The sequence below is a fragment of the Orcinus orca genome, chromosome 13, assembly GCF_937001465.1.
Source record: "Orcinus orca chromosome 13, mOrcOrc1.1, whole genome shotgun sequence".
Taxonomy (NCBI): Eukaryota; Metazoa; Chordata; class Mammalia; order Artiodactyla; family Delphinidae; genus Orcinus; species Orcinus orca.
In genome coordinates this window covers 44358303-44430391 of record NC_064571.1, presented here as the reverse complement: position 1 = coordinate 44430391, position 72089 = coordinate 44358303, and positions in this window count along the sequence as shown.

Sequence of the window (72089 nt, the reverse complement as noted above, 5' to 3'; positions counted from 1 at the left end):
TCCTACAACTGAAAAAAAAAAGATAAAAATGGGCAAAGAATTAAATAGACAATTCAAAAGAAGACATATGAATAGTCAAAAAGCACATAAAGATGCATAATCTCTTTAGTTATCAGGGAAATGCAAATTAAACCACAGTGTGATACCATTACACATCAGAAAGAAAAGCTAAATTTAAAATGACTGTCAATTATGTATGTTGGCAAAAAGTGTAGCAATTGGAACTCTGATACGATTGCAAATATGTAAAAGAAGAGTAAAATCACTTTGTCAGGGTGTTTGGCAGTTTCTTGTCATTTTAAACATACACCTACAATATGACCCCACAATTCCATTCCTAAGAAAACTAAAAATTGTGTCCATAAAGACAAAAACAAATAAACAAACTTAGATTTGAATGTCCATAGAGACTATTCATAATAGGCCCAAGATGGATACAACTCAAATGTCCATAAACAGAAGAATGAATATAAAAAATTGAGTTATTTTCTTAAAATAGAATAATATCCAAAAATAAAAAGGGAAGAATTAGTGTTATTTGCAGTAACACAGATGAATATAAAATTTATGCTGAGCAAAAGCAGACAAAAAGAGTATATATTGTATGATTCCATTTTAATGAAATTAAAAGGCTGAAAAACTTTCACAGATTCGGGGAGACTAAGGTGACACAACTAAATACAATGCAGGATTTTTGATTGGATCTTAGAACAGAAAAACAGCCTTATGGGATGTCATTAGTGAAATGCTAATAAGGTCTTTTAAGTTAATAATGTTGTATCAATGTTTAGTTAATAGTTAATAATATTGTATCAATGTTAATTTCCTGATTGCAATATTTGTAACATGGTTAAGTAAGCTGTTAACATTTGGAAGAAACTGGGTGAAGGGTATATATACATGAATGCTCTGAACTATTTTTGTGAAATTTCTGTAAATTTAAAATTATTTCCATCCTTAAAAAAACTAAAAATATAACTATCGTATGACCCAGCAATCCCACTACTGGGCATATACCCAAAGAAGACCATAATTCAAAAAGACACATGTACCCCAGTGTTCACTGCAGCACTATTTACAATAGCCAGGACACGGAACTAACCTGAATGTCCATCAAAAGAGGAATGGATAAAGAAGATGCTGTACATATATACAATGGAATATTACTCAACCATAAAAAGGAAACAAATTGGGTCATTTTTAGAGATGTGGATGGACCTAGAGACTGTCATACAGAGTGAAGTAAGTCAGAAAGAGAAAAATAAATATTGCACATTAACATATATATATGTGGAATCTAGAAAAATGGTACAGATGATCTTATTTGCAAAGCAGAAAAAGAGACACAGACGTAGAGAACAAATGCATGGATACCAAGGGGGGAGGGGGTGGATGGGATGAATTGGGAGAGTGGGATTGACATATATACACTATGATGCTGTGTATTAAATAGATAACTAATGAGAAACTACTGTATAGCTCAGAGAACTCTACTCAGTGCTCTGCGGTGACCTAAATGGGAAGGAAATCCAAAAAAGAGGGGATATATGCATACGTATAGCTGATTCACTTTGCTGTACGGTAGAAACTAAACACAACATTGTAAAGCAATAAAAACTAATTAAAAAAAAAGAGTAAAAACAATTATTTCCAAAAAAATTTTTTTTAACAATAACAGAACGATCTAGGATCTAACAATCTCCCCTCTGGATCCTCAAAGCATTTACATCACATCTTTTTCCCAGCTCATCCTTCAATTTAGTATTTCCCTATTTCCCATTCTAAAACTATGCAGCATTTGTAGAATGGAAGAATGGCCAATCTTATTTTTCTGAGAAGCAGAAAGCTTTACCTGTTGCTCTATTGCTGATCCTACTTTGGAGGAGCAAGCTGCTCCTCAGACTGATAAATATCTGACTTCTACCTCTAAAACACACCTTTGTAACATCCTTGAGTTCCCCACCCCCTACCCTCTCCTCACTGACCTCTCCACACACACATAAAATGAAATGGCTGTAAAGTTGGTGGAATTTGTTATTCTCTAGAGAACAAAAACATTTTATATTACTGGTCAAAAATTAATGCTTTCAAAATGAAGCTTTAGCCTGACTAGGAAACCCCTGAAGTCAGGTGTGTCCAACTGTTCAACAAACAAAGGAGCAAGTAGATTCTGAATAAGTCAGTGAAGATCTGCCTGAGAAAGTTACTACCTTCAAGGGCAGCAGCTGTAGTCCTGAAAATACATCCTGTCTCGACCAAGTGCCTCTGAGAGCAAACCTACCCTATTTCTCAATATTTTCATCATTCCCCCAAGACCTACCCATGTGAGTTAAAAATGATCACAACCTTCTCTAAACTTTGTTCATACAGTTTACCTCTACTGTACCATGTTTCAAATATTGCTTTGAAGTCTCATTATTTATGAACTTATCTTCTCTAGATATCTAGAATGTAAGTTTCTTGAGAGCAGCCCCATATCTTAATCACTTCTATTTCCTCATGATAATTAGTATCATAGCAAATGCCACATGAGAATTTGAGGAATTACTTACCTTGGTTTTCTCTAATATATTAGAATCCATTTATTAGTTTTTAAAAATTCATTCAAATTATAGAGCACTAAAGACAATTTTGGGTCTAGTTCGAAAATATCCTTGAGATTTTTCTCAGTTTGAAACTTTATGAAAAGGCAGTTCTCCATACAGTTAGTGAGAACAGAAACTCTCTCCTGACATGTTTCATTGAACAAAACTGGAACGTAGGTCGATTAACCCATTCTATTCCATGAAGATAGAATGAAAATTCATATGAACTTTCCCAGTTAGGACAACCAAAAGAGAATTGTACATGACTCATTGTATCCAAACAGAGGACTATCTTCAGCACAGATTTGTTCCTCACATTTGTTAATTCTGAAGGCCTTGTGGTGATTTATAGGACAGATTACATTTCCATGAAAGGAAAATGATGTACATAAATCCTGAACCCAGAAAAGTATAGAGAGTCATATCACCTCTGGGCTAATATGTGGGAGGGAGGAAGGGAGAGAGGGAGGAGGGCAGGGCAGTACCAAAGTCTTATCTTAACATCAAATGCCTTGCAGTAAACAAGTGATTTCATAATACCAACACACACACATTAAGCATTAAATACTCGGGCTTCCCTGGTGGTGCACTGGTTTAAGTATCCACCTGCCAATGCAGGGGACACAGGTTCGAGCCCTGGTCCAGGAAGATCCCACATGCCGTGGAGCAACTGAGCCCGTGCACCACAACTACTGAGCCTGTGCTCTAGAGCCCGTGAGCCACAACTACTGAAGCCCGCGCACCTAGAGTCCATGCTCTGCAACAAGAGAAGCCACCGCAATGAGAAGCCCACGCACTGCAACCAAGAGGAGCCCCTCATTCGCTGCAACTAGAGAAAGCCCGCGCACAGCAACGAAGACCCAAGGCAGCCAAAAAAAATAAATAAATTTATTTGAAAAAAACATTAAATACTCATAGAATTTTTCTAGATTTCTATGGTGCTTTATGCATATTATTCAAACACTAATGGTGTTAATGGAAAAAGACTTCCAATGCTAAAATGAGTAATAAATAATACTTATGACTTCTCCAGATAAACTACTGTGGCTCTCTTAAGTACAGAAGCAAGTTGAGAACAAGCAAATTTGTTTTAAAAAATTAAAAATCCACTGAAATGCCTGAGAACTTTGGCAACTTTGCAAAACAAATACTGCATAGCACCAAGACTGGATGCTATGAAAGTGATGTTCAAGAAAAGATGATGTCCAGTGTTTAAAAAGGAATTACTCTGGTATATGACTTCTGACTATACTGGTAAATTATTTTTAAACTGTTACATAAATATGGCATGTCCCGGTGCTAGGAAGTTTCTGAAACTGTTTTGTTACCGTTTATTTTCTTTCTCATTTACACAGGGAATAAACCAATTTTTACTAAGCTGGATTTGAAGGACATCCAGTTCTAAGCAGAGGAGATAGTCCAATTTTTACTTATGGGCTGTGCTTCTTACATTTACTCAAATAAATTGCTTTCAATTTTGGAATACTCCAAATTAAATTCATAGTAAGGTAGGCTTAAAATGAAAAATAAATAAATATAACGAGATTTACTTACATTTGTTAAAGTTACTACTTTTTCACTATTATATATGATAACTTTAAAACAATATTCTATGCACTTTTAAAGAGGTGTAGAGTGAGAAAATATGGGGTTTAACACACAACATGATTAGGAAAGAAGCACTGTGATGGTTAATTTTGTGTGTCAACCTGGCTGGGCCACAGTGCCCAGATATTTATTCAAACATTATTCTGGATAATTCTGTGATGGTGATTTGGATAAGATTCACATTAAAATGGGTAGGCTTTAAGTAAAGCAGACTGCTCTCCATAATGTGGGCGGCCAGTCGAAGCCCTGAATAGAACAAAAGACTGGACCTCAGCGAGAAGGAATTCTGCAGCTTGATAGCCTTTAGACTTGAACTGCAACATCAGCTCTTGGCTGGATCTCCATCATTTGTTAGACTTGCCAGCCTCCATAACTCTTATGAGCTACTTCCTTTAAAATAAATCTCTTTACAGACACAGACACACACACAGACACACAGACACACAGACACACACACACACACACACACACACGGCCTATTGGTTCTGCTTGTGAATAACCCTGAGTAATAAAAGCTATATCTGAAATGCAGCCTCAACATTAAGGGCCCGGTTATTTGAGGTTATTTGAGATATGAGGTAATCAACATTCTTCACAGGACAACAAAGATCCTGTTGAAATAAGAACAAGAAATCTGCTTGGAGATCATTATAAATTCATCCAGAGCTGGTGAAAAGAGAAAAATCATCTAGCCTCCTTTATTTTAGAAAAACCATTCCTCTTATGACAGTTTTTAATATTCTGCACTTAAAAGATGAATAACAAATAGTGATGAATAATAAACATTCCACTAAGTTACCCAATGGTACCCTACTGGTAACCAAGTCCAGAGTTTTTCAACCCCAACTTGACATTTGGACCAGATAATTCTTTGTTGTGGGTACCCCTCCCGTGCGTTATAGAATGTTTAACAGCATCCCTGGCCCCTCACCAATAGATCCCAGTAGCATTTCCAAATTGTGATAACAAAAAATGTGTTCAGATATTGACAAATTGCCTTTGGCTGAGAGGAACAGGCCTACACCAAAGCTGCTATCTTAGTCTGCTCAGGCTTCCAAAAATAAATACCACAGTGTGGGTGGCATAGACAACAGAAATGAATATTCTCATAGTTCTGGATGCTTGAAGTCCTAGATCAGGGTGCCAGTATGGTCAGTTTCTGGTTGTTCTCACACGGTGGAGAAAGAGAGCGAGAGAGAGAGAGAGCGAGACAGTGAGAGCGAGAACGAGAGCGAGAGAGAGAGAGAGAGAGAGAGAGAGAAAGAGAATATGAGAGAAAGAAAGTTCTGGTGTCTCTTCTAACGAGGAAAATAATCGCACAATGTGCCCACTCTCATGAGATCATCACAACATACTTACCTTACAAAGTCCCCATCTTCGAATACTAATACTATCACATTGTATGTTAGGGCTTCAACATATATAAATTTGAGGGGACATAATTCAGTCCATAGCAGCTACCCCTGGAAAGTTTGAAAGTATTTGAAACCTTGTATTTCATGTCAAGTTGATATTAAAATTCTTATTCTGTCAATGTTTCTTTCTAACATAAAAATGAGGATTCTTTTGATAAACTCTTTAAGGAAAAGTAAGATTACCCTGGGGCTCCCTTCATATAACTCCAGGAAGAGGAGTCCCAAGTTCAAGAATCACAGGCATAAGGAGACGAAAGATCAGGATCTTACTGTGTACTTTTTACTATTAGTATCTCCAGCATAAGTACTTTGTAGGAATGTCTTTGTAGAAAAAAAAAATGGACTAGATGATCTCCAAAATTTCTTCCATTTCTTAAAAACCTGCATATCTGTGAATTAAAAAAAAATGCTTGCAGAAACTTGGAGTGATTCATTATTTTAAAAGGACCTTGTGAGTATACAGTAGATAGTTTAAAATATGTGAGAGGTTACCAAATAAATGAGAGCTTATTGTTTCTGTGTACTTCCAGAAAGCAAAATTAGGACTAATGGGTTCAGGTTACAGACAGGTGAGGGGTACGGATTTCAACTCAATATAAAAAAAAAAAAACTTTCTCACACTCAAAGCTGCTAAAGTGGAATAAGATGTTTGATGAAGCAGTAAGTTGCAAGTCATTTAAAGTGCTTGAGCTTATAAATCATTTTAGCGGATGAAATAAAGGGATTTATGCATTAGAGAAAAACTAGATTGCTTTTGAGGTCTCTTTCAGCCTTAAAATTATATGATTCTGAAGAGATCCTTTAAAAAAATAATAATGTGAAAATGAAATTGTGTGTGTGTGTTTTTCCTAATTTGCTATACAAAAACAAGCAAAGCAAAGAAAAACACTAAGTGCCAAACATGGCAATTGTTCTCAACTAAAACAATGCCCTTGGCAAAGTAAGATTCTCTCTGTGATGTACTTTCAAGGAAGTGATGTCAACAATAAGGGTCCCTTGGAATCTCTCTCACATGAGTTTAGGCCAAAAGTCATGGTGGGGAGCTCATGCATCGTCCTCTTTTCTGGCGCTGCACACTTGCCTGTTCTATGCCCACAGAGAAGAGAGGTGCAATCAGTCACAGTGTAAGAAAGGTGACTACAGCAACATCAATTCTGAACTTACTATTTCACAAATGAACAATCAGGGAAGTTTAACAGGTTCATCTGATCCCTAGATAATCAGCTCATGTACAAACTTTCATATATTTTTCACTTTCTCAGCCATTCACCAATTTGTGACACATCAATCGCACCATTTCTAAGTGGCTACAAACTTTTCAGGGACCTCTGGTTAAATTTTTTAATGTGAGAGTGTTTTAGGACTAATTAATTATAGCCAAGGAATTCCCTGGTTGTCACATCAAGATTGATATGATAATGCTTTGAGACCTCTGGGAAACTAACAATATCAAATGTGGATGAAGCATCTTCTTTCCCTGTTATAAGATAGAATCCAGTGGCTGAAGAGAAGTAGGACTTCAGTTGAATTTGAAAGTCAAAGGCAAAATCTGAAAGCCTAGAAGAAAGACTGGCTCAGGGCAATATCTTATAATAGGGCAGATTTATTTTAGGGTTTTCTATTCACCCTCTCATATTCACTCAACAAATATCTATTGACTATAGACTACATAAAAGGCCAAGTCCTCCCAGTATTCAGAACCTAATTCTGCCTTTCTCCTCCTGTCCAAAGACAAGGACCTCGAGATTTCCCTAAAGCCCTGCTGTTTAAGAAATTAGTCACACAGAAATAATTAACATGGCTACTTGCAGGTTTGGATTTTTCTTAAAGGACGCTTCCAAAAGACACCAAAGGACCTAAGTTTTAGTTTGTACTACCTGTACTGGTAAACTGTATTAGGTCGAGAGGGTATAAGTGTCCTTTCAGACTCCCCTAAATGATGGCAACATACAGCTCTGACTTATTCTGTATAAATAGGGTTAGTACAATTCTTTCCAAAACTGTTTTAAGAAAAGTTACTTTAATAAATTTTTGTTGAAAGAATGAATAAAGAAAAACAAACAAAAACCATATAGCTTCTTCAGCAATAACTTTTTCTTAAAACCATCATTAAAACAAAAATGGAGAGGAGCTTCAAGATGGTGGAAGAGTGAGATGCAGAGATCACCTTCCTCCCCACAAGTACATCAGAAATACATCTACATGTGGAACAGCTCCTAAGGAACACCTATTGAACGCTGACAGAAGAGCTCAGACCTCCCAAAAGGCAAGAAGCTCCCAACGTACCTGGGTAGCGCAAAAGAAAAAAGAAAAAACAGAGACAAAAGAATAGGGACAGACCTGCACCAGTGGGAGGGAGCTGTGAAGGAGGAAAGGTTTCCACACACAAGAAGCCCCTTCGCGGGCGGAGACGGTGGATGACGGAGGGGGAAGCTTCGGAGCTGCAGAGGAGAGCGCAGCCACAGGAGTGTGGAGGGCAAAGCGGAGAGATTCCCGCACAGAGGATCGGTGCCGACTGGCACTCACCAGCCCGAGAGGCTCATCTGCTCACCGGCCGGGGCGGGCGGGGCTGGGAGCTGAGGCTTGGGCTTCGGTCGGAGCGCCAGGAGAGGACTGGTGTTGGTGGCGTGAACACAGCCTGCAGGGGGTTAGTGCACCGCGGCTAGCCGGGAGGGAGTCTGGGAGAGAGTCTGGGAAAAAGTCTGGAGCTGCCTAAGAGGCAAGAGGCTTATCTGGCGGCGTGTGAAGAGAGAATATTAAAAGCGCCACCTAAACGAGAGACAGGCACAAGCTGCGGCTACCAGTGCGGACCCCAGAGACGGGCATGAGACGCTAAGGCTGCTGCTGCAGCCACCAAGAAGCCTGTGTGCAAGCATAGGTCACTATCCACACCTCCCCTCCCGGGAGCCTGTGCAGCCCACCACTGCCAGGGTCCCATGATCCAGGTACAACTTACCCGGGAGAACGCACGGCACGCCGCAGGCTGGTGCAACATCACGCCGGCCTCTGCCGCCACAGACTCGTCCCGCACCCGTACCCCTCCCTCCCCCCGGCCTGAGTGAACCAGAGCCCCCGAATCAGCTGTTCCTTTAACCCTGTCCTGTCTGGGTGGGAACAGACGCCCTCAGGAGAATTACACGCAGAGGCGGGGCCAAATCCAAAGCTGAACCCCTGGGCTGTGCAAACAAAGAAGAGAATGGGAAATCTCTCCCAGCAGCCTCAGGGGCAGCAGATCTCTACAATCAACTTGATGTACCCTGCATCTGTGGAATACCTGAATAGACAACGAATCATCCCAAATTGAGGAGGTGGACTTTGGGAGCAACGATATATATATAGTTTTTCCCTTTGTCTCTTTTTGCTCTTGGTGCTCCGGCTGGGTGTCAGGCCTGTGTTTCTGACATGGGAGAGTCAACCTCAGGACATTGGACCACCAGCCTCCCAGCTCCACATAATATCAAAAGGCGAAGATCTCCCAGAGATCTCCATCTCAACACCAAGACCCAGCTCCACTCAACGACCAGCAAGCTACAGTGCTGGACACCCTATGCCAAACAACTAGCAAGATGGAACACAATTCCAACCATTAGCACAGAGGCTGCCTAAAATCATAATACGGTCAGAGACATCCCAAAACACAGCACCAGACGTGAACCTGACCACCAGAAAGACAAGATCCAGTCTCATCCACCAGAACACAGGCACCAGTCGCCTCCACCAGGAAGCCTACACAACCCACTGAACTAACCTTATACACTGGGGTCAGACACCAAAAAAACCCAGGAAATACGAACCTGCAGCCTGCGAAAAGGAGACCCCAAACACAGTAAGTTAAGCAAAACGAGAAAACAGAGAAACACACAGCAGATTAAGGAGCAAGATAAAAACCCACCAGACCAAACAAATGAAGAGGAAACAGACAGTCCACCTGAAAAAGAATTCAAAGTAATGATAGTAAAGATGATCCAAAATGTTAGAAATAGAATGCAGAAAATACAAGAAATGTTTAACAAGGAGCTAGAAGAACTAAAGAGCAAACAAACCATGATGAACAACACATTATATGAAATTAAAAATTCTCTAGAAGGAATCAATAGCAGAATAACTGAGGCAGAAGAATGGGTAATTGACCTGGAAGATAAAATAGTGGAAATAACTACAGCAGAGCAGAATAAAGAAAAAAAGAATGAAAAGAATGGAGGACAGTCTCAGAGACCGCTGGGACAACATTAAACACACCAACATTGGAATTATAGGGGTCCCAGAAGAAGAAGAGAAAAAAACAGGGACTGAGAAAATATTTGAAGAGATTATAGTTGAAAACTTCCCTAATATGGGAAAGGAAATAGCCACCCAAGTCCAGCAAGCACAGAGAGTCCCATGCAGGATAAATCCAAGGAGAAACATGCCAAGAAATATATTAATCAAACTATCAAAAATTAAATGCAAAGAAAAAATATTAAAAGCAGCAAGGGAAAAACAACAAATAGCATATAAGGGAATCCCCATAAGATTAACAGCTGATCTTTCAGCAGAAACTCTGCAAGCCATGAGGGAGTAGCAGGACATATTTAAAGCGATGAAAGGGAAAAACCTACAACCAAGATTACTCTACCCAGGAAGGATCTCATTCAGATTAGACAGGGCAATTAAAACCTTTAGAGACAAGCAAAAGCTAAGAGAATTCAGCACCACCAAACCAGCTTTACAATAAATGCTAAAGGAACACAAGAGAAGGAAAAGACCTACAATAACAAACCCAAACCAATTAAGAAAATGGTAATAGGAACACACATATTGATAACTACCTTAAATGTAAATGGAATAAATGCTCCAACCAAAAGACATAGATTGCCTGAATGGATACAAAAACAAGACCCATACATAAGCGGTCTGTAAATCAACAGAATTAGAAATGAAAAAGGCGAAGTAACAACTGACACTGCAGAAATACAAAAGATCGTGAGAGATTACTACAAACAACTCTATGTCAATAAAATGGACAACCTGGAAGAAATGGAGAAATTCTTAAAAAGCACAACCTTCCAAGACTGAACCAGGAAGAAATAGAAACTATAAACAGACCAATCACAAGCACTGAAATTAAAACTGTGATTAAAAGTCTTGCAACAAACAAAAGCCCACGATCAGATGTCTTCACAGGCGAATTCTACCAAACATTTAGAGAAGAGTTAATACATATCCTTCTCAAACTCTTCCAAAATATAGCAGAGGGAGGAACACTCCCAAACTCATTCTACGAGGCCACCATCACTCTGATGCCAAAACCAGACAAAGATACCACAAAGAAAGAAAACTATAGGCTAATATCACTGATGAACATAGATGCAAAAATCCTCAACAAAATTCTAGCAAACAGAATCCAACAGCACAGTAAAAGGGTCCTACACCATGATCAAGTGGCGTTTATCCCAGGAATGCAAGGATTCTTCAATATATGCAAATCAATCAATGTGATACACCATCTTAACAGATTGAAGGAGAAAAACCATATGATCATCTCAATAGATGCAGAAAAAGCTTTCAACAAAATTCAACACCTATTTATGATAAAAACCCTGCAGAAAATAGGCATAGAGGGAACTTAACATAATAAAGGCCATATATGAAAAACCCACAGCCAACATCGTCCTCAATGGTGAAAAACTGAAACCATTTCCACTAAGATCAGGAGCAAGACAAGGTTGACCACTCTCATCACTATTGTTCAACATAGTTTAGGAAGTTTTAGCCACAGCAATCAGAGAAGAAAAGAAATAAAAGGGATCCAAATCAGAAAAGAAGAAGTAAAACTGTCACTGTTTGCAGATGACATGATACTATACATAGAGAATCCTAAACATGCTACCAGAAAATTACTAGTGCTAATCAAGGAATTTGGTAAAGTAGCAGGAAACAAAATTAATGCATAGAAATCTCTTGCATTCCTATACACTAATGATGAAAAATCTGAAAGTGAAATTAAGGAAACACTCCCATTTACCTTTGCAACAAAAAAGAATAAAATACCTAGGAATAAACCTACCTAGGGAGACAAAAGACCTGTATGCAGAGAAGTATAAGACACTGATGAAAGAAATTAAAGATGATACAAATAGATGGAGAGATATACCATGTTCTTGGATTGGAAGAATCTAAATTGTGAAAATGACGCTACTACCCAAAGCAATCTACAGAATCAATGCAAGCCCTATCAAATTACCAATGACAGTGTTTTTTTTTTTTTTTTTTTTTACAGAACTAGAACAAAACATCTTAAAATTTGTATAGAGACACAAAAGACCCCAAATAGCCAAAGCAATCTTGAGGGGAAAAAATGGAGCTGAAGGAATCTGAATCCCTGACTTAAGACTATACTACAAAGCTACAGTAATCAAGACAGCATGGGACTGGCACAAAAACAGAAATAGAGATCAATGGAACAGGATATAAAGCCCAGAGATAAACCCACACACATATGGTCACCTTTTCTTTGATAAAGGAGGCAAGGATATACCATGGAGAAAAGACAGTCTGTTCAATAAGTGTTGCTGGGAAAACTGCATAGCTACATGTAAAAGAATGAAATTAGAACGCTCCCTAACACCATACATAAAAATAAATTCAAAATGGATTAAAGGCCTAAATGTAATCCTAGACACTATGAAAATCTTAGAGAAAAACATCGGCAGAACACTCTATGACATAAATCACAGCAAGATCCTTTTTGACCCACCTCCTAGAGAAATGGAAATAAAAACAAAAATAAACAAATGGGACCCAATAAAACTTCAAAGCTTTTGCACAGCAAAGGAAACCATAAACAAGATGAAAAGACAACCCTCAGAATGCGAGAAAATATTTGCAAATGAAGCAACTGACAAAGTAATCCTTTACTACTACTAATCCTTTAGTAATCTCCAAAATTTACAAGCAGCTCATGCAGCTCAATATCAAAAACACAAAGAACCCAATCCAAAAATGGGCAGAAGAACTAAACAGACATTTCTCCAACGAAGATATATGGATTGCCAACAAACACATGAAAGGATGCTCAACATCACTAATCATTTGAGAAATGCAAATCAAAACTACAATGAGATATCATCTCACACCAATCAGAATGGCCATCATCAAAAAATCTAGAAACAATAAATGCTGGAGAGGGTCTGGAGAAAAGGGTACCCTCTTGCAGTGTTGGTGGGAATGTAAATTGATACAGCCACTATGGAGAACAGTATGGAGGTTCCTTTAAAAACTAAAAATAGAACTACCATATGACCCAGCAATCCCACCACTGGGCATATACCCTGAGAAAACCATAATTCAAAAAGTGTCATGTTCCACAATGTTCATTGCAGCTCTATTTACAATAGCCAGGACATGGAAGCAACCTAAGTGTCCATCAACAGATGAATGGATAAAGAGGATGTGGCACATATATACAATGGAATATTACTCAGCCATAAAAAGAAACAAAATTGAGTTATTTGTAGTGAGGTGGATAGACCTAGAGACTGTCATACGGTGTGAAGTAAGTACCGTATGCTAACACATATATATGGAATCTAAAAAAAAAAAAGGTCATGAAGAACCTAGGCACAGGATGGGAATAAAAAAGCAGACCTAGTAGAGAATGGACTTGACGACACGGGGAGGGGGAAGGGTAATCTGGGACAAAGTGAGAGACTGGCATGGACATATATACACTACCAAATGTAAAATAGATAGCTAGAGAAAAGCAGCCCCATAGTACAGGGAGATCTGCTTGGTGCTTTGTGACCACCTAGAGGGGTGGGTTAGGGAGGGTGGGAGGGAGGAAGATGCAAAAGGGAAGAAATATGGGGATATATGTATATGTACAGCTGATTCACTTTGTTATAAAGCAGAAACTAACACACCATTGTAAAGCAATGATACTCCAATAAAGATGTTAAAAAAAAATGCCTCTGTCATCTCGTCAATCACACCCATATGTTACGGGAGTGACTGACAATGCTCTCCCAAGTTGTCTCTAAACTGAAGTACAAAATTAGTGGAGCTCCCCAAATATTGGGCATTTGTTTGCAGGTAAGACTATGAATCTGGCAAGGAAGTCTGTAGGGAGGAAGAATAACTTATTTTCAGGGGAATTCAGATGCAATATTGTATTTTCTGGAATACTTGAAGAGCAGATGGTGAAGGATAAATTTAATTCTATAGAAAAAGCAACTGTGTGTATCAAGGGAAACCAGCTACCAGCATGTAAAATGTGTTGCCCTTTTATTTTTAGTGTGAACTATAATGTAATTCCCTGAAATAGCAGTGCTGCTATCATAAATATCCTGTAACTATGGGGTTTTCTCAGTGTGTGACCAGAGAAATCTGCATGGATAGCTGGAAATAATCAAGGCATGCTTGCTGCTTTTGAAGGTACTTTGCCATTAGAAAAAAAAAAATAAAAGAAAGAAAAGAAAAAAAAAGAAAGAACAAAATAAGCTAAAGTCAAATGGTACCAAAGCCATGTATTATGGAAGAGATGGTTTATATTCATGTAAAAGTTGAAAAATAAATGCATGAAGGTTGCAAGGCCTAAAAGGATGAAAGAAACATTAGGTAAAAGATTCCACTTTGAAATTGTAAAAGGCAGGCAGACATCTCCTTTATGCATCACTGATGGGATGAGAAGCTTTTCAGGCCCTTCCATAATAATTCTTATATATGATTTCACGGAATCTCTCATTATTTTAAATGTCGTTGGTGGTTATTACATACAAGCTTACTGAGAATTGAAGTGTAAATTACTACCATACTAAAATGAACTATGATGTGTCACTTATATTCACTTTTACTAGTAGTAAAGGTTGCAACAGCAAGTAATACCTACTTTAATCCAGAACATAAATTCTGTTTAAGGAACATTTATTAGATTTTTAAGCAATCAATATAGTGAAACATATATCCTTACATAAATAAATTACAGAATAGATTTACTAGGTTTCATGCAGATTCCACCAGTAGAAGGTACAATCTTGCCCTCAAACAGAATATATTCTGGACTAAATTAGCTTTCACAAATTCTGGCATACCAAGAATGTCCATATTCACAGTGGTATAACAGTGCAGGGATGCTTTTTTTTAATGTTATTTTCCAACAAATAGTGTAATCAATAGAGAGCTAGAATTCTTGGTATCCTGATACTGAAAAGAAGCTTTTTCCAATTTACTAACTGCACAGTGTATATTTCTTCAATGTGCACCTAATCTATACCTTAACATTTAATAAACCTCCTTAAATAAACTCAGTGTTCATTATGTTTCCTTAACGTCCCTCAAGAAGTTATTTTAGTACATTAAAACCCATAGAGATAGTTTCATGGCAGGAAGGGAGATTTCTCTTCTTTAGCTTTCTTTTTCTCGAAATGGCTAATTTACAAATGTTTATGCCTTCAACAAATATTTATTTTGTCCTATAATGATGTCAATCACATTCGCAAGGATAGGAAAAGAGAGGAGAAAAAGATGGTAAAGTTCTTGGTGTTTATGGAGCTTAGATTTCACTGGAAAATTCAAGCCATAAACAACTACATAAACCACTTAATACAGCATTAGATACTGATACATATAATGAAGAAAATAAAACAGGGTAATCGGCTGGGGGTGGGATGGGGTAGGAGTGGGGAGGGTGGTCAAACACATGGTTAGGAAAGGTTTTCTAAGACGGTAACATTTAGACACAGACCAGGACACAGAGAAGGAGCAAAAATCTAGATAAAGAGCTTATCAAGGAGAGGAAGTATCAAGAGGAAAAGCCCTAAGTTGAAAAGACTTTGTTTTCTAAACAGCCAAGAGGCTGGTGAGACTGGAGCTGTATACGCAACGAAGGTGAAGGTGTTTATGAGACAGGCTGGCAGGACCAGATCTTGCAGGGATTGGTAGGGCAGCCTGTGACGTGAAGGTGTTACTTTAAGTTCCATAGACATTTATTAGAGGATTTTAATATTATCCCTCTGGCTGCTGTGAGAAGAAGGATATTTAAAGGTATTTAATATGCCAGGTCAAATGGACTTCTGCACCCTCTTTAATTATCATGGCATACAAGGTTCTGTGTTTGTGATGTTTCACCTTTTGTTCTATTTCCATAGAAACTGTTCTTGCTGTACCAGGCTGCAGGAATTAGTTTTCATTTTTTATTTGTCTATTTTTCCTTAGGCAAATAGTCTCACTCCCCTGTGCTTTATTCTATTGAAACATAACCTCTTTATATACTTCTGCCAATGTCAATTAAATATCTTATTTTTTTTTCCTCTAGGACTTAACTTAGGCTTCTTCATCTGGTGTTATCAATATATTTAATATGTATGCTCTCTATTGAATTATTAGTGCTTTTGATTAAAAAAAAACATAACCAGTTTATAAAAATAACATTTAGATAACACCACCCAATACTACTCTCACCACATATGCTGCACTCCCCCTCCTCCATAAAAACCCAAATGTCTAGAAAAGAATTCTGTCCATAATAACAAACTTTCAACAAGTTTTTTTCCACATTAAAAAGCAAGATTTTTTTCCTTTTTCACAAAATGGAAACAGATCAGTCTGACATTATTCATTTGAGACATAAGTGATCTTCCAGGCAGTGTTGAAAATTGGCTTTATTATTTTTCCACACTCTATTTTGGGAGGCTTTTTAAAATACGTTTGATGACTTCATGCTTATTCTTCATGCCTCAAAAATAGCCAAAGGCATCTCAGTTTACTTATGTCCAACAGACAATTATCATATACTGTGACAGAGGAAAGAATAAGCCGTTTTCCCTTCCCTCCAGTGTCTCACAGCTGACAATACAGTCTGAAATTCTGAAAATTAATCCAAGAATTTAAAAAGAATATGATGCCTATTCAGATACGGAGCTCAATGAACACACACAAGAACTATACCTGAATTAAATTCTAATTTCTCCTCTTTCTGATAGTGACCTTTTTCTGTGCAGATTCAGCACTTTCCATCATTCTTAAGCTCACTCCTACTCATGCTTTTCCTCTCTTTCTTCCTTTACCTCACGGACCTCTCTCCTGATTTCACAAAACATTTGCTTCTTTCCTGTACCAACTCAGATATACTTTAAAAATGAAAACACCTGAGTGATTCTTTAATGCATCTTGCTAGAAATAACAGTTCTGATAGTGGTTCTTAGAAATTATTATCTTTCTATTCAAAAGTGAGCAGAAAAAGGAATTCTGTCCTGACCTTTCGTGAGAAATGTTTGTATGAATGTCACTGATATATTTGTAGGCTCTGAAAGGTCATTCGTGATTAACATGACACATGGAAGCTAACTTTTTTTTTAAATTCCAGAAGTCATCTCGTTTTAATTTTTTTCATAAATGAAGGGAATTTCTGATTATATAGTTGAGAGTTTATTTTTTTGAAAAAATAACAAATCCCTAACAGGTAGTAAGTGATAGTAATTTAGTTTTTTCTCCCCTTCCTTTTTAATTATTGCAAACTATTTCAAACTGCAGAATACCAGCGAGACAAACGGGTACACATTTTTCTCCCTCAGAATCCACATATAGTTTCCACAAAGACATCTAAACTTCTCTTCAACCAAAATAAAACAAAAGAAGATAATGTTTATTTATATTTTTAAGAGTCAGAGTTGGGAATAGAACATTCCAATGGCACAGAAGGACTGGCAATTTCTACATGTGCTTATGTTTCTAATAAGATCTATTTTCTTTCAAGATATCTAGAAGTGCCCACCCATACTGAATCTATAATGTCAAGTTTTTTCTTCTACCAACCTCCAGTATTCTTATTTCATTTTCATGGAAATAAAAAAACAAACATCACCACCACACACACACACATCTGGGCTGCACACCCCAAATAACAACCAAGAAGCGAGATGTCTTGCTTAAAGCTTAATGTAGTGGGCTTTAAGTAGTAATTTCAAAGTTCTGCCTGGGCCTTAGATGTGCAAAAGTGGTCCTGAGCTCCATTTGTAGACAGGGGATATACAAAGTTCATACAAATTTTCTTCATAAAGAAAATTTGAGGATATTTTCTTCTTAAGAGATATGAAAGAGAGAAGGACGGAGCAGAGAAAGAGTAAAGTAAAAGGACTAAATTCTCATAATGGATAAGATCTGAATCAGGGATAAAAGCGGACTCAGATTCCTCTTGTAGACCACCTCACTGTCTTCTGGGCCTGCATTTTATCCAGCCATGGCCATAGCAACTAGCTTCACATAGGTGTACCTGAAAGCATCTCCCTTCAACTGCACTGTGGAGTCCTTGCTTTCTGTCATGAGGTTTCTCTGACTACCTGACTAAAATGCTTGTGAAATCCTGCCAGGCTCTCATGCAGGTATGGCCTGGATATGCATGACAGTGAACACTTCATGGAGCAACACCTGACCAATGGACCCCATGGATAAAGTCTCTGCTCTTCTGTCTCTTGCGCAGATGATTCTGAAATGCATTCTTTGGGGTTCTGCAGAAGGTCCCAGTGGATCAAGTCCCAGGTGACTACCTGGAGAACACACTGTGAATGCTGTGTAGGCCTAGTCTTCTTTCACTTCACTCTTCCTTAGTCCAAAATTATTATTCCCCATCAAATCTTTCCCAAATAACCGAAACCTAAGCTCCACCTGTATCAGCCTAAGTGCCTAGCATAGTTATCAGGCAGATGGTATTTGGGAAATATTTACTGAATGAATGAACAAATGAATGTCATGAGATAGGATAATGTATATAAAATGTATGCTTAATGCATGTAACATAACAAAGGCTTTTTAAATACTTGAGCTGTAAAGAGTCCCAAAATATTCAAAGAGCACTTCCCAAAGGATGACGGTAACAGTTCATGTCAATTTAGAGTTAGAAAGGACTTTGAGTTTATCTAGGACAAAACATTTCCAAGATAGGAATTCCTCTCCAACATTCTGGCCAGATAAAATCCCAAATTTAGTACTCTGTGTGTATCTATGAAAAGAAATGTAGGACTTCAGAAGGAAGCACACTCTATTTTTTAACATATCGGTTCATAAATTTTGTTTCTATCAGTATAATTTGCTTCATACAACTTCCAATTGTTAGTCTTACTTTGCCTTTCGGCTAACATGTTTCAGTTGTCTTATAGTCTTCTATTTTGACTGAAAAGAGAGAAAATTTCTACCACCATCTTGCAGGGCTTCTCTTGACTAAACTTTCCACAGAAACCTTTCTAATGCCCATCAGATGACATGGTATTCCACTGTACTCAGATGCTTTATGAACTTGTCAATATCCACTGATCCTGCATCAGTTTGTCAATGATCTTCTTAAATTATGTTATCAAAACCAATATACAATATTTCGGTAGTGTTCTGGCTAGCCTGGAGTACAATGGGATTATAATCCTTATATTCTGGAAACAATTCTTCTTCTTTGGCATCTTGAAAATATTCACTTCAAAAGATCTATCCAAATTTTAGAGCTCCTTTCACTGGATTCAAAGCTACAATCATGATAAACATCCCTGATGCAGACCATTTGCCCTGACGGGGTCCTCATATTCATATACAGGAATAATGTTAAGAAGACTAACGCAGGGCTTCCCTGGTGGCGCAGTGGTTGGGAGTCCGCCTGCTGATGCAGGGGACATGGGTTCGTGCCCTGGTCTGGGAGGATCCCACGTGCCGCGGAGCGGCTGGGCCCCTGAGCCATGGCCATTTGAGCCTGTGTGTCTGGAGCCTGTGCTCTGCAATGGGAGAGGCCACGGCAGTGAGAAGCCCACATACAGCAAAAAAAAAAAAAAAAAAAAAAGAAGACTAACGCAGTTTTAAATATACCTAAAACATTATTAATTAGTATTGTTATAGTATTACTAATAAAACAACTACTATTTCAGTATGGGCCTTGATTGGATTTGAGGGTTTATTAACTGTTACATAGGACCTAATGTGTTATTTCTCTAGTCTTCCATTAGTTGAATCAAAATCTGAGAAGCAATAAGAAACACAAATTCTACACTAAGATTCAGACCTAATATTTGATTTTATCAGCTTACTTACAAAATCATTTTTCTCCTTACATTTTAAAATGTGGATTTTCATCTTACTGTATGGATTTCAGCAGGATACATTATAGATGGATACCATTTTTATAGCAAAGCATGTTGACACAGTTTTTCTAATGTTACAGTCAAAGATCTAGGGATTTGCCAACACATTTGTTCTCAAACTTTATTTTTTTTTTTTTACTCAAAAGAAAATGATGCCTAGAAGCATAAACAAATAAAACTAATAGAGCAGACCTGCTCTGGTAGAATGGTATGATGCTTACCATCTCTCTCTTTTGCTGTGGGTGCTCACCATTGAGGGACTTGTATAGAATTCCTAGAGCTCTTCAAAGAACAGTTTTAAAGCTATTGTCTTTAAGTAGTAGAGAGAGAAAAATGATACAGCAGCAAACTTTTGGAGACTCAAAAATGAGGATGAGAGGCAGAGTGGGAAACTTACAGACATCTGAGAGACTTTCTACCTAGACTGAGAGTATTCTTTTTAAACCATGAAGTACACATCCACCTTACACAAGAATTCTTTCAAGTGTCTTAACATCCTTCCCCCAAGTGTTTTATATTTGTAACACAAGGCTTTTTCTGTTAGAGGTAAAAGATGCTGTGTATGTCAAGCAATTCTAATTTTCACTTAGCTACTATTTAAGCTATCTCTTTCAGCTTCCCTAAAATTTTCAAAAACAAGTCATTCTTCCTTGTCACCTTTATTTCATCTATACCTTAACCAGTATTTCCACTGAGGAAAGACTAGATCCAAAGAGGGAGATTTTCAGTAGGTCCTTACTTACATAGTACCAAGGTAGAGCCATATCCTCCTTTCCCTTTAATTCTCTAGCATAAAATATCCTGAGAGTTTTTTGAGATTTGCACTTGCAAATCTATTGAACAGGGCCACCTAGTAAAACTTCCAATTCCTGCTGACCTTTACCTTTTTTCCTAGATGACAAATAAGGATTTAAGTGATATTTTTGATGTCCAGATAGCTAATAAGCCAGAATGCACTAGAAAAGGTTCAGTGCTCATGGTGGTGTATTCTATTTCAAAAGCTAACTAGAATTCACAAGGCTGAGTTGGAGTCAATCACACTGGAAAGCCCTGTTTTTTCCATCTTTCCAGCATGTGTCCTGCTAGTTAACAGTACACTGGGAGAGGGAAGTGGGAGGGCTGGAACTGGAAGATTCCTGTGAAAATCTGCAGGATGTGACTCTATTGAATCATCAAATATACGGATTCTTTCAGCCTCCTGGAATCACCCTGCTCCATAATATTAAAATTAAAATTCCTTGCTAAAATTCTTTTTTCACACTTAGATACACATACGTAATGAAACCAAAATACTTGAAGATTCTCTGGTTGGTTGTCTGGTTGATTTACTCCTTCCACTGAATAGTGTGTGTGTGTGTGTGTGTGTGTGTTTTCTGACCTCTTTGTTCAGTATACTGGATGAACCCATTTATAGATTAGATTACTTTTCTTGATCCTGCCCCTGCCCCAAACACTAGTCGCTCAGTGCAGAGTAAAGGCAAGAGGCACTGGCAGGGCAGGGTGGGTAGGGGGTCAGTGGGTAGAGAGAGAGCCAGGAAACAACTTTAAATTAAGTGGGGAACATATATTCATATATTTACCATCACACGTCCCTAACTCTGGCAACCACTGAATCTATTCTCCATGCCTGTACTTTTCAACAATGCTATATTCATGTCTACATATAGCAGACTACCTTTTGAGATTGGCTTTTTTCACTCAGCATAATTCCCTGGAGATACATCAAATTGTTACATGTATCAATAGTTTGTTCTTTGTAATTGATGACTAATGTTTCATGATATTGGTGTATCACAGCCTGTTTAACCATTTGCCTGTTGAAGAAGTTTCCAGTTTTGGGCAAATGGAAATTATAAAACTTAAAAATACAATAACCAAAATAAAAACTCAATGGATGGGCTTAATATATAGTAGAGTAGAGATTACAGAGGACAGAATCAGTGACCTGAAGGACAGATCAATAAAATTTACCCAGTTTGAACAAAGAGAAAATAAAATAGAAAAAAAAAAAAACCCACCACCAACAACAGAGTCTCAGGGACCTGTGGGACCATAACAAAAGAGCTAACATTCATATTATACTTTCTTTCTAACATCAGGACCAATGCAAGAGTAATGAGTACTCTCACTACTCTAATTCATCATAGGACTAGAATTTCTAGCTACTGCAATAAGGCAAGAAGAAAAAAAAAAAGGATATTCAGCTATAAAGCATGGAACTGGAGGAATGAGGCTACTCTAACTTGGCAGAAATCGATTTTCCAGTCTTCATTTATTTTTACATTTTATTCATTTTTCATTAAAATCTGATTTTTTCCCTCAACTCACATACCTTTAAAATAAATGAAATAATTCAATCATACAGAAAAATACAGAAGACAATGTAAAGGGCACTGAGCTTTTTCAAATCATAATATGTCACATGGGCTTTTTATCATTTGAAAAGAAATAAAACATTATAGACACAGGTAAACCACCTCTCTAATCCCATTCCTCTGCCTCCATCCCATGTAGGTTTTTATACTATAACAATAAAATGTATCTATATATAACCTATATACAATACTATCTGAAGTTTCCAAACTTTGAATAAATTGTGACGGACAATTCATTTTCTCTCCTAAACTGCTTTCTCCCTTAAAAGTAGAATGGTATGGTAGTTTACTTAAAGGGCTAAATCCATGCTTATAAATGAAGTTCAGATGTAATTTATTTTCTTGAATTGTCACTATTCAATTTTAGTATTTATACTATTGAGACTTCATGTTAGGCAAATACCGTTTTCTATTTATTCAATTCTGCCTCTTGTTACTCTTATTAGCATGTTTCTGAACTGCTCTTTCATATTTCTATCTTTATTTTCTTCATTCTGGGTGATTAACTCATATTATCTTGTAATTTATTCATTCTTCAGCTGTGACTGGTTTAATGGTTATCTTATTTTATTACCTTTTAAATTTTAAGTAGAGATTATTCCTTCATACATGAACATCTTAAGTATGTTAAGTTTTTTTTTTTAACATGCTGTCTCCTAAAATTAATCTTGAGTAAATTCAAATTCAGATTGTTGATTTTGCTGGTGGTCTTTCATTTTGAACTTTATTTATTTTTCATTTACTCTCTAACCTTGGTGTGCAGGTTCATTCTGAGTAGTAAGATTTCATTGTTCTCTCTCTCTTTCTTCCTTGACTTCTTCTCTTCTTCTATGTTCACCTACCATTACCTAGTAACTACAGAGTTGCCTACCCCTACATGCAGCCCCCAGCATCCCCAATTCTTATGATGGTATTTCAAAACTTCATCCTTGTCATTTCATTGAAGAAGTCATTGGTCAATCTGATGAGCCAGAGAGTGGCTTGATTTTGTTCCTGATTGCCAGAAGCATCCTTATCCTCCACTTCCCTAGACCTACTGCTTCTTCTAAATTTGCAGATCAGGGAATTAGGTAAAAAAAAAACACTATTGTTTTTATTATTTCATACATCTGGGGAAATTGATCTTGGCTCTGGATGCAAGCAAGGAGCTTGGTCCTGTGTCAGACTTGACCTAGAGCACGTTTAGTCCCCATTTCCTACAGAGGATAGCTCCTGCTAAGCTGGGTGTGGCTTCAGCAACACACACTGCTCTGTTTCTCTTTTCCATTTCTGATCTCTGGAGATGTTTATCCTTGTTTTGAGCTCAGCTATGTTTTCTTAATGTTCCCCTTTATTTCCATCCAAGATTGCTTTGTATTTGTATCAGAGGAGAGCATCAAAGATGAACGTACCACGCCATTCCAAACCCCCCTCCACTAACACCCTACTCTTGTTCTTCATAACTTAATTTAATGGCACATGTATTTAAAATGAAACCATTGCAGGAGCTATCAAAGGCTTTTTACCCACTCTGGCTCTGCAGTTCTTTTAATGACACCAGAACAACGCTTGTCATTTAAAGTGTGACAACTGTTATACATATCAATTTTAAAAATCATTTAAAAATCATATTTGTGTGCTTCATGTACACACACACTAAATTCTAGAAATCCTGCCTATATGTATAAATAAGAATCTTAAATTTTGGTCAGAAAAAATTTGTTGTACTTTCTTTTATAGCCATCGTTAAAAACTTGCCAATGTTTTCCTCTCAGAATTGGGCCTTTTAATCCATCGCTCCATGAAAGCTGCTTTCAAGCTTAGTCTGATTAGTCTTTTGAGATAAAATTCAAACACCAATGCTAGCCACCAAAAATTTTAAATGTTTAAATGGAGTTCTCCTGTTTTCATTAGTAAGTCATGCTAATTTTTTAAGGTTCTATGTTTTAAACAAATGCCAACTATCTTTCTTATAGTTAAGTAGGGGGAAAAAAGTCCTAAAAAAATAGCTATTTGAGTTTATCTGAAGGAACAACTGGATGATGGGATGGCTAAAAGAGTTTACATATGAATTTTGCCCCAAGCGGAAGCCAGTAGTGCATATGTAGGAAGCCCAGAGTGTGCGTGTGAATATGCTAGGAGGGAAGAGATCACGGGGAAGTCATGAGCATATAGCCCTAATGCTTATGACCCCAGGAACCTGGGTCAGTGATGACCCTCATCATTTAAAGGTTTAAGATTTTGAAGGGCACAGATAGACACTTCCTCTTGAGAAGAGTGATTGTAATCAGAGAATGTGAGATGGTATCCATCCATGTGTGCTGCTGAGAGGGCTTCAAAGACCCCCAATTTAGTGGCTGGACTATGCAGCCTCCGAATGAAGACTGAACCACTTCCATGACATGGAGAATATGAATGCACTTAGCAAGCATAATTTTGGCAGAAACCTAGAGTTCCAAGCGGGATTTGGATATGGGTGGGGGGTAAAATTCTTTATAAATCCCCAAAGTAAAGTATGCTCTTAATTCTTTTTTATGAGGCAACCTACACAGCTAAGACAGATTGATGGCAAGCATTATGATTTCTATTCTAAAGGAAGAAGCAAGACTCACACAGGAAATCAAATAAGTAGTCTGAGAGATTATATCTCAAAAGCAGAAATGACCCATGGTTAAATATTCAGTAACAGAAGTATGACTTTTGGCAATAAAGAATAGAAAGATCATCATACAGATGTTTAGGGGCTATAAGCAGTGTAAGGATTTTAAGTTATGTTTTCAGTGAGAAATGGTTTAATGATCTAAGGTTTCTATCCACTTGTGTACATGCTGTCTCTGGTAATGAAATCAGTGGTAATCTTGTATTTATTCTCTAGGTATTCAATGAGATAAAACATGATACTGGAATGGGGTAGTTACACATTTGAAAGAAAAAACTTAATGTGCACTTACCTTTAATAAAATGCTAAGTAAAAAAGGTAAGTTTTTTAGTCCATATAATAATCATTTTAAAAAGAAATAAAACTATTTAGGTAGAATTTTATTCTTGCTCCAAATCAAAATGCAATTTGTATAAGCTGTTTATTATTTCTCATAAAATAGTTCTAGTAATGCAACATTTCACCTTTTTTAAACAAACTGTTGTAGAAAAGAAAAATAAATTGTTGCAGAAGAGAAAATAATAAATTAGTAGATAACACATATACTGGCACTCAGAAACTCACACACACACTTAACTTCAGCTTACTGTATACACAACTCAATGTTGAAAACAAATTGCCCCACATAAAGTAGACACTCAACAATTCTGACTGACTGAATGAATTAAAACATATTCTGAAGGAGTACAGGAAAAGGAAGTTTGAAAATGAAGTCATGAAATGGAAGTCTCATTCTGCTCAGGCAGAAAATGCTTCTGAAGTCACAGCATTGCAGTGGTCTGCCTGTCAACCTTGCTTCTTAAACCCAAGTCCGGAAAAAAGAATGTTCATATTTGTTGTTATTTATCTTCCCCTAGAGGAACTTAACAATTTTCTTGAATATTTATTTTGTATAATGTGCTAGAAAGAAGTACTTTCAGCACAGAAACTGTATTGCTGAGTGGACATAAGTACAGTGAGATGAACTGTTCAAGACTATGCTGTCTATAGTGGGGGACAGAGATCAAAGTCCTTCACTTAAGTCCCTGGCACAAAGGCTTTTGGAAGAGTTTGTCTCATGCACTGGGCTGGGGTTCATTCTGAGGGGGAAGAGAGGGCCTTGCATTAGAATTGTGAGGCTGAAAATAAAGCTTACATTCCTTTCTTCTATGGGGATGCTCCAGCAGGCTAATACAAGTAATATCCGGTGCTAAACTCTGATATGTTATCTGATGGATTTCTTCACAAAATGCTTACTCCCTTCCCTTCACTGCTATAACACTTTCCCCTTTCTCTACCTCTTATCACTTTGTAATGTTTTTCTCACAAAGATTATTCATACAGGACTTGTATCAGTATGGATCTCTATTGAGACTTCCAGGACAAGTAATCAATACATCTTTAATATTTAAGCAGTTTACAAGCAACAATGAAATTGTCATTGTTGTCAAAATCTTCTAATTTTAGCACACTGTTTTGCAAATCAGAGAAAAAAAAACAACTATCAGATTTTTAAAATACTTATGTGTAAAAGTATTGTATGTATTAGTGAAAATAATGAAACCAAAACCCATTATAAAATGCTCATTATATTACTTTAAAGATAACTAATTAATGTTTTTAAATGTAGCAGTGATATAGAATAAAGGCTTGATAAAAACATGGTTTACTTATTTTAGTCCTATTGTTTACTTAAAACTGCAAATCAGAACACGTAACACTTGTGTTTTCACTGTTACAATGATGTGAACTTGCTCTTAGAATTTTATTATTTAACGTGCCTACAGAACCCTCTAGGTTCTGATTTGGTTGTCCAAATTCATTTTTCATAACTCTCTTAACTCCCTCTTGTTCCTTTATGATACAGCCATATTAACCTTTTGCATTCCTGAATGTATGTTCTTTTCTGCCAGAAAATTTGCATCAAGATGTTTGCATATATCGTTTCCTTTGCCTAGAATGTTCCGCCCCTTAGTAGTTGGAAACTTCTTTTCTTCCAGGTTCCAAATAAATGCAATTCTTCAGCAAAACATTCCTAACTATGCTGTGCTCAGACTCAGCTGTTCTCTCTTTCATGTTGCATTGTTTTATTTTATTCTCAGACTTTACTGTTGTCTGAAATCACCTTTCTTTTTTCATTCAGTTGATTTAACTATTGATAGTTCTTGTCACTAGAAATGAAAGTTCCACAAGAGCAGGGGACATTTTCGTCTTATTCACTACTATATTTTCAGAGTCTAGAATAATAAGTGACTTAAGATGGCACATGTTCTATAATTAAATGAATCCTTCAACAGGAGAGTCAGGTGGGGGATTTAATAAAAAGAGAAAATGCAAAATATTGTAGCTTTAAAGATAAGGACCACGCTCTGATTTTTTTTCCCTTGAAGAAGTTAAGTAAGCTCAGTAGAAGATTAAATGTTCAAGTATTTATTACCACCATTTCACACATCCCCAAAAAGGTTAATAAAACACAAAGAAAAGTTAGAAAAATAAATGAAACTCTTGTTTTGAAATTGCTGAAGAAGCAGAGATATGTTTTGCTCTCTCTAACCCCATCTATTCCTATATTAGCACAGTAGTCACTTGCAGAGGACAAGGAAGCTGGCAAAGAATGTATGTAAATGATTGAAAAATAAACATCTGGGTAATGGAAGAAGTGATGGTGAACCTTAGATTAGTCATATTTTAAGGAATTTCAGTGACCCAACCGGAGTCAAGTTTAAAGAACAAAATCTACAATTAAACGGCACTGAAGAAATTGAATGGGTTCAGAAAAATGGTTAGCTAAAAAATAGTCTTTAACAGCCCTTGTTCCTTGAATTGTTTCTAACTATCAATGACAGACATCATGTATAAGTCCCCACCTTCTATACTTCTCCTACATGTCAGGAGCTGGACCCCTTTCCTAGGCTCCTTTGCCTGATGGGTTCTAGTTAAGTTATACCAATGAGCTGTACTCTTAAGAAATTTGAAATGTGCAAGAGGGAAAGAAGCCCTTATTCTCCTCCAGCAGGTAGATGTGCTGGTAGATAGAGTATGATAGCTGCAGTGGCTTCCCTGTGAGCTCCTGCAAATGCTATATTGTGCTGATACAGCAAGCTGTAATCTCCAGCATCAAGTTTCTTTGTTTGCATATTTTGTGTTTTGGAAGGCCAGCAATAGTTCACTTTCTGAAAGTCAGCAGTAGCTCTTCCTGATCTAATTTTCTTAGTGGAAATACCTGCAGGAAAGAAAATTGGGCAGGGACTGGAAAGGCTGAGAAAGTCATTAGACCATGACACAACTGTGAACCAGGGTTAAGGAGAGGGAAGTAAGGGTGGGTGAAAATGCCCTAGTCCAGGAAAGATTAAACATAGCCATTGAGAGTCCTCAAACCAAGCCAGCTACTCTGAGGAGTCTCCTGTTACCTAGGAAGGAGGCTTCCTTCACGTTCCCCTGATGGATTTCAGAGGAAGCAGCTGGGGTCCTCAGTCACTTAAGCTCCCAGCAGTTGGAAATATGCCAGGTGCATTCTCATGGTCGTCACAAATAGTCACCCAACTCCCTGTGGTCTCTTTGTTTTCATTTGACAAAGGGAAATAAAAATACCTACCCTATCTCATAGGGCCCCTGTGAGGATCCTAAAAGTGAATTCACATCAAAATACTGAAAATGGAAAATGTTCCATAGTCAATAAAGGGAAGATAAAGGGAAGAATTAATGGAAAGGGAGAAGGGATACCTTTCAGATATGATCTAACATGCTGTGGTAAAGCAATTCTCTATGGAAAAAAGAGATATGAAACCAATTAGTACTCCAGACAGTGCTCAGTTTTACCAGTATTAAGAGATACTCACCAGGATCCAAAACAAACAAACAAACAAAGGCAAATAGGAGCAGTACCCACAGATCTACACCTTGATCTTGATACCAAATCTCACTTGGCTGGCTCAGCATCTCAAACCAAGAAAGAAAAACTGACATAAAAGGTCAGTTTTCAGAATATGCATATCTTTTAAAAACATCAGTATTCTTCTAACTGATTTAATAGCTAATTTAATTTAATAATTATATTATTCTGCTGCTTGTTTAAACATAAGGCCCTTTGTACTTAACTGATAATAGAATATTCCCATTAGTGGTATATCTTCTAGAATGTAATCCCAAACGGTCCACTGCTCCCTTTTTTAAGATTAGAAAGAAACTATGTTCATAAAAATTTGCCTTAAATATTGATAGCCCGTTCTCAAATCTATCAGTGAATAAAGAGAAGTGATCAGTGAGCCAGTTACCCCTGGATCTCATCACACTGTCCCATCACAGAACTCCCTTGTTCTATGGAGGCCATCAAGTACTTTGGTGAGGTTACAAAAAACAGTCCAGTAGATATCATCACTGACTTTGCTGTAAGGAATTTAGATGCTTTCCATAACATTAAACAATAACCTTTCTATGAGAAACCTCAGAAAATATTTCTCCCTGATCTTAATACAAGTAGTCCTCACTTTGCCTCCATGCAGGATTGTAAAAATGACTATTAAAGCTAGAACTGTGCAAAGCTCTCTTAATAATCAATAGAAAATGTTTTTCTATTGTTCTGTAAAATTAAAAAAATTTTCTCAAAACATTAATATTCTCTTAGACTTAGGGATAAATGTATAGGGAATTAAAAATAGCAAAACTAATATTAAGTGTACTATAATTTAAACCATAAGAAACATTGAGAATTAAAGTTTTATCTCTTAGTAAAAAAAAAAATAAAACTTATCAAGAGTAGTTTGAACCGTGCTTGCCTTCCTCTTGCCTTATAACTTAGGATAGGGAGCAAGCACCTTTTACATGCCTTGACAAATTGTTATATATTACTTTCTAAGTTTGCATCAGCTTCCAACACATTTTCCTCTTTATGCTTTCAGTGATGTAAAATAATTTCAGAAAGTTTCATTAATGTGAAGTTTTGCCAGCATCACTTCCTCTGCATCTTTTTTAACACAACCACTTTCCTCATTTATGTCTATAAATTGGCTTTCACTAAGTTCCCCTGACTGCATATCTAGGTTTCTCAAATGATGGCAGTGCCAACATCTTCAAAATCAACTATTTCTTTTATAACTCCATATATAGTTAATTAAAATTTCAGTTCCATTGTTATGATTTTTTATTTATTGCATTTTATCTTTGTTGGCCTATACCCTCTTTTGATTATTCATTTTGTAAAGTGTCACATGGGTTATCACTTGGAGACAAGAAGGCAATACAAGTACATGCTTTACTGTCTGTGCATGCTGTCTGAAAACAGATATGCAGTAACCAATCACAAGAGACTGAGAAGGAAGTGTCATGATTGGTCACTGAACATGATGTATTAGATATTTGTGGAATGAATAGCTAGCAGTGAAATTTACACTTTATACAATAACTCATAGTTAATATGCCGTGGTAACTAAAATTTGGATCATGTGTTGGAGGACTAGTGTTAGCTAATTAAACTAATTGAAACTGAAATCCATGCATATCAGAACTATGCAAAGTGAGAACTGCCTGCATTAGGAATAGTAGTGATTTCCTAGAGTAATGAAATTGTTTTACCATATGGACCAGTGGTGTCCTAAAGAAATATAATGAATTACAATTGCAAGCCACCTATGTAATTTTAAATACTTTAGTAGCCACTCTGAAAGTGAAAAGACACAGGTAAAATTAATTTTAATAATATATTTTACTTAACACAATATATCAAAAATGTTATTAAATATGTAATCTCTATAAAACTTATTAATGAGATATTTACATTCTTTTTTTATTCTAGGTCTGAAATTCAGAGTGCATTTTATACATAGGACTTTTCAATTCGGACTAGCCACATTTCAAGTGACTAAGTCACATGTGGTTAGTGGCTACTTTATTGGACAACATGAACATAGATACTAAATATTTAATAATTAATTATTTTTTCCTCTTTCTATTGGATTTTCAAGAATGTATGTCAAACACAAGTTGCTCCCTGTAAGTGCATTTGAGTTGATGGCATGGATATTGGGAACTAGGCATGCTCTGGTTCCTGGGCCCTTGTTTAATCTAATTTATTCTTCATTCATTTTCCTACTTATTTAAACATACTTTATGTTGTTACATTTTGTACGTATTTGTAAGTCATTTGTATTCTTTTTAAAATAAAGGACATAAATTAGAATGAATATATAAAATAAAGTGGGACATAAACTATAAAGTATATAAACCAAAAAATAATCTGATCTAACTTAAAATAAACATAATTAAAACCTTAAAATGTTTGCTTCTGTTGAACAGGTATGTGTACCAAAACCACACTTAAAATATCTCATCATAAAAGTATTGCATCTTGGACTTCCCTAGCCATCCAGTGGTTAAGACTTCGCTTTCCAACGCAGGTGGTGTGGGTTCGATCCCTGGCTGGGGAGCTAAGATCCCACATGCCGCGGGGCCAAAACAAACCCCAAAAACATAAAACAGAAGCAATATTGTAACAAACTCAGTAAAGACTGGAAAAATGGTCCACATCTTTAAAAAAAAGTATTGCATCTTACCTGGTATATTGGTGAAAAATAAAAAGGAGAAAGAAAATATATAATACGCAATACGGGAAGAAGATAATTACTCAATTTCCACTCTCATTTTTTCAGTGCAAAATTCTGGTAAATGGGATCTAATAATTAATGCTTCTGAGGAATTACTCACATAAACAGAGAGGACATTCTTTTTCCAGTCCCTAGTTACACAGAGAGTCTACAAGAACAGAGATTACTTTCTGGAGTTTTAAGAGTAATAAATATGTTATTCCATCAAATCTTTAAGTTTCAGAAAGAAGCCTAAAAAAAGGGATTGTTTGCCAATAAACTATTTAAATCCTGGTAATCCTGAGCTTTCTTTTCCTTCCTGAGAAAAAGTACTGATGTGTTCTTATCTGGTACATCACTTTATGTACTCTATAAATTTCTTGACAGCATACATGATTCTAATATTTTTTTTTCATGCAAATAGGAAGCTGTCTTTTTTTATACTCTTCCAACAACAAGGTATAATTTTTTTTGAAATCTTGAAATGTTTGATATGAATGTACCTAATTCATATCTTGAGGGTGTGTAGGTCTCAAGCTTGTCTTAGGAGTAGGTAAAGACTGTTTACAAAGGGTTAATGAAACAGTCACACAAGAAGCTATATATGTTTTGGTTGTCTAATGTCAAACATCACAAGACCAATTGAACTATTTTAATAAAGACACGTAAGTCAACTTGCAGTTCAGGACCTTTTGTTGCAAAATGTTTGAAATTAAAATAAGAAAAAATTAGCCTAATGGGAGAATTATCAACACATATAAGTGAACAATAATAAGGGCTTCAGGGACAATTGGTCATTGTAACCCCCAAACCATTGGATGGTCTTTGTGAGTCACTCTATCTACTCTATTCCTGTTCATTGTTTTATACCAGTTTTCACTTAAACATTAAAATCACAGCTGCTACCAAGTCTTACCTCATGTTTATATTACAAATCTTATTTGTAAATTATGGTGTTTGTTATAAGCTTTCTGGGGACCTGAAGGATTGATGCAAGTTGCTTGTCACTGTTTCATCTATCTCGGAATCCACTAAGTGGATACTCAGGAATATCCACTCAGGAAGGATATGTTGTGGGTATTGCACAAAAACACTGTAAGCCATCAAAATATCCACATTTGCTTGGCAAAAGATTATGGTTGAGATACACAAAAGGCCTTCTAAATCCTGGAAGAGTCCAGGGGAGAATTTCTTTGGGAAATTGGGGAGGACATTCAAAGTACGTGAGTACACTGGGAAAAAAAGAGAGCCACAGTGCATGTTCAGGACAAGGTACAAGCTTAGAAAGAACTGAGAAGACCCTAAGATCTCACTACTGGCTAATCTATAGTCTTACTGCAAAAAGAAGTGAAGGCTGAGGCAGAATCGCAAATGGCCTGGCTAAGTGTTAAAGGAGTGTCCTAGCCCAAAGCCTACTCACAAAACGTAGAAGAGGTGGTTTAGTTGTCATTGCTGCTATTATTTAAGACTCCCAGGATTCAAGGAAATCTCATTCAAAATACTGGCAAAACACAAGCTAAACATTCAGCAGTCAAGAACTGCTAACCCTGAGGAAGGGGAGAATCTGATTTGACAAGTTACCAAACTGTAATACTTGAATGCCAGTTTTCAACAACAACAACAAAATACAAAGCATACAAAATAATAACAAAGTATGGTCAATTCAAAGGAAATAAGCAAATTGATAGAAACCATCTCTATGAAAGCCCAGACATTGGACTTACATGACAAAGACTTCAACTCAATTATCTTAAATATACAATATACTCAAAGAGTTGAAGGAAACCATGGACAAAGAACTAAAGTCAGGAAACCAATGTGTGAACAAAATGAGAATATCAATAAATAGAATTACAAAAAGAAACCAAGTAAAATACTGCAGCTGAAAAGTATAATAATTGAAATGAGAAATTCAGTAGAGGGGTTCAGTAGCATATTTTAGTAAGCAATTAAATAAATGTATGTCAACAAATAACCTAGATAGATTGGAGAAAATCCTAGAAACACACACGTCCTCTGAGCTGACTCAAGAAGAAATAGAAACTCTCAACAAACCTATACCAAGTAAAGAGTTTGAGTCAGTAACCAAAAACCTCCCAACAACAACAAAAAAACAGAACCAGATGGCTTCACTGGTGAATTCTGACAAATTATTAAAGAATAATGAACACTAATGCTTTTGAAATTCTTCCAAAAAATAGAAGAGCAGGGAATCCTCCCTAATTCATTCTATGCAGCCAGCATTACTCTGATACCAAAGTCAGACAATGACACTATTCCAAGAGAAAACTACAAACCAATACCAATATTCCTTATGAATATAGATGTAAAAATCCTCAACAAAATACTAGAAAGCCAAATCCAACAGCATATTAAAAGATAAACACCAAAATAACAGGGCCACTATATGTGGTTCTGGTCCCCAAATAAATAAAAATTTGAACATTTCCTGTAAGTCTGAACTATACTAGTCACGCCACTTCATTCTCAACTTTTTCAGTACTGATGATTGAAATCACAACGTTCATAGATACAATATACTAATAAAAAAAATCAGCTCTTCCACTGTGAACAGATTAATATAGAGTTGGCATGCTTTGTAATAGTGTTTTTTCCTCCTTTATGTATTTATGTTTGTACTTAGTGATTCTTCTAGAATCTGACATACCTGTACTCTTTGCAAATAAGCTTTTCGTTTTTTGTCAAAAGCTATTATGGTAATCAGTTGTAAGGAAGCATACCAGGTGTATATTCACACTATCTTAAATCTGGAATCTCATTTCATTTTCTCAGAGTCTATGGAAAATAGATAGCTACATATATACTTTTCATTTTACAGATGGAAAAGAAATTGAAGAACTTGTAGAAGGGCCTGAGGTATCTTTGTGCTGGATACACAAATCCTACTCCTAGTTTGTTGATTAAACGACACTGGGATTATATGTCAAATTGATGGGTGCCTGCAACTGTAAACGTGTTAAAGAGACATACTTTACTTTTTATTTATACTTCAGGGCTCTGGGTCATACCTTGTCCAAATGAAGATTGCAATTCTTATCACCTGTACAGACTCATTCAATATTTTCAGCCTGTATCTAAAAGAATATGACGACAACACACAAGTGGTCAGAATTTACCTTGTGCCTATATGCTTTAAATGTAGCCAGTAAGAATGCAATTCACACAAGTAAATATGCTCTATTGGAAATAAACACCTTATTACAGTGAATGTGATCGTCCTTTAGAATTGTTATCTTTACTCCGCCTTCCACTCTCCTTAATGATTCTTCCAAGTGTTTACACTGAGGAGGAGAGAGTGAGCATCCTCTGAGAAGAAAATGCTCATCTCTCCTGCGGCAATTCCAGCAAAATTAAGTTGCTGCATGTAAGCTCTGGCTTATTTCACACCTGGTATATATCACTGAGGTAGCAGAGCACAGTGGCTACAAGCTGAACTCGAGTTGCCTCAACCTGGATTCACATTCTAGCTCTGCTACTCACCAGTCTTTCTTAAAAATTTATTTATTTATTTATTTTTGGCTGCACTGGGTCTTTATTACTGCGCGTGGGCTTTCTCTAGTGGCGGTGAGCGGGGGCTGCTCTTGTTGTGGTGCGCGGGCTTCTCATTGCAGTGGCTTCACTTGTTGTGGAGCACAGGCTCTAGGCGCGCAGGCTTCAGTAGTTGTGGCTCGTGGGTTCTAGAGCGCAGGCTCAGTAGTTGTGGTGCATGGGCTTAGTTGCTCCGCAGCATGTGGGATTTTCCCGGACCAGGGCTCAAACCTCTGTCCCCTGCATTGGCAGGCAGATTCTTAACCACTGTGCCACCAGGGAAGCCCTACTTACCAGTCTCTATAGTATAAATTTTACTTAAAATAACCTATAAAATTATAATGTTATTACCTTTCTTATGGCATTAATTTGAAAATTAAATGAGTGAATCATATAGCATGTGCCATAAGTATAATTGCTAAGTAAAATTAATTTTCTGTCTCATTCTTGATTATGACAGTTTGAGGCCAAAGATTCCATCTGATTCATATAAATGGGCACATATTAAGGTGCTTACTTGTTGTTTTTATGAAATTTAATTGAATGATGTGGTCCAGAACCAGATACCTTTCAGACGTTCAGGACAGACAGATTCCGGGTCATAGGGATGATAGGGACAGAGTAAAGGGACAATGTAGGTGATTAAATAGTTAAACCTACTGGGGGATTGTAAGTAGAAAAAATATGGGAGACCCCTGTAAGTTAATGATTACTCAAGAAAGCAGGTTTACTTAACCACAAAACCAAACAGTCTTGCCTAGCAACAAAACCATGCGACAGAAGCATGAGACATGCCCCAAAACAATAAAACAATAGTGGCATGAGACCCACATCCTGCCCAGTGAGCTCAGTAATTAATGATCCCTAGGACATGCTCTCTGCACACATAAGAAACAATAATTTATGGAAAGGTGCTCATTGTACAGAGAACTGAAATAATTTTTACAGTCCTGGCTTGACCATGTCAGGACAAAAAAACTCCCCTGACCATGGGATGATGTTAAATTCAATGTGTCATTGAAATGGTGAGAGAAATACATCTACACCATATTTAAAGAAAGATCATATGCCATGGGGGCCTGGTCTCTTAAGGAATTTTATTTCTTTTATTTTTTTCTGCGGTACGTAGGCCTCTCACTGTTGTGGCCTCTCCCGTTGTGGAGCACAGGCTCCGGACGCGCACGCTCAGCGGCCATGGCTCACGGGCCCAGCCACTCCGCGGCATGTGGGATCTTCCCGGACCGGGGCACGAACCTGTGTCCCTTGCATCCGCAGCCAGACTCTCTACCACTGCGCCACCAGGGAAGCCCAGGAATTTTATTTCTTAATCTGCTTCATTTTGATAGTATGTGTGAATGTATATTGCATAAAGCATCATTACTCTATATGTCTTACCCCTGTGGCTACAGATAAAAGAACTAATTCATTTATTGCATTGGGGAACTATAAACATTTTAAAAGCATGCTTGGCATTATGAAAAGAATGACTATACTACTTGTTAGATTTAGACAAACTGTATAGAAAAATATGCACATGTTCATCTGTGTAACAGATAACTTATCCCCATCATGAGGGAAGATATAGCTAGATAAGAATAAAGAATTAATGTTACTATCTAGATAATTCAGGCCAAAATACTACTTTGGCCTCAAGTATCCAAATAAAAAATGCTCTACATATTTTAATCACATGGATAATTTTTGAATCTCTCCATTGTGCTCAGAATAAATATCTTAAAAAACATTAAGGAAAATCATGTTTTTGCATCTTCTTAAAAATCTATTGGGAAAATTATTTTGAAATGTAGATAAAGTATTTGTAAATAATTAAAGGCTATTATTTCCAATGCACTGAAAAGGCAATAAACCTTCAATGACTGAATTGTATATCTCACATCTAAAAAAGTGAACTTTAAAAATGAAATAAAAAATGTATTTTTAACTGGATAACTAATGCATATGGAATGCACATTTCTCTTCTAATGAAAAGTAACTGATGAAATCCTTTGTTGAATAGTTGACATGCAGTTAAGATTTGCTGAGATCTTTGATCAATGAGTAATAGTATTTCCCAGCTATCTGAGGAGAACTACTGACTGGCTCAACTGTACATGAATTTAAAAGATCACTAGATTTATAATCACTATGAAGACAAAAACAAAACAAATCTAAAAACTCTATACATTATCAAAGCTACTTCTGAGTCTTCAGTAATACTGAAGATTTACTTTGCATTTGATTTTTTTAAAGTAGCAAACTAATAGAATGATAGTGTTGCTACTTCTTAGATTCTCTAATTGTATCTTTTATTTCTCCTACCAAGAAGCAGAGTACTTACATGCTATTCACTGTATAACACTTCTGTAGAGACAACACGATTAGTAGGTAACTATTAGCAAGTATATTTTATTTGCAAAGCTGAAAATTATGAAGTACTACATAATGTTCTTGAAGTCTTTAGTACAAATAAGTAGCTTACCATATATCAAGAACTCATGGATCTTTTTAAGAGTCTGGAAATATTTTGCTTTAGGAAATAACAATGTCTACATCTGGTGTCTGTCTCATCAAAATGTATTTACTGGAAGAATAATTTTCCTTGCATTAGCAAAATATGTGAACTGTTCTAAAGCAGTTTGAAAAAGGATGGTTCTTGTTTTAAAATAATTTTTGGCAGGAAGAACATTTGACACTTCTTTACAAAATAAAGAGTTTTTAAATGAGCAGTATGTTTTATTTTTACCTAAATCAATTACCAATTGTGAAGATTACAAAATACTATTAATTGAAATATGTAATTTAAAATGATTATAAGTTACATACTGCTTAGACTTGTAGATTCTAATATTTTACTCTTAAATAATAACTTGTGACCAGGTATCTCTTGGATAAATATATGTTTTTCTATTTTTCTGAATTGTTGAGCCAAGATAACCATGAATTTAAACTCAAAGAAAGCTCTTTATGAGAATTTTTAATTCAATGTTTTGACTAGGTGTAAGTACTTTAAAGACTACATTATTTAATTTTTTCCTTCTAGCTTTATTGCAATATAATTGACATATAGCACTGTATAAGTTTAAGATATACAGTATCATGATGTGAGTTACATACGTCATGAAATGATCACCACATAAGTTTAGTGAACATCCATGATCTCATACAGATATGAAGAAAAAGAAGAAAAAGAAAAAAAATGTTTTCCTTGTGATGAGAACTCCCAGGGGTCATTCTCTTAACAACTTTCATATATATATATATAGCAGTGTTAATTATATTTATCATGTTGTGTATTACATCCCTAGTATTTATTTATATTCTAACTGGAAGTTTGCATCTGTTGACTACCTTCATTCAGTTCCACCTCCCCCACCCAACATTTCTGGTAACCACAAAACTGGTCTCTATCTCCATGAGTTAGTCTGTTTGTTTATGAATTATAAATTGATGTACAATTCTATGTTAGTCCTTGGAGTACAACACTGTGAATCAATATTTCTATACATATTAAAATGATCAATCACTGTAGAAATCACAGAGGAAATTAAAAAAATACCTAGAAAAAAATGACAATGAAAACACAATGACCCAAAACCTATGGGATGCAGCAAAAGCAGTTCTAAGAGGGAAGTTTACAGCAATACGATCCTACCTCAAGAAATAAGAAAAATCTCAAATAAACAACCTAACCTTACACCTAAAGCAATTAGAGAAAGAAGAACAAAAAACCCCCAAAGTTAGCAGAAGGAAAGAAATCATAAAGATCAGATCAGAAATAAATGAAAAAGAAATGAAGGAAACAAAAGCAAAGATCAATAAAACTAAAAGCTGGTTCTGGGGGCTTCCCTGGTAGCACAGTAGTTAAGAATCCACCTGCCAATGCAGGGGACATGGGTTTGAGCCCTGGTCTGGGAAGATCCCACATGCCATGGAGCAACTAAGCCTGTGCACCACAACTACTGAGCCGGCACTCTAGAGCTCGTGAGCCACAAAGACTGAGCCCATGTGCCGCAACTACTGAAGCCCGCATGCCTAGAGCACATGCTCGGCAACAAGATAAGACACCTCAATGAGAAGCCTGCACACTGCAACGAAGAGTAGCCCCCACTCGCTGCAACTAGAGAAAACCTGCATGCAGCAATGAAAACACAATGCAGCCAAAAATAAATAAATAAAATTTAAAAAAATTCAAACCATAATTACAATTTAATATAAAAAATAAATAAATAAAATAGCTGGTTCTTTGAGAAGATAAACAAAATTGATAAACCATTAGCCAGACTCATCAAGAAAAAAAGGGAGAAGCCTCAAATCAACAGAATTAGAAATGAAAAAGGAGAAGTAACAACTGACACTCCAGAAATACCAAGGATCATGAGAGACTACTATGAGCAAATATATGCCAATAAAATGGACATCCTGGAAGAAATGGACAAATTCTTAGAAAAGCACAACCTTCCAAGACTGAACCAGGAAGAAATAGAACGTATGAACAGACCAATCACAAGTAATGAAATTGTAACTATGATTAAAAATCTTCCAACAAATAAAAGCCCAGGACCAGATGGCTTCACACGTGAATTCTATCAAACATTTAGAGAAGAGCTAACACCCATCCTTCTCAAACTATTCCAAAATATTGCAGAGGAAGGAACACTCCCAAACTCATTCTACGAGGCCACCATCACACTGATACCCAAACCAGACAAAGATGTCACAAAAAAAGAAAACTACAAGCCAATATCACTGATGAGCATAGATGCAAAAATCCTCAATAAAATACTAGCAAAGAGAATTCAACAGCACACTAAAAGGATCATACACCATGATCAAGTGGGGTTTATCCCAGGAATGCAAGGATTTTTCAGTATATGCAAATCTATAAATGTGATACACCATACTAACAAACTGAAGAATAAAAACCATATGATCATCTCAATAGATGGAGAAAAAGCTTTTGACAAAATTCAACATCCATTTATGATAAAAACTCTCCAGAAAGTGTGCATAGAGGGAACCTACCTCAACATAATAAAGGCCATATATGACAAACCCACAACAAACATCGCTCTCAATGGTGAAAAACTGAAACCATTTCCACTAAGATCAGGAACAAGACAAGGGTGCCCACTCTCACCACTATTATTCAACAGAGTTTTGGAAGTTTTAGCATGGCAGTCAGAGAAGAAAAAGAAATAAAAGGAATACAAATTGGAAAAGAAGAAGTAAAACTGTCACTGTTTGCAGATGACATGGTACTATACATAGAGATCCTAAAGATGCTACCAGAAAACTACTAGAGCTAATCAATGAATTTCGTAAAGTAGCAGGATACAAAATTAATGCACAGAAATCTCTTGCATTCCTATACACTAATGATGAAAAATCTGAAAGAGAAATTAAGGAAACACTCCCAATTACCATTGCAACAAAAAGAATAAAATACGTAGGAATAAACCTACCTAAGGAGACAAAAGACCTGTATGCAGAAAACTATAAGAGACTGAGGAAAGAAATTAAAGACAACACAAACAGATGGAGAGATATCTAAATTGTGAAAATGACTATATTACCCAAAGCAATCTACAGGTTCAGTGCAATCCCTGAAACTACCAATAACATTTTCACGGAACTGGAACAAAAAATTTTACAATTTGTATGGAAACAAAAAAGATCCCGAATAGCCAAAGACATCTTGAGAAAGAAAAACGGAGCTGGAGGAATCAGGCTCCTGGACTTCAGACTATACTATAAAGCTACAGTAATAAATACAGTATGGTACTGGCACACACAAAAAAAAGAAATATAGATCAATGGAACAGGATAGAAAGCCCAGAGATAAACCCACGCACATATGGTCACCTTATCTTTGATAAAGGAGGCAAAAATATATGATGGAGAAAAGACAGCCTTTTCAATAAGTGGTGCTGGGAAAACTGGACAGCTACATGGAAAAGAATGAAATTAGGACACTTCCTAACACTGTACACAAAAATACACTCAAAATGGATTAAAGACATAAATCTAAGGCCAGACACTGTAAAACTCTTAGAGGAAAACATAGGCAGAATACTCTATGACATAAATCACCGCAAGATACTTTCTGACCCACCTACTTGAGAAATGGAAATAAACAGAAAAATAAACAAATGGGACCTAATGAAACTTCAAAGCTTTTACACAGCAAGGGAAACCATAAACAAGACCAAAAGACAACTCTCAGAATGGGAGAAAATATTTGCAAATGAAGCAACTGACAAAGGATTAATATCCAAAATATACAAGCAGCTCATGCAGCTCAGTATGAAAAAAACAAACAACCCAATCCAAAAATGGATGGAAGACCTAAATAGACATTTCTCCGAAGAAGATATACAGACTGCCAACAAACACATGAAAGGATGCTCAACATTACTAATTATTAGAGAAATGCAAATCAAAACCACAATGAGGTATCACCTCACACTGGTCAGGATGGCCATCATCAAAATATCTACAAACAATAAATGCCTAGAGGGTGTGGAGAAAAGGAAACCCTCTTGCATTGTTGGTGGGAATGTATATTGATACAGCCACTATGGAGAACATTATGGAGGTTCCTTAAAAAATTAAAAACAGAACTACCATATGATCCAGCAATCCCACTACTGGTCATATACCCTGAGAAAACCATAATTCATAAAGAGTCATGTACCACATTGTTCACTGCAGCACTATTTACAATAGCCAGGACATGGAAGCAACCTAAGTGTCCATCAACAGAGGAATGGATCAAGAAGATGTGGCACGTATATACAATGGAATATTACTCAGCTCATAATTGTTGGAGGAGTCCGAGAAGATGGAAATTACGCACAAAAAGAGCAAATGCAAAGCCAAACTTAAACATATATTCATTTTGTGGAGGCCTAGGTCTTAACTGACATAACTGAGGAAACCTTAGATTGTGTAAACAATAACAGGCCAATTTCTGTAGAGAAATAAAATGCACACAAGAATACAGTTAGGAGGCAATAAACGGTTTTATCTGGTTTCAACTTTGTTTTACTAGACTTATTTCTGCCTATCAAGTGAAATATATCTGGGAAAACAAAGTCATTGTCTTACCTATTGTACAACTCCCTGTATAATACAATTCATAATATGTTTGGCAAATGAGGTTATCAAGGCTTTTGAACATTTCATGCTCTGTTCCCTTAATAGACACTCAATAAATAGCTGTTCAATTGTTTTGAACTGAATTGTTCCAGTGAATGGAGTTCTCTTAGTTATTCCTTTTATAGTTTTTTTTTTTTGCAGATTATTACAAAAATCTTCTAAGACAAACATTGATCATTAGTCTATTCCAAAGTTGGTTCAGAAAAGATTTCTATACTTGTCATTTAAAACTTAGATGATGTTGAGAGTAAATGAATCCACAAATATCACTGCATGTAGTAGTCTTATTTCTGGTTGCTTACTGTCTTGTCTTCAAATATCTAGTCACTGCAGAATACTCTTTCCAATACATTGTATAATTTATTACATTTATATTATATGCTATATTATATTATAATTAATATATATGTTATCATATAATACTTAAATCTATGTCTCTCTAGATAAATTTAGTAAGCTCCATTTAAACTGGATCCCTATTAAAACCAAGGATCTGTAAGGTGCTGAGTTTATTGATCCTCCAAAAAGTCAATGATGCAGTGGTTTCATACGAGAAAGAAGATGAAGTAAGTTGAAACATACTCTTTGGAATTATAGCCAAGGAATACAATAACCCTATCACCTTGACTGTGCCAATTTGTGTTGTTCATAGTACCTCTGATATATTCAAAATTAAACTTTATTAGTACTTCCCAATTTTTTTCTTGCCATGGCACACAGAAAGTGATAATATTCTTATGGTAAACTGATGCAAACTGAAGGGAATTTGGAGGCTTCTATAGGGGCCCCAGTGGGGGAAAAATAGTATATTTTCTTACACACACACACACACACACACACACACACACACACACACAAACACATGCACACACACACATTTAACATGCGTGAAGTGAGATTAAATTTGGCTGCTGCCAAGATCTGTACCTGCCAGGAGCTCCCCCTGCCTCACTGTCACCTCCCCCATCAGCCTCAGCTTGGCTTGCTCACAGTGTTACCTGGGTTCTTGGACTGCTATTCCAGCATCCCATCAGGCCCCTTATACTCACTGGGCAGTTGAGCCCTAGGTAGTTTCAGCTATATTAGATGTTCAGATGGGAGAGCTTCTCTTTCGCCTCACTAACAGTACAGGAGGGCAGCAAATTCGTTCATTCTCTTTGTACCTGTTGTTGACTATGGGTTTTGTTTTTAGACTTCTCTGATAAGACTGTCTTTGAAAGAAATTTAGTTATTTACAGAGAGAGATATAAGACAAGGCATCTCTAGGCACCTAAGCTCAACCTTGTCTCTATGGGAACAGAGGGGATCAATGTCTTGTCACATACCTGCAACCCCTTCCTGGTACCCCCATAAGGAAGATCTAAATTATTCAGTGGCAGAAATTACATTGCATCCTAAATAAACTATTTTTCTGGACTCCATAGATTATAATAGTGAGGAAAACCTTGTGGGTAATCCAGACATATGATACTTGTAAGATATCATCAAACCACTGTAATTCAATTAAATACAACTATTATAGTAGGGTAGCAAAGTCAACAAATTATATAAAGTTTAGTTACTTAGAGTCAAATATACCCTGATCAAAAAAAACAAGTCACATGAAGAAACACAACACAGCATAACAAACCAAATGAAATGCACTATTAAGCAATGTCAAATTTACTAATGACCAAAGTGTACATCCCATACCATGAATCAATGTGATATCACTTTTGGCCAATGGCCTCAAAGGTGTCTTTTAGCTTTTGTTGCACATTGCAATCATTTATGTAGACTTTTTAAAAGACTAATTTCAGTGACTCACCCCAGAAATTATAACTGAATTGGTCTGGTGTGAGACTTGGGAATATGTATAAAGTTTCCCAGGTGATGCTAACAGGTAACAATGTTTGAGAACCACTGCCTTTGACTTTCCTGTTCTCTCTTTCTGTCTCTACCAGGAAACAACTGGATAGTCTCATATCTGTTTTTTCCTGCAATGTTTCAGCCACTGTGGCTTCAGGATACCTTCTTCATGTTCAGTGACATGCTTCGTAACTGTGCAGTATGGTGGCTTCTCTTTTTCTCAATATCCTAAGTACTGGCAGACATATAATTCCTCCAGGCCAAGTAGTTTGTTAGGGTGCTGCAGGGTACTACATCCTACCAAAGGAAGGCCCCTGTCCCAATCCACACACCTTGCCCTGGATAAGAAAATATTTGTTGAATTATTGACATATCCAACAAAATTAGTTTGCACCAATGAGCTTTTATTCTTTCTGTTTCCTTAACTTGACCTGTAGTACCAGACTGGCCACTCTGCTCCTGAGGTACTGGCAACAGTAAGACACCATTTATTCCATACTAATTTAGGTGCTCTTTTCTTTTTCTTCAAGCATATACGCATAAATCTCTGAGAATATATGTGAAAAAAAAAGAGAAGACTGGAAATGATCTCAGGATAGAATAGAGTTTTTCATACACAACTGCTAAATGGTTCTGTAATAAACAGACCAGATCTATAACAGAAATACTGTTACCACACTTTCAAGACATCAGTTGTAGAAACCAAGCATTTAATGTCTGACTTTCCCCAACATTTCACAATTCAATTGCCAGATGGAAGGAAGGATGGGAGGAAGGGAAGGAGGGAAGAAGGAAGGAAGGGGGAAGGAAGGAAGGAAGGAGAAAAGAAAGGAAAAGAAAGAAAAATTTTACAGATTTTAAAGTATCCAAAAGGATATGATACCTGGGTTACTTGGACTTATTAAACCATGTCCTGTTAAACATTGAGAGTATAGTTCTTGGTAATTCAAGTCAAATAAATAATGTGCATAAAAGTCAGCAACTGAATTTTTCTAGATTATGGTAAATCTACACCAGTAAAGTGTTTTGTATCGCCATGGAAACCATGCTCAAGCTCTCAAAATTATTTTCACTCAATTTTTTTTACAGTTTATAAAAACACTTATACTAGTTGAAAAATGGAGAAATGAATCTGTCATGTAGAGTGGAAGAAATAATAACAAATGCAGTGCTCTATACATATACATGTACTACATATTACAGCTGTGAAATGCATTCCAACAATGAAATCATGAAAAACTAAATGGGGACACCAATGATCTACTTCTAAGGTTTATATGATCTTACTTTTTCATTTAGAATAATAGTTTCAGAGCACAGCAACTGATTTAAGAAAATTAAATTATTGCCCTGGAAAGAACTATGTCTTCTGAATAACATTTTATAACACTCTATTTTTTGTTTTATGATTTGGGAGAAATATTATGATACAAAAAACTATTATGTGGGGCTTAAATGATTGACCAGTTATTTTATTTTATAAAGTGTATAGTTCTCTATGCTTTAGACAGATTTTGTACTCCTCAAATTAGTAAATAGCTATTTTTCACGAGGTAAACAGCATGATCTGCAAACATATAGTTGGAGAGGGATTCTTTACCTATTGCAATTTTGCACGTTTATTTTTATTGCCAATATTTTTTGAACCTTTGACTCATTGAAGATGCTACATTTGTAACAATATTAATTTTTGTGCTCTATCCTATAAGTTAAATTGAAAAGTAGAGGAAAAAAATTAACTATAATGAATTATTTCTAATATTGTAACTGTTGTCTGGCATGTATAACTCTTACAATTAGAATTCAAATAGCCCCAGATGTTTGCCTTGAATAAAATGTCTGAATTCTTCTGATGTAGTCATATATCTGTGCAATAAAATTGATACTTATGTAGAATTACTCCTCATTGGATAAAATTTAACCTGTTCAATAACAATTGAATGGCATAAACCTTTCTGGAGCCATTCAGAATTGTATCTCCTTTTTTTAAGGAAGAAAAGACAAAATGCCACTCTGAAAAGTAATTGTTTGAAATGTACTGTAGAAAAAAAAAAACAAAACATGTTCAATGTATTCCATGCCATTGCTTCTATGTATGCAGGTATTTACTCTTTCTAAGCTGTCATTGTTACTTCTGTAGTTCCCTGTCATATATAATGAAGTCATTGTTTATTTTTCTGATACTGGCATCCTACCTGGGAAATATTACAGTATGAAACTGTAACTTGGATCTGTAGAGACAGTTAATTAAAAATCATTGGAAATACTCGTTTCCCTGAGAATGTCCACATCTATTTGGACAAGGAAGAAAATTAGGGGATCTGTGTCTCCCACGGGAAGCTAAATACTTACTAAGACTCTATAAAGCAGCAGTTTCAGGACAGGACACTAGAGAGCTGATATGTTGTCCAACTTGCAAAATCTGTCTGAACCTCTATTTCCTTCTTCCCAGAATTAGAGATTTTGATTAGGTAATCGTTGAGATCCCTTTCATGCATATTATTCTTCAGTCCTAAATTGCTTCAGATAATGTTGTCCTATGTCTATATCCCTTCTGGAAGGCTGAGGCACATTGACAGACGTCTTTTTTTTCACATCTTTATTGGAGTATAATTGCTTTACAATGGTGTGTTAGTTTCTGCTTTATAACAAGTGAATCAGTTATACATATACATATGTTCCCATATCTCTTCCCTCTTGCGTCTCCCTCCCTCCCACCCTCCCTATCCCACCCCTCCAGGTGGTCACGAAGCACCGAGCTGATCTCCCTGTGCTATGCGGCTGCTTCCCACTAGCTGTCTACCTTACGTTCGGTAGTGTATATATGTCCATGCCACTCTCTTGCTTTGTCACAGCTTACCCTTCCCCCTCCCCATTACAATAGCCCGGAGATGGAAACAACGTAAGTGTCCATCATCGGATGAATGGATAAAGAAGATGTGGCACATATATACAATGGAATATTACTCAGCCATAAAAAGAAACAAAATTGAGCTATTTGTAATGAGGTGGATAGACCTAGAGTCTGTCATACAGAGTGAAGTAAGCCAGAAAGAGAAAGACAAATACCGTATGCTAACACGTATATATGGAATCTAAGAAAAAAAAATGTCATGAAGAACCTAGGGGTAAGACAGGAATAAAGACACAGACCTACTAGAGAATGACAGATGTCTTTTATCACAATGTTGAACCTTGAAGAAAATCGCATAGTAATTTCTACTGTCAACATTTTAAGTTCATTTGATGTGGGTTGATTATAGAAATTCAGAAGGGCAAAATGTCTGAATAGAAAGAATCCTAGACAGAAAACAGAAGTTAATTATAATCTGGTTAAAAAGGCCAAAATACTTTGCCAAGTCTCATTTGAAAAGAACAAAACAGAAAACAGAATAGGGTCCCAGGATTTACCAGTTTGAAAGAAGGAAGACACTTGTCTTAAAGAGTTGAATTATAAAGGATAATTTTTATATCTAAGAAAACAGCTACAGTTATAAATTCCATAAATATCCACACAGGAAGCGTTTTAGGAAAGAAGATGCCTCAAATGGTGATAAAGAGAATAAGAGAGTCAATGGCAGATTTTAATCATATTTTACTAATCTAGTTTCTTTGTGCCTGGTAGTATTTTTCCAACAATATTATAAAAACAAAGCCAGACATTAGAGACTTAGTTTTTAAAAATCTTAGTGTATGGAATCATCTAATTATGTATAAAATATGAATAAATGTAACTAACTCAATAAAAACATGTTTTCAAAGACATTTTTCCCTCTATCTCATGCTAGTGAGTATACTGTAAGTTTAAGTTGGCATGAACATATTGATAAAAAATAGGAAGTTTGTACCCTTCACACTTCTGTTTTTTTTCAAAAATTTATCTGCCTGAACAGAAAGGGATACAGTTGAGAACAGAAGGAGTAATTAAATAATTCCTGTCCAGATTTGCTGGTCAAAATCATTAGACATTAATTTCTCATTAAAAAGGATTTTTAATTGCAAATTAACATGTGGTTTTGGTGTGTTAAAATCTATTGTCAGCAATTAATACCATATTTCCTTTTGTGTACTGATTTTTCTCCAACTGCATTCTGAATAATGCAGCTCAAAATAAGCAACTTATGCAATAAATATAAAATTATCTAACTTATTAAAACATGCTAAATTTACATGGCCGAGTTTTTCTATTAACAAAACAACAAGAACAAAACATTTTCAATGAAAACTCTCAAACTCTCAAACATATTTTAATATGTCCTAGACTGGATAAGAGCTTGGGAGAAACAAATTAAAGCAGCTGGCCTATGGTTCATTTGTCTCTTTATAACTGATGGGTACTCCAAATTTTCAAGACAATTAATCATATGGAAATGTTAAAAGGTAAAGTAGTAAAATATAGTCTCTGACTCTGAATTATAGTATTAGAAAATCTTCTGACCTAATATCAAAGTGTTAAAATAGTTAAGAACATTTTCATTGGGTTAATCTATATTATTGAATTAAGACTTAAAAGCAAACTAAATGCCCAGTAAATGAAAGCCATTGCCAGAAAAAAAAAATGCATGTATTTAGAATTTATCTTATTATTTTTGGAAAAAAATTCCATGAAAGGATTAAAAAGGAAAAATAGTCATGGCAAGGCAACTACTTTCATAATTCCCTTCTCCATGAAATTAGCTAAAGTGTTATTTTCTACCCATCTCATTCCAATGCTTTTCCCTCATCCTCTATCTTTCACCCCCACTGCCCACCTCTCATCACTCCTCCTCTGAATATGTAACCAGACTAAGTCCTTGCTGGGAGACTTGTCCCATAAGAGACTTATCGTGTATAATTACTAGACTCAAAAATATTGAATTCTTGGACTTCCCTGGTGGTGCAGTGGTTAAGAATCTGCCTGTCAATGCAGGGGACACGGGTTCTAACCCTTGTCCGGGAAGATCCCACATGCCGTGGAGCAACTAAGTCTGTGCACTACAACTACTGCGCCTGCGCTCTAGAGCCCGTGAGCCACAGCTACTGAGCCTGCGCGCCACAACTACTGAAGCCTGAATGCCCTAGAGACCACGTGCTGCAACTACTGAAGCCCATGTGCCTAGAGCCCGTGCTCTGCAACAAGAGAAGCCACCGCAATGAGAAGCCCTCACACCGCAAAAAGAGTAGCCCCTGCTCGCCACAACTAGAGAAAGCCCGCACACAGCAATGAAGACCCAACAAAGTCAAAAACTAATAATAATAATAAATAGTTTAAAAAAATGCAGGAGAAACACTCATTTGGGACAGTAGTCCATATTGAAAAAATATATATTGAATTCTTCATTTAAGAAATCCATATTCCAGAAACATATTTTTCCTGTGAATTCTTAACATACTTTGAAGAAGTTCCTTTTTAGATCAGATGAGTGAAATTTTAGGAAAAAAATAAGTGGAAGAATAAATGATACACATTTTTTCAATTCATTAAAATATGTTCCTGAGTATGACATGATTGGAATTTTTGCTACAAAGTTTATTCCTCTACAAACTAGTAAGCAGTTTTAAGTTCTCTTAATACCTGCTGAGAAGCAGTATTCCTCTGTGATTTCTCAGCCAACCGTGGCATACTTCAGAAAAAAAAAAAAAAAATAGGCCTCTCAAATTTTTCTAGTTAGAGGTTTAAAATATTCCCTTAACTAGAAGTTGAACTAACTACTGTGAAATAAGAAAAAGGCAAAAAGGATATGGAAAATTTCTTCTCTGGAGTTGTTATAAAGATTTGAATATCTGTTTCTTTCTCTTTTCCAGAAACTGTTCTGAGGATACCAGGGTACTTGGAAATTTACATCTTTCTGGACTAGTACTGCTTTCACAGTAGAAAGATGGTGGTCTCACTAACTGCTATCTCTTACAACAAACTGACCCAGAGACTGTCCAAGGCAAAGCAGTCTTTGGATAATTCCTGTTTTATACCCACATGTACAAATATCAGGTATCCTTCTGCCATTTCTGGAACTTCCATTAATTACTCCAAAGCAACCTATCTATAAATCAGGATTTTAGCATATTCCATGATCTTTTTATGTGTCCAGTGGAATTTAATTTGAAATTTACTTGCTTTTTGACCAAACTATCCAGGCACTATTCTTGTTTTTAATCTTTTAAATTATATTTTCATAATAATTCTTATAATTACACTGGAAACCTTTAAATTTCAAAGTAAGTTTTACCACTAAAAATTTACCCAGGATTCTACTACATAAGCATATTTTATTTAATCCCAAACTTCTGAGACTATTTGTAAATAGTCAAATCAAGCATAATCAAAATATTATTTGAGGGCTTCCCTGGTGGCACAGTGGTTGAGAGTCCGCCTGCCGATGCAGGGGACACGGGTTCGTGCCCCGGTCCGGGAAGATCCCACATGCCGCGGAGCGGCTGGGCCCATGAGCCATGGCCGCTGAGCCTGCAGGTCCGGAGCCTGTGCTTCGCACTGGGAGAGGCCAAAACAGTGAGAGGCCCGCGTACCGCCAAATAAAAACTATTTGAAAAACTATCATCCATCATTGAATAGTGTTAGTAAACTAATTGTTCTTTTTTAGTTTATTCTACTTTTTAACTTAAATTTATTTAATCAAATTTATTTAAATACTTTAATTTTATTAAAATTCTAACTTACCATTGCTGTATGTAGAAAAATCCTATAATTGTGTGTTAATTTTGTATCAGCTAATTTAGTAAGCTCTCTTGGAAACGATCTGAGTTTCTCAGTTGATCTTGTAGATTTTCCAGGCAGATGATCATACAATGTGTTTGCCTATAGAAATGACCTATTCTTTTAACTAGTGATGTACTTACTCTGATCCTGACATTAATGAGAATGCTTCTAGTATAGTCTATTTAATATTTGGTTGTTATTATTCTAGATAAATATGATTTATCATTTTAATAAGCTTATTTTACTAAGAACAGATGAATTTGTAAATACTTTTTAAACATCTAAATAGATGTGAAGGTTCTACTTTGTTTTTTTATATCTTAAGACTACTTGATATAGATGCAATTACTATGTTGCACCATTTTTATTTTTTAATATAAAGCAAAATTTGGGTTACATTTTATTTAGGATTTCTGCACCTGTCTTTGTGAGATTGATCTCTGTTGTTGTACTGTTTTTATTCTTGCTATTAATTCTTTTGGTTTTTACTATTAATGCTGTGAAATGATTTTTAAAAGAACTGGAAAGTTTTCCATCATTTTATATTGGTAACAGAGTATATGGAATGTAAATCATCTCATCTTTAAAAATAGAAATATTTAATGTGTGTGTGTGTAGAGGGGTGAATACCAGAAGTTCCTTACCCAACATTTAAAACTACATATGTCTCATAATACTTGTGTTACTGAATACATCAAGAGATAGCAGTAGCAAGAATGTACTGCAAATGTAAATTTTGTGGAGTTATAAAAATAATTGAGATAAATAATGGGAAAGAACTCACCATATTACTGTCTGGATCCACTGTCTTTTGTTAGGAATAAGGGATGATTGTCTTCTACATTATTATGCGATGACTATAACTCTGTTACATTTTATACTTCTTTTTTTTTGCGGTACGCGGGCCTCTCACTGCCGTGGCCTCTCCCGTTGAGGAGCACAGACTCTGGACGCGCAGGCTCAGAGGCCACAGCTCACGGGCCCAGCCGCTCCGCGGCATGTGGGATCTTCCCGGACTGGGGCATGAACCCGTGTCCCCTGCATCGGCAGGCGGACTCTCAACCACTGAGCCACCAGGGAAGCCCCTATACTGCATTTTTTAGTTATATTTGTTTTAATAAATGTATTTGAGCTTCTACTTCTAAATGTTTTAATTATTTTTCTTATATTTAAAAATTTTTTTATCAAAATATATACACTTCATTAAATACTTCTTGATTAAAAGAATAAGTGATGGAAAATTTAAAAAATGGTGCTTTTTGTTTAAAACAAACTCACCTTACAAACAGACAATGTGGAATCAAATGTTTGCTAATAAAATTATTCGAAACACTGAGTTCATGTGTGAAATTAACTCTACTACCTGGTATTAAGATAGTTAACAATGTAATTCCATTGTTACCTTTGACATTTCCAAGTCAAAATATGTACACTAATGAATAATAAGACCTTTTAAATTTGTTTATCACCCTAATGTTTCTGTTTGTTATGCATATTACATATTAGCTTTGGTCCTTGTGAGGTTAATTATCATACAAGTAGCAATGATACTTAAACTGAATGATCTTTCATTACTAACCCATGCTACAAACTGCTACATTAAAATATGAGAATCTATAGTATCTAATTTTCATAGAGGCAATGACAATAAATAATACTAATGATTTTTGTTAATCCTTTATATTTCTAACTAGCCTAACTATTAAAATAATTTTATTGGTTTATGCAATCTGAGAAAAGCCACAGACATTACTCTGCTTCTCCCTTCATATATTCTAAAATCAGAGTATCATTACTACAATATTATTATTGAATGGTCAAAATCGGAATATTTGTGTATGGGGAAGGCATAACTCACTGGAAATGGGACCATAAAATTACCTGTTGCTTTATTAAATATGTTATCATATAGATTTAACTCTTTTAATTTAAAAATTATGGAATTGGCATAGAAATATCCATGTTAGAAAGACTAACACTGAATGAGTTTTCAATACGAGCTAGCACTTTTCCTGGGTGCTTTACATTTTTTATCTAAAACTGTTAAAACAAACTTTGAGAAAAGAATAACTACCTTCTTTTTAGAGGTGATACAGTGATGTTAAACTTGTTCAAAGGCACATGAAATAAAAAATCAAGTTATTGTTAAAAGCAAGACCTAAGCTGTTTTCTTCTTGTTATTAGGCAAGAAATAAAACTGAACCAGAAAAGAACTACCAATTCTGGCAGCTAAATTTAGTGTGTTATGGATCCCATTTTCAATGATAATTGGGACGTATCATAAGTGTTCAAACACCACATCATAGAAAACAAACAATGGTTTCACATATAAGGCCCAAATCATTTATACTCAGAAGTCTAATCTCATTAAGTCAATGTCTAAAACTTGCCACTTACCACTCTTGTTGAGCTCTAAATTGGAAAAGTGAGAAAAAATATATATTCTGTTCCAGTAAAGGTCACATAGGAGCCAATTATTGAGTATCCAGGGTCACTGACATTTCTTCTAATTGAGCAACATTCAGAAACCAGACTTTTAAAAAATCGTCTAAAACACTACTTTTCCAAGCCACTTCACTATCTCTGTGTTCTCAACACACACATTCTTTTAAGTATACATACTTAAGTTAAAAAATAAAGATGGATCTTACCAGGCATGTTTATCTTTAAAGCCTAGAATGCATATTTTAACAGAATCTCTGAATGCCTAATGTTTACATACCAAGGCTAAATTACAGTCTACAGGCAAGTAAAGCATGGGAGTTACCTGCTGTATCACCATATGCTGCAGATAAGAGAGGAGAATATTGCCCACTCCAAACTCTCACATCCCTGAGCTAAGCTTTTGGGACTGTAATGCATTATATTTCTATTGTCCTTTCAAAGATTATCAAAATGCTTTTCATTAAGCCTAATGTCCTTATTCTCCTCAGTTACTCTACAGAATCTCAGGCTATCCAGCCAACCCTTACCTTTGCATTCTCCTTCCCTTAATTCCTTAGATTGGCCCTAATTTTCCTTAGCTCTCTTTCACAAACATTTCACTCTGGTTTCCTCTAGAACTTTCACCTTGTAAATTGTACATGTCTATATACTCAAGTTGCTCTCAAAAACCTTATTCTCTTCTTTCCTGAGCTGACACAGGATTCCCTGTTTTATTCCTGACAGCCTTCTTAATTGGCAGGATTTCTTTCTTCTCCCATCCTAAAACATCTCCGGTTCAAGAGGTATTATGGGTATTCTCTCTGCTCCCTTTTGCTTATTCCAGATGCTTTCTCCACCTGTCTTCTGGAAAATATCTTTCTCTTTAATGTTTAAAGTATTTGGCTATATCAATTGCTCCTCTTGCTATTACTTTTGGGTAAATTTTCATTTATTGAAGACTTGGCTTCTGGTTTACAGATTTCCAATCCTTCTCCACTTTGTTTTCTTCCTTGTTATCTTCAGCATCTAAAATATATCTTCTCCCAACACACTAGCTATTACATTTCTTGACCTTCTCATCTTTACCAAAATGTTTTCCCTACTTCAGACAGTCAATTCCATTGTCACTTATTGGAATTTCTAATGGCCTCTGAGATTACTAATTTGGTCATCCTTCTGTCTGCACACAATCTTCTCTCCATCAGTCTTTCTGGTTCTATTCCACCTACTAGGAGTATGCTTTAATTGTTTTAGACTATTCAGTCAATTAATATCCCTACTTTTCCCAATGAACCAGACTCTTATTCTTCACACTTTTTTCTTAAAATTCATGGTCCATTAATTAATATATTATTTTATTAATAACATAAAATCTCTGGTCCTTTTGGTTTTTTTGCCCATTCCACATGGAAAAACTACAATCAGATTAGAAATTATGGAAACTGTCACCCAAGAGGCCAAAATAGCTTTCAATAATTACAAACCCCAAATGAGTACAAAAAGTATTATCACAATTATTCAAAATATATGGCTATGGCCGTCAACCACTGGATGTGTTCTCACTCTCAGCAGATGACCTAGTCTTTTACTTCAATCTCTGACTGCATCTTTTCATCTTTCTGCTATGAAATCACAAAATTACTCATATCTGTACTCATTCTAAGTCCTTTAACCCTCATAAATAAAAAAGCTTTCTACCTTTCATCTAAGACTAATCTTTCCACCTATATATTAGGTCCTGTTCTTTCCTATAGTTAAAAAAAAAATTCTATACTAATTCTCTTGTATAATCAACCTCTAATACATTCCCACTGACTTTTAAACATGCTTAAGTTCAACTTCCTCTCTCTCAGAAATAATAACAGATAAAACTAAACAAACCAGTAATAATTTGATGTCACATTTTCCTAGCTATGATGTAACATGTTGACTTCCATAAGAAAATACCTTGAAAGAAGTAACCTACATTCTGTTTCCTCACCTCCCTGTTTCCAAATCTTACCCTCATTCGAAGGCCTACTCCAATGAGGCTTCAGCCTCGTCATTCCTCCAATATAGCTCTTGCTGCTGTCCACAACTATCTCTACAGAGCTAAACCCAGTGGACATTTTCATCCTGATATTTCTTGAACTCTCAACAGCATTTTACCCTGTTGATGCTTCTGCCCTGAAATTCTTACTTCCTAAAGTTTTCCTGGGAATGCAAGTTGGATATCTTCCTCCAAATTCACTTATGGCTTGTCACTGTTCTCTTCTACAGACTCAACTACCAAATTAATGTTTCATTGTATATATTGATCCACATTGTTTCAAAGACTTGTTTTTGGCCATCTGTCTATTTCTAATAATTCTTGTTTGTAGTAGTAATACCTCATATAGTTTTAACTTACATTCCTTTAATGATTTTTTTTTTTTTTTTTGTGGTACGCAGGCCTCTCACTGTCGTGGCCTCTCCTGTTGTGGAGCACAGGCTCCGGACGCGCAGGCTCAGAGGCCATGGCTCACAGGCCCAGCTGCTCCGCAGCATGTGGGATCTTCCCAGACCGGGGCACGAACCCGTGTCCCCTACATCGGCAGGTGGACTCTCAACCACTGTGCCACCAGGGAAACCCCATTTGGTAATTTTTATTCTTAATTTTTCTACAAGAATTCAAAACTATTGAATTGCCTTACAGTATCTACTAAGTTAAAAATTATAAAAGTTTCAGTCAAAGCAATTAAGATTTGAGAACTTGTGCCTCCTCTTAAAAAAATGTAAAAAACTCATAATCTCATTTAAAAGCATTTTAAAATGAATTAAATATTGTGATTAAATACAAATAAAAATAATAAAGTGAAATGATCATTTTCATGTGGCAAGTTATTTCTTTAAATGTTAATCATATGATAATAATGTCTTGATATTATTGTGACTCAAGTTTTCTCTCCTAATTTCATATTAAATGGGTCAATTTCTCTGTTAACTTTCTAGGTCTGCTTTGTTTTCAAAGTGAAAAATCCATAAAAGAAGTTTTGTTATTTCATGTTACCATAAACAAGGTATGGGTGGGGGAATAATAGCCAAAACAAACAAACAAAAACCATGTGCATTTACTGGGGATAAAAGGAATATACTCTATGGTGCAAAGTGATATATTTTGCAACTTACATTTGGCTACTGAGTCACATTTTAGTTCCTAAATTCCTCTTGAGAATCTTTTGTTAAATATCGTAAAAAAAAAAAGATTTCTTCCAAGCTTCCAAGGATATTTTCAAACATGAGGTCAAACTAAAGCTTGAATACATATTCTACACAAGAATGTAATACTTGATTTGCCTTATGAAATCGATTAAAAAGAGTACTTTTCCTTAAGAGCATAATTGAGTAAAAATTAGATAACTTATCTTTAGCTACAATTCATAATATCTATAGCAAGATTTGTGCTCAAACTATTCAGAAGATAAGAAATATTAGAATTTGTCCTTTGGAACCTCAGACTTTTTACTCAGATGTTCAAATTTATCTGCTGAATGTGCTGGGTTTAGCATAAAGTTAAGATAATTTAATTTTTGTAGTATTTTCTATTTCTATATAGAGCAACAGCAGTCTTTGACTTATAAATTTGGCCAAGCATATTTTTTCCTAACAAAGCCAACAAATTTCAGCAAAAAAACACTTTAACTACTTGAGCAACATCATCCTAGTCTTCAAAATATTTAAACAAACATTCCTTTCAAACCTAATAAACGGTACAAAACCAAAGAAAAAGACACGAGAAGATAAAACACTATGACTCAAATAGCAAAAACAACAGACAAACACATACATAGGCCTTCAGATACTAAAATGATCAGACACAACTATAAACTAACTACATACACCTCCTTGTTGAGATCCTGAGATTCCTCACTGTCCCACATATATCCTAGACAGGGCACTAGAGAAGCCTTTGACACAGAACAGCCAAGAGATATAGATAAAAGAAGCTCCATGAAAAGCCTGTTCTACCCACTGCCTGCTCCCCCCCCCCAAAAAAAACAAAACAAAACTGGAAAAGACCAGCTATACTGCTGTGAAACACCAATGGGAAAACTGCAGACACACGCAGACACACACACACACGCACACACACGCACACACACACACACACACACACCCTGCCGTGGTTCATGGTTTCATTAGGGGCAAAGAGTCATCTGCTGAGTGGTGTCTAGCAGTTCTGAACATGGAGTTAATCTTTCAGGAAATACTAAAGTTTTAAAAATAACTCTCTGATGATGAGACTATGTCAGTGGGACACAGAGAACTGACAGAGTTCCCAATATGCAAAGCTAGAAAAATCTAAGCAATAAAATAAAGTAGTAGCCTAGAGGGGATCCTAGAACAGAAACATGAAATTAGGTAAAGAGTAAGGAATTCTGAATGAGGTATAGCATTTAGTTAATAATAATGTATCAATATTGGTTCATTAAATGGTTCATTTTTTAGGTACCACACTAATGTTTGATGTTAATATTAGGAGAGACTGGATGTAGGGTATATAGGAATCTCTGTGCTATTTTCACAATTTTTTTGGGTAAATCTAATAAGTCCATTCTAAAATATGAAGTGTAATTGAAATTACAGAACTGAAAAATATAATAACCTAAATGAAAAACTTACTGAATTGTTTCAAGAGTCAAGTGGAGATGAGAAAGAATGGAATCAGTAAACTTGAGGAGAGATTAATACATAATTTATAGAATCTGAAAAAGAGAAATAATAGGCTGGAAAAAATGAACAGAATTCCTTAGATAAGTTTACCACTGTATTAAAAATAGCTGAGAGAAAAGTAGTAAACTGAGATATAGATAAGAAACTATTTACAATAAAGTTCAGAGAGATTAAAAGTTAAAAATTCGAACAGAGAGAATAGCAGACAGTGAATAAAGTGAGAATATATAACATTTATTTAACTGAAGATGAAGAGAGAAGAAATGAAGCAAAGGAAGGCCTGAAGAGGTAATTAATGCCTTAGGGATTTTCAAAACAAATGAAATACATTAATACATCCAAATTAGTTTAGTTAAACAGGAATTTACTCTTACAAATGTCATGGGAGAGCTATAAAGAAGAGAGAAAAAAAGAGAAAATCAAAAGAGTGAAAGACTGACTGCAGGTTTGTTAACTGTAATATTGGAAGGTAGTAGTAGTTAGAGGAATGACATCATAAATGGTTTGAAAGAAAGTAATTGTGAAATCATAATTCTATAAGCCTCAAAATACTTTTAAAGAATGAAGGTAAATAAAAGCCATAAAACTGGGAGAATTTCCAATCAGCAGATATGCACTAAAAGAAATGATAAAATGTGTACTTTAGGCTGAAGGTAATATGATATCAGATAGAAGATTAAAGAAGTAAGAAGGTAAGAAGAGCAAATTAATGGTAAATATATAGATAAATATAAATAGGTATTGTATAAAACAATGATTTGGGGTAAATATGCATATGCACACATACATTTATATATACGAATGCACAAAAACAAAAGCATATCAGCCAGCAGGAGGTTAAAAATAAATTTTCTAAGTTCCTTGCATTTCCCATGAGGAGAGTTAGGTAACAATAATCAAATGACATTAGATTTTGATAAATCAATGATGCACACTGTAAAAGCCCTCCAATGTGAACACTAGAGGAAAAGAAAAAGGGTGTATGGCTTTACTAGTAAAGGGGGGAAAAAATCAGTGAAAAAGGAATCATAACCAGTTCAAATAAAGACAAAAATGAAGAAAAATAAATATATAATACAGGTAGGGCAAAAATAAACTTACACAAATGGTAGAAACTCACATATATCAATAACTACAGTAAATGAAATGGAGTAAATATTATTTTTAAAATTCAGAGTCGTGTTTACCACATAAAGATACAAAACAATTGAAAGTAAAGCAATGGAAAAAAGATATAGCAAGAAACCATGACTGAGAGTTGGTCTGACAGATAAATGAGAAGGCGGGGGAAGCATGCTATATTAATACTAGATAAAGTAGACATTACGGAAAAAATCATTACAAGGGAAAAAGGAAGGTAACTCAGAATGATCAACATTTTAATTCACCAGAAATATAGAAGTACAATTGTTAATATAAGTATATAAAACATGATCTCAAAATACAGAAAGCAAAATTGAAAGCAAACCAAGGAAAACATTAAGAATTATAAAATAATAAAAAATACTAAATATTAGAATTGTGGGGTATAACTAAAATAATAATTCAAACTAAATTTATTTCAAATTAAAGATAAAATTCTAAAGTCATCCATCTGAGCATCCAAATAATCCAATTAAAACACGGGCTAAGGACTTGACATTTCTCCAAAGAAGATATACAAATAGCCAACAGGCATATGAAAAAATGCTCATAACTAATCATCAGGGGACTGTACATCTAAACCACTGCAAAATATTACCTCACACCTGTCAGGATGGATATTATCAAAAAACAAAAGATGACAAATGCTGGTGAGGATGTGGAAGATTTAGAACCCTTGTACATTGTGGTAGGAATGCAAAATGGTACAGCTGCGATGGAAAACAGCATGAAGGTCCTCAAGAAATTAAAAATAGAACTATTATATGATCCAGCAATCCTACTTCTAAGTATTTAACTAAAAGTACTGAGATCAAGATCTCAAAGAGATATTTGCACACCCATGTTCATTGCAGCACTATTCACAATTGCCAAGATATGGAAACAACCTAAAAGTCCATGGACAGATGAATAAAGAAAATGATAAAATGGAATATTATTCAGCCTTATAAAAAGAAGAAAGTTTTACAATATGTGACAACATGGATGAACCTTGAGGACATTATACGAAGTGAAATAAACCATCACAGACAGACAAATACTGCATGATTCCACTTATATGAGGTATCTAAAATAGTCAAATTCATAGAATCAGAGTTAAATGTTAGCTGTCAGGGGTTGTGAGGGAAGGGCAAATGGGCAGTTACTAATCAATGGGCATAAGTTTCAGTTAAGCAAGATAAATAAGTTTTAGAGATCTGCCGTACAACATTATACTTACATTCAACACTACTGTATTGTACCCGTAAACATTTGTTAAGAGGGTAGATCTCACACTGTCTTTTTAGCAGAATAATTTTTTGAAAAAAATTAACAAAAATCCTAGATAGTTCTATAGTCACTAGAATTATTGAAAAAGTAGTTAAAACATCTTATCTAAAAAAAAAAAAAAAAAAAAAAACGGGCTTCCCTGGTGGCGCAGTAGTTGAGAGTCCGCCTGCCGATGCAGGGGACGGGGGTTCGTGCCCCGGTCCGGAGGATCCCACATGCCGCAGAGAGGCTGGGCCCACGAGCCATGGCCGCAGAGCCTGCGTGTCCGGAGCCTGTGCTCCACAACGGGAGAGGTCACAACAGTGAGAGGCCTGCTTACCACAAAAAAAACAAAACAAAAACAAAAACAACCCCCCAAAAACAAACCTCCAGTCTCAGACAGTTTAACAGTCAATTTTAACAAACATGGAGGAAATAATGCTAATCTTTTTTTTTTTTAATTAATTTAAAAAATTAGTGGTCTCTGTTACAACTATTCAAATCTGTATCATGGAGGCAGCCACACACAATACATAAACAAATGAGCATGGCTGGGTTTCAATAAAACTTCACTTACAAAAAAAAGAGCAGGCCAAATTTGGTCTACAGGCTGGAGTCTGTAACCCTTGCTCTACACAGGTGGACCCCCAAAATTTTACAGATGTATTATTAGAATTAGTAAGAGAGATTAACAAATTTTGAATATAAAATGAAAATACAAAAATAATTGTATCCCTCTACACTAGGAATAAATAGAAAATATAACTTTAGCAACCAAAATATAACATACCTAGAAATAAATCTGGAAAAAAAATACCCAAGGATTTTATAGATCAAATTTTATTGAAAACCATTAAAGAACCCCTAAATCAATGCATCTAGGTATTTTATATGTGGATTAGAAGATTTATGATTACAAAGATACCACTCCCTCAAAATGGATCTACAAATTAGTGATTATTCTAATTTTTCAACAAATCCCTTTTGGGGGAGGAATTTTAAAAGCTGGTTGTATAATTAATGTGAGAAATCAACCCTTCTAAAGGAGTCTGAGTGCTTAACAGGAAGCAAAGCAAGTAGGGTCCTTGTCTTATCAGATATCAATTATTATTATTACACTGTATTAACTTAGTATTGTATTGATGCAAGAATTGACTAAAGGAACAGAAAAGTCTGGAAGCAAGCTCACAGATATACAAAAAACATTAATTTGTAACTAATCTAACATTGTATGCGATGGACTCAATGATGTACTGTTATAATATAGCAGTATTTAGATTTAATATTAACAAAATATAGGATAGTAGTAAAAGAGCTTTTCCTCTGTTTTTCCATCAGGATCAATATTTATGGGAAGCTACATAAAACTGGGCCTGAACTAAACACAAATGATGAATTACTGGAAAAATCAGACTTTTCGTAGAAAACCATGTCTGCTGTTAACAGGCATTACCAATGACAGCTGCTGAATACATTGATAATATATCCAAAATTAAGATGGATCATTTGTGAAAATCAGCAAATGTGCTCTAAAATCAATCAACTATACATCACATCTCATTAATCAAATGGTGTCTCTCCTGTCAAGGACTCTATAGGCCACATGCTTTGTGCTTTATCATCCCTTCAAAATTCTTAGACAGAAAAGTTTTGTGTCAAAATAACAGACACCTCTGCATCTGACTAACAATCCCATGTCTCTGCAGGATCTCATCCCATTTCAAGGCTGGGATTTTTTTTTACTCTATCTACTTCTCTGTCCAAGCAAATTAATCACAATACACTAAAATACCTAGTAGACAACCAGGACCATTCTATTAGAAAGGTGACCTACTAATAGTTACCTAAGGATGACAAACAACATTAGGTGGAAAAATCTCTTCCCTAATCCACCACTAAAATCATTCAGAAATCAAATGTTGCTAATATACTTCTGCAACTCTGCATTGTTTATTTTAGTGATACAAATATTTAACACTCAACTGTAAATACTCTGCTTTATAATTTTAATATCAGAATTACCATTGCTATTTTTATTAGTACATAATAAAGTTTTATAGACCTTTCTATGTCTTGAATTTTATATCTTTAGCCTTACCTCCATATGCAAATATTTTTGTTATTGTTTAATCATTACTAAAGGTGTGTGGGTTTTTTTTAATTTAACTATAAAATTTGAGAGGCTCTGTTGGATAAGAAGAGTTTCCTGTGAAAATGCTGATTAGATTTACAAACCAAAAACTGTCATGGTTCCTTCATGTACACATATGAGCACTCCTATCACTGAGGATTCAGTATGATTATATACAAAAGAAAACCTGAATAACACCAAATTAGCAAATAGGAATGCATTTCTCTCTTAAATAAAAGCCCAGGGCTTCCAGAAAGATAGCAGAAGAGTAAGATGCGGAGATCACCTTCCTCCCCACAAATACTCGAGAAATACATCTACACATGAAACAACTCCTACAGAACACCTACTGAATGCTGGAAGAAGACCTCAGACCTCCCCAAAGGCAAGAAACCCGCCATGTACCTGTGTAGGGCAAAAGAAAAAAGAATAAACAGAGACAAAAGAATAGGGACGGGACCTGCACCAGTGGGAGGGAGCTGTGAAGGAGGAAAGGTTTCCACACACTAGGAAGCCCATTCGCGGGCGCAGACTGCGGGTGGCGGAGGGGGAAGCTTCGGAGCTGCGGAGGAGAGCACAGCAACAGGGGTGCGGAGGGCAAAGCAGAGAGATTCCCGCACAGTGGATCAGGGCCAACCGGCACTCACCAGCCCGAGAGGCTTGTCTGCTCACCCGCCGGGGCGGGCGGGGCTGGGATCTAAGGCTCGGGCCTCGGTCAGAGCGCCGGGAGAGGAATAGGGTTGGTGGCGTGAACACAGCCTGCAGGGGGTTAGTGCGCCACGGCTAGCCGGGAGGGAGTCCGAGGAAAAGTCTGGACCTGCCGAAGAGGCAAGAGACTTTTTCTTCCCTCTTTGTTTCCTGGTGCATGAGGAGAGGGGATTAAGAGCGCTGCTTAAAGGAGCTCCAGAGACGGCCGTGAGCCGCGGCTATCAGCGCGGACCCCAGAGACGGGCATGAGACGCTAAGGCTGCTGCTGCCGCCACCAAGAAGCCTGTGTGCGAGCACAGGTCACTATCCACATCCCCCCCCTTCCAGGGAGCCTCTGCAGCCCGCCACTGCCAGGGTCCAGGGATCCAGGGTCAACTCCTCCGGGAGAACGCACGGTGCGCCACAGGCTGGGGCAAGGTCATGTTGGCCTCTGCCGCCGCAGGCTTGTCCCACACTCCATGCCCCTCCCTCCCCCCCGGCCTGAGTGAGCCAGAGCCCCCAGATCAGTGGCTCTTTTAACCCCGTCCTGTCTAAGCGAAGAACAGACGCCCTCCGGCGACCTACACGCAGAGGCGGGGCCAAATCCAAAGCTGAGCCCCTGGGAGCTGTGAGAACAAAGAAGAGAAAGGGAAATCTCTCCCAGCAGCCTCAGAAGCAGTGGATTAAAGCTCCACAATCAACTTGATGTACCCTGCATTTGTGGAATACATGAATAGACAACGAATCATCCCAAATTAAGGAGGTGGACTTTGAGAGCAAGAATTACTATTTTTTCCCCTTTTCCTCTTTTTGTGAGTGTGCATGTGTATGCTTCTGTGTGAGATTTTTGTCTGTATAGCTTTGCTTCCACCATTCGTCCTAGGGTTCTATCCATCCATTTTTTTAAAAAATTTCTTTTCTTAATAATTACTTTTTATTTTAATAACTTTATTTTACTTTATCTTCTTTCCTCCCTCCCTCCCTCCCTCTCTTCCTTCCTTCCTTTCCTCCTTTAGACAACGAATCATCCCAAACTGAGGAGGTGGACTTTGAGAGCAAGATTTATGATTTTTTCCCCTTTTCCTCTTTTTGTGAGTGTGTATGTTTGTGTGGGATTTTGTCAGTATAGCTTTGCTTCCACCATTTGTCCTACGGTTCTATCCATCTGTTTTTTTGTTTTTTTAAATTTTTTTTTTCTCTTAATAATTTTTTTTATTTTAATAACTTTATTATATTTAATCGTACTTTATTTTATTTTACTTTATCTCCTTTCTTTTTTCCTTCCTTCCCTCCTTCCTTCGTTCCTCCCTCCCTCCCTCCATACTTTCTTTCTTTCTTTCTTTCTCTCTTCCTACTTCTACTAATTCTTTCTTTCTACTTTTTCTCCCTTTTATTATGAGCCGTGCGGATAAAAGGCTCTTGGTGCTGCAGCCAGGAGTCAGTGCTGTGCCTCTGAGGAGTGAGAGCCAACTTCAGGACACGGGTCCACAAGAGACCTCCCAGCTCCACATAATATCAAATGGCGAAAATCTCCCAGAGATCTCCATCTCAACACCAGCACCCAGCTTCACTCAACGACCAGCAAGCTACAGTGCTGGACACCCTATGCCAAACAACTAGCAAGACAGGAACACACCCCCACCCATTACAGAGAGGCTGCCTAAAATCATAATAAGTCCACAGACACCCCAAAACACACCACCAGACGTGGACCTGCCCAACAGAAAGACAAGATCCAGCCTCATCCACCAGAACACAGGCACTAGTCCCCTCCACCAGAAATCCTACACAACCCACTGAACCAACCTTAGCCACTGGGTACAGACACCAAAACCAACAGGAACTACGAACCTGCAGCCTGCAAAAAGGAGACCCCAAACACAGTAAGATAAGCAAAATGAGAAGACAGAAAAACACACAGCAAATGAAGGAGCAAGATAAGAACCCACCAGACCTAACAAATGAAGAGGAAATAGGCAGTCTACCTGAAAAAGAATTCAGAATAATGATAGTAAAGATGATCCAAAATCTTGGAAATAGAATAGAGAAAATGCAAGAAACATTTAACAAGGACCTAGAAGAACTAAAGATGAAACAAACAACGATGAACAACACAATAAATGAAATTTAAAAGACGCTAGATGGGATCAATAGCAGAATAACTGAGGCAGAAGAACGGATAAGTGACCTGGAAGATAAAATAGTGGAAATAACTACTGCAGAGCAGAATAAAGAAAAAAGAATGAAAAGAACTGAGGGCAGCCTCAGAGACCTCTGGGACAACATTAAATGCACCAACATTCGAATTATAGGGGTCCCAGAAGAAGAAGAGAAAAAGAAAGGGACTGAGAAAATATCTGAAGAGATTATAGTTGAAAACTTCCCTAATATGGGAAAGGAAATAGTTAATCAAGTCCAGGAAGCACAGAGAGTCCCATACAAGATAAATACAAGGAGAAATACGCCAAGACACATATTAATCAAACTGTCAAAAATTAAATACAAAGAAAACATATTAAAAGCAGCAAGGGAAAAACAACAAATAACACACAAGGGAATACCCATAAGGTTAACAGCTGATCTTACAGCAGAAACTCTGCAAACCAGAAGGGACTGGCAGGACATATTTAAAGTGATGAAGGAGAAAAACCTGCAACCAAGATTACTCTACCTAGCAAGGATCTCATTCAGATTTGATGGAGAAATTAAAACCTTTACAGACAAGCAAAAGCTGAGAGAGTTCAGCACCACCAAAACAGCTTTACAACAACTGCTAAAGGAACTTCTCTAGGCAAGAAACACAAGAGAAGGAAAAGACCTACAATAATGAACCCAAAACAATTAAGAAAATGGGAATAGGAACATACATTATCGATAATTACCTTAAATGTAAATGGACTAAATGCTCCCACCAAAAGACACAGATTGGCTGAATGGATACAAAAACAAGACCCATTTATATGCTGTCTACAAGAGACCCACTTCAGACCTAGAGACACATACAGACTGAAAGTGAGGGGATGGAAAAAGATATTTCATGCAAATGGAAACCAAAAGAAAGCTGGAGTAGCAATTCTCATATCAGACAAAATAGACTTTAAAATAAAGAGTATTAGAAGACACAAAGAAGGACAGTACATAATGATCAAGGGATCGATCCAAGAAGAAGATATGACAATTGTAAATATTTATTCACCCAAAATAGGAGCACCTCAATACGTAAGGCAAACACTAACAGCCATAAAAGGGGAAATCAACAGTAACACATTCATAGTAGGGGACATTAACACCTCACTTTCACCAATGGACAGATCATCCAAATTGAAAATAAATAAGGAGACACAAGCTTTAAATGATACATTAAACAAGATGGACTTAAAAGATATTTATAGGACATTCCATCCAAAAACAACAGAATACACATTTATCTCAAGTGCTCATGGAACATTCCCCAGGATAGATCATATCTTGGGTCACAAATCAAGCCTTGGTAAATTTAAGAAAACTGAAACTGTATCAAGTATCTTTTCCGACCACAACGCTATGAGACTAGATATCAATTACAGGAAAAGATCTGTAAAAAATACAAACACATGGAGGCTAAACAATACACTACTTAATAACAAAGTGATCACTGAAGAAGTCAAAGAGGAAATAAAAAAATACCTAGAAACAAATGACAATGGAGACACGACGACCCAAAATCTATGGGATGCAGCAAAAGCAGTTCTAAGAGGGAAGTTTATAGCAATACAAGCTACCTTACAAAACAGGAAACATCTTGAATAAACAACCTAACCTGACACCTCAAGCAATTAGAGAAAGAAGAACAAAAAAAAAAACCCCAAAGTTAGCAGAAGGAAAGAAATCATAAAAATCAGATCAGAAATAAATGAAAAAGAAATGAAGGAAACGATAGCAAAGATCAATAAAACTAAAAGCTGGTTCTTTGAGAAGATAAACAAAATTGATAAACCATTAGCCAGACTCATCAAGAAAAAAAGGGAGAAGACTCAAATCAATAGAATTAGAAATGAAAAAGGAGAAGTAACAACTGACACTGCAGAAATACAAAAGATCATGAGAGATTACTACAAGCAACTCTATGCCCATAGAGTGGACAACCTGGAAGAAATGGACAAATTCTTAGAAATGCACAACCTGCCAAGACTGAATCAGGAAGAAATAGAAAATATGAACAGACCAATCACAAGCACTGAAATTGAAACTGTGATTAAAAATCTTCCAACAAACAGAACCCCAGGACCAGATGGCTTCACAGGCGAATTCTATCAAACATTTAGAGAAGAGCTAACACCTATCCTTCTCAAAGTCTTCCAGAATATAGCAGAGGGAGGAACACTCACAAACTCATTCTACGACGCCACCATCACCCTGATACCAAAACCAGACAAAGATGTCACAAAGAAAGAAAACTACAGGCCAATATCACTGACGAACATGACGCAAAAATTCTCAACAAAATACTAGCAAACAGAATCCAACAGCACATTAAACGGATCATGCACCATGATCAAGTGGGGTTTAATCCAGGAATGCAAGGATTCTTCAATATACGCAAATCAATCAATGTGATAAACCATATTAACAAACTGAAGGAGAAAAACCATATGATCATCTCAATAGATGCAGAGAAAGCTTTTGACAAAATTCAACACCCATTTATGATAAAAAAACCCTGCAGAAAGTAGGCATAGAGGGAACTTTCCTCAACATAGTGAAGGCTATATATGACAAACCCACAGCCAACATCGTCCTCAATGGTGAAAAACTGAAAGCATTTCAACTAAGATCAGGAACAAGACAAGGTTGCTCACTCACAGCACTGATATTCAACATAGTTTTGGAAGTTTTAGCCACAGCAATCAGAGAAGAAAAGGAAATAAAAGGAATGCAAATCGGAAAAGAAGAAATAAAGCTGTCACTGTTTGCAGATGACATGATACTCTACATAGAGAATCCTAAAGATGCTACCAGAAAACTACTAGAGCTAATCAATGAATTTGGTAAAGTAGCAGGATACAAAATTAATGCACAGTAATCTCTGGCATTCCTATACACTAATGATGAAAAATCTGAAAGTGAAATCAAGAAAACACTCCCATTTAGCACTGCAACAAAAAGAATAAAATATCTAGGAATAAACCTACCTTAGGAGACAAAAGACCTGTATGCAGAAAATTATAAGACACTGATGAAAGAAATTAAAGATGATACAAATAGATGGAGAGATATACCATGTTCTTGGATTGGAAGAATCAACATTGTGAAAATGACTCTACTACCCAAAGCAATCTACAGGTTCAATGCAATCCCTATCAAACTACCACTGGCATTTTTCACAGAACTAGAACCAAAACTTTCACAATTTGTATGGAAACACAAAAGACCCCGAATAGCCAGAGCAATCTTGAGAACCAAAAACGGAGCTGGAGGAATCAGGCTCCCTGACTTCAGACTATACTACAAAGGTACAGTAATCAAGACAGTATGGTACTGGCACAAAAACAGAAAGATAGATCAATGGAACAGGATACAAAGCCCAGAGATAAACCCATGCACATATGGTCACCTTACCTTTGATAAAGGAGGCAGGAATGTACAGTGGAGAAAGGACAGCCTATTCAATAAGTGGTGATGGGAAAACTGGACAGGTACATGTAAAAGTATGAGATTAGAAAACTCCCTAACACCATACACAAAAATAAGCTCAAAATGGATTAAAGACCTAAATGTAAGGCCAGAAACTATCACTCTTAGAGGAAAACATAGTCAGAACACATAAATCACAGCAAGATCCTTTTTGACCCACCTCCTAGAGAAATGGAAATAAAAACAAAAATAAACAAATGGGACCTAATGAAACTTCAAAGCTTTTGCACAGCAAAGGAAACCATAAACAAGACCAAAAGACAACCCTCAGAATGCGAGAAAATATTTGCAAATGAAGCAACTGACAAAGGATTAATCTCCAAAATTTATAAGCAGCTCATGCAGCTCAATAACAAAAAACGAACCCAATCCAAAAATGGGCAGAAGACCTAAATAGACATTTCTCCAAAGAAGATATACAGACTGCCAGCAAACACATGAAAGAATGCTCAACATCATTAATCATTAGAGAAATGCAAATCAAAACTACAATGAGATATCATCTCACAGCAGTTAGAATGGCCATCATCAAAAAATCTAGAAACAATAAATGCTGGAGAGGGTGTGGAGAAAAGGGAACCCTCTTGCACTGCTGGTGGGGATGTAAATTGATACAGCCACTGTGGAGAACAGTATGGAGGTTCCTTAAAAAACTACAAATAGAACTACCATATGACCCAGCAATCCCACTACTGGGCATATACCCTGAGAAAACCATAATTCAAAAAGAGTCATGTACCAAAATGTTCATTGTAGCTCTATTTACAATAGCCCAGAGATGGAAACAACATAAGTGTCCATTATCAGATGAATGTATAAAAAAGATGTGGCACATATATACAATGGAATATTACTCAGCCATAAAAAGAAACGAAAGTGAGCTATTTGTAATGAGGTGGATAGACCTAGAGTCTGTCATACAGAGTGAAGTCAGAAAGAGAAAGACAAATACCATATGCTAACACATATATATGGAATTTAAGAAAAAGAAATGTCATGAAGAACCTAGGGGTAAGACAGAAATAAAGACACAGACCTACTAGAGAATGGACTTGAGGATATGGGGGGGGGGGGAAGGGTACGCTGTGACAAAGCGAGAGAGAGGCATGGACATATATACACTACCAAACCTAAGGCAGATTGCTAGTGGGAAGCAGGCGCATAGCACAGGGATATAAGCTCGGTGCTTTGTGACCACCTGGAGGGGTGGGATATGGAGGGTGGGAGGGAGGGAGACGCAAGAGCGAAGGAATATGGGAACATATGTATATGTATAACTGATTCACTTTGTTATAAAGCAGAAACTAACACACCGTCGTAAATCAATTATACTCCAATAAAGATGTAAAAAAAAGAAAAGAAAAGAAAAGAAAAAAACGAAAGCCCAACGATGAGTATTCTGGAATTAGACATGGCTACACAGTTTTCAGGGTCCCAGGCATCTTTCAGGTCACCACTCTCCCTGACATCACCAAGGTGGCCTAGGACTCAGGATCCAAGGTGCTGCCAGATTCAGGCAGCAGGATGGAGGAAGGGCAAAGCAAAAGGGGCAAAGGAGTGAATTAAACATTGAATACACAATAGATATTCAATGTTTGCAGATGGATGGAAGATAACCCATGAAATTAGACAAAGAAGTGTGTTTAGTCCATGACTCCCCTCTTCTCTCTTCCTCCCATTCCCCTCCCCACCCCCATTTCTTTCCTCTCCCTCTCCCTTCCCCACCCCCCATGTCTGGAAAAGTGAAACTCCAAAACTTTCCACAGTTGTTACCAAAACTGTGCTTCAGTAAACCAGTAACTCAATTGGTAGCTTTATCTTCTTGACACAAATGATGAAAATGACTTGTCTTCCCACTGACTCTTCTGACTCAGGAAGTTGTTTGGGCATTAGCTTTATAAGTGGGAGACAGTCATGTTCCCTGTGCTCAAGGACTTTGAAATCACATTTGCTTACAGCAGTCAGTAGCATCATTTCTGAACATAAAGAAACATGCCTGACAATTCTTCCGGGGGGAGTAATTCCAACTAGTATTTTCACAGAAATTATTTATTATCTAACCGAGACATAGACATAAATTTTATACTTATTTTCTTCCTTTTTTCCCCCCACTGGCTGCCTAAATAAGCTAAAGCGATGCTCTGTTTTAGAGCTGGAATTGGCCATATTGATGATCACACTCATTGATTCACAATTAGGGACGTCTATCACGGTCATCAGGGGAGTGTTTAAAATTCAGGAACCACCCACACATACTCCTCCATAGATACAGACCCAAAAGAATGCTGTGGGTTCAGAGAAGTAAGGAGGTATAAGTCTGTCATGTGTACTTTGGTAAAAGTCCCAAATTATGCTTAAATACTCCTATTTCCCCAACTTGAGAACCACTGATCCGGTCAAATTCCTCTTTTGAGAAATACAAGTATAACAGAAAAAACAGCCTGTTCTATCAAGGACTATAAACACAATGAGGTAATACATATTTCATTAAATATCATATCCTCAGCATTCAGCACAATGCCTTTCACGAAGTAGACAGTCAATTAAAAAAATTATGTTAAAGCAGTATGTTCAAGTGGCTGAGAGAAGCAGACATTTGTCTCCAAAATCTGGGTGAAGGCAGAATGAAGCTCCTCTGAGCAGGAAGCAAACTGGGCGGTTTCTTAAGTGTTTAAATATATTAATCACTATATGAAACTCCATTTGTCATTCATTTTCTTAACCGTTGTTCACTGTCCAACTCCCTTACTAGACTATTAGTTCCTTAATATGGATGCAGTGGCAACATACAGAACACTTCCTGGTACAGAGTGATCAGGCACTGAAAATTTGCTAAATGATCGTTAAAGGAATATATTAAAAGGTTGCCCATTTGTGGATTTAGATTAAGAAGATGTCCTTAAAAAATAAAAGTAGCTTTTCACTAGAAGGATAAGACATGCTACTTCAAAAATTAAAAAAATAAACATGATATATGAAAATAAATATAAATACCATGTGACATTTCATTAAAACTGCTTTTAATAATTTGGTGAACAACCTTCCAGCTTTTTCTATGTGCATATGTCTTTGTGTATATAATTTTGTAGAAAAAGGCTGATAGTTAAATAATGTTTTGTTCACTCACAGCTTTACTAAGTAATATGCCATGCACACTTTGCTTCTTTATGGTCATTTGTAATTATGCATGGTAAAACATCAACAGTATAAACATTTACATAATAAAATGGAAACTATTTCCAACTTCAGACATCTTGTACTATTCAAATTGAAATTGTTTTTTAAAACACACAAAAAATACAGAAAACAATATATAGATTCACTTTATTTTTTCAATGCTTGCAAAATATACTACTAAATGAATGCACCATAAATTATGTAAAAATACGCATATTGATGGATATTTGAATTGTTTCAAGTGTTTTGCTCTTAGGCAATTAATGTTCCCCTTCATGTATCTATTCATATAGACATGTATATTCAGCGGTCATGTTAGTAGAAGTAAAACTGTTTTTTTTAAAAAACACACTCATTTCATATTATGATGGATATTACCAAATTATCTTTCAAT